Source organism: Phacochoerus africanus, chromosome 3 (assembly GCF_016906955.1).
Source record: "Phacochoerus africanus isolate WHEZ1 chromosome 3, ROS_Pafr_v1, whole genome shotgun sequence".
Lineage (NCBI taxonomy): Eukaryota > Metazoa > Chordata > Mammalia > Artiodactyla > Suidae > Phacochoerus > Phacochoerus africanus.
Genome location: NC_062546.1, coordinates 194,572,732 through 194,644,820, shown reverse-complemented (window position 1 = coordinate 194,644,820; position 72,089 = coordinate 194,572,732). Strand labels below are relative to the sequence as shown.

At 43.3% G+C, this 72,089-nt stretch overlaps 2 protein-coding genes across 2 annotated transcripts; one reads left to right on the top strand and one right to left on the bottom strand.

Moving 5' to 3' along the window:
- Positions 1 to 6,121: 6,121 nt before the first annotated feature.
- Positions 6,122 to 6,454, bottom strand: LOC125122353 (small cysteine and glycine repeat-containing protein 6-like). The gene has a single exon (XM_047770537.1). It carries the CDS (start codon positions 6,452 to 6,454, stop codon positions 6,122 to 6,124), a length of 333 nt encoding a protein of 110 aa, XP_047626493.1.
- An 11,898-nt stretch (positions 6,455 to 18,352) lies between these two features.
- SLC19A3 (solute carrier family 19 member 3) lies at positions 18,353 to 43,342 on the top strand. Its single transcript, XM_047770500.1, has 7 exons — positions 18,353 to 18,433; positions 22,813 to 22,974; positions 32,255 to 32,406; positions 35,470 to 36,283; positions 38,962 to 39,154; positions 41,362 to 41,503; positions 42,290 to 43,342. Exons 3-7 carry the CDS (start codon positions 32,257 to 32,259, stop codon positions 42,446 to 42,448), a joined length of 1,458 nt encoding a protein of 485 aa, XP_047626456.1. The 5' UTR covers positions 18,353 to 18,433; positions 22,813 to 22,974; positions 32,255 to 32,256; the 3' UTR covers positions 42,449 to 43,342.
- The last annotated feature ends 28,747 nt before the right edge of the window (positions 43,343 to 72,089 follow it).

The following is a 72,089-nucleotide window of genomic DNA, read 5'->3' as shown; positions in this document are numbered from 1 at the left end:
CACAGTAATGCCAGATCCTTGACCCACTGAGCGAGGCCAGGGATCAAACCAGCATCCTCGCAGATACTGTCGGGTTCTTAACCTGACTGGCTGAGCCACAAGAAGAACTCCTGTTTCTGTTTTATAAATAAGTTCTTTTGTATTATTTTTATTAGATTACACATGTAAGTGATGTCTGATATTTTTCATTCTCTGTGTGAAGCTTTAAAATGCTCTCCTTTTATCTACTTCTCAGCAACCAGGAGGAGTCTCAGTTCTCCATTCTAGGGACCCAGCCTTGTGGAGAAACTCAGCTGCACACAGGGGAGCTCCCGCATCCACATTGGGCATGGGTGAGATACAGGCAATGTTCTGGGTACCTTTCCCTATGCTTCGGCCATCACTCTTCTACTTCTGAACTGAAGATCTAACGCACAGCTATTTCGCTGGTAACAGAAAATTCAAGGTTTCCCAAGGAGACTGCTGTGCTAAAAATAGCAAGTTATTGTTGCAAGGATACTCAAGAAGGAAGTAAATAAAAGGTCTTGTGAGAGTCTTCCATGGAAACTGGGCTACAAACAGGGGAGGTGGGGATCAGTATTTAAGGGCTTCCCCAAGCAGAAGGTGGCATCACACCTCCCTCACCTCCTGAGTCTCCTCCTCACCTCTCCTGAGTCCTCTCTACCGACACCATGGGCTGCTGTGGCTGTGGAAGTTGTGGTGGCTGCGGAGGCTGTGGTGGTTGCGGTGGCTGCAGCAGTGGCTACGGTGGCTGCGGTGGTGGCTGTGGCGGCTGCAACAGCTGCACCAGCTGCAGATGCTACCGGGTGGGCTGCTGCTCCGGCTGCTGCCCCTGCTGCTGTGGCTGCTGTGGGGGCTGCTGCAGCACCCCCGTGGTCTGCTGCTACCGCCGCACCTGCAGCTGCAACTCGTGTGGCTGTGGCTGTGGCTGTGGGAAGGGCTGTTGCCAGCAGAAGAGCTGCTGCCAGCAGAAGCACTGCTGCAAGAAGCAGTGCTGCTGCTAGGTGGCCAGACTGCCTTCTGGGAAGGTGCTGCAGGTAACTGCCTCCTCGGTAAGATTTTCCTTCCTTCTGCCCATCCTTCCTGCTTTGACTGTCACAAGGGTAACACGAGTTGGGTGTCCACCTCCTCTGGCCCCTGAGATCCTGCCTCCAAATGAAAAACACCAACCCAATCCTTCTTCTCCATCCATCGCCAAGAGTGGGAGCCCAGCAACATGGAGGGATGATGTTTTCATGCTCTACTTTCTTGAAACTGTACTGTTGAAGTGTCTCCTTCTGTTTCTTTCCTCCTCTTCCTGTGCCTTCTGCATCCTGTATTTCTGCCACTCTTTTCTGATTCTGTAAACCTAAGACAATTCTTTTCCTAATAAACCACATACAATTGGTGCGTCCAACTTGCAAATATCTAATAAATGACACATATAGGAGTTAACCAAATAAATCGTGCGACATACAGCTCATAGCTCTTACGTGAGCATCGAGCACATTTTGGTCCCAAACCAGCATATCTGTACGAGCATGTGTACAACACTGTTGTTCTGTATAAAATGGCACACGGTATGTTCCAAACAAGGACCAACTGCGCTGATGTGCTTCACGCCACACAAATGTCCAGGCCTTTAGGTAGAGCCGGGTCACGTTTCCACGAGACCCCACGGTAGGGCTGGGTGATGTGACGTAAGGGCTGGCTCCACTCCCCACCCCCACCCCACTCCCTGTTTTGGGCTGGAGTTTTGTCCCTCTGGCAGTCTCTCCCATGCTACCCTGTGCCTCTGCACCCTCCCACCTTGGATTGTCCTGAGAGATTCCCAGGGGGCCAGGTCACAGAGCCAGGCCCACGTCCCTACTGCCACATTCCTCCACTTCCAGTCCTCTCACCACAAAGCCCCTTTGCTGCCTCTTGGGGTCCCTGCTCTGCAGGACTGGGGCCGCCCTGCTGGCCCACTATGCTCATACCTTCCCCCAGCCCGGCTCCCCTTTTCCCTCCTCCAGCCCAGAGGTGGAGCTGGGTCTCGCCTTAATTCCTCACAACCTTTCAGGTCCCATATTGTAACCAAGCAAGTCTCTAGTAAAAGTTCAAGGATTTAAAAAAAGTGACTTAAAATCATGACCTGAGTTCTCGTTGGGGCTGAGCAGTAATGAACCTGACTCGTATCCATGAAGACATGTGTTCAGTCCCCGGCCTTGCTCAGTGGGCTAAAGATCTGGCGTTGCCCTGAGCTCTGGTGGAGGTTGCAGATGCGGCTCAGATCTGGCATTGCTGTGGCTGTGGTGTAGGCTGGCAGCTGTAGCTCTGATTTGACCCCTAGCCTGGGAACCTCCATATGCTGTGAGTATGGCCCTAAAACAAAAATCATGACCAACACAGCCATGCTCTTCACCCTTGGGTGCCCTGTGTCCCCTCACTCTGGGGCCCCAGCCAGCCCCCCTCCTCCCACAGAAATGCCCTCAGGCATCTTTGCTCTCCACAGAGTCCAGGCACAAACCACAGTTAGACTCCAATGAAAACAGGATTTGCCAAGTAAAGAGAATGGGTCAAGCTTATTTGTTTGGCATCTCTATGGCAAAGGCCCACCCACCACCACTTGCATTTTGGCAGAGACTCAAAGGCAAACCGAGGAGTGGGAAAGTCCTCTTGTGGGATAAGGGAAGGATCCAGGTAGGTCCTGATGGGAGGCTGTTGTCTTGGGGAAGCTGGAGGTGGCCTTTGACAAGTGGGGCATCCTATGTGATGGCTTAGGGGTGCATATTTGGCTTTCTCTGGCTCACCCTAAGGTGAAAGAAGCGACCGAAATTAGGGAAGTTGTAAGTTATTAATCACGTCCTGGGCATTTGGGGCCAATTGTGACAAGAGTTATCATTTGACTTCTTGCACCCTTGGCTAGAGATAAAGGTCTGACTCCTGGAAGTCTGCTGTGAATAGTAGGCTGACTGCCTGGGCTGAATGTATAGAGAGCCATGCCCTGAGCCTGCGTGCAGCACAGCAAGACCAACACAGGGCTAATACTGAACTGTTCACTAGCTCTAAAGTTTTATATACACACACACACTATATATATATTATATGTAAATATTTTTGTATCATGTATATGTGAATATTTATATAAAATATATAATATATTGCTTATTATATATTTCTGTATTTTGTTATATTTCTGTATATTATATATAAATATATATATACACATATGTATTTGCACATGCATTTTATATATGTATATAATTTATTTTCCTGCACTTTTAAATTATAAAGTGGGAAATTGTATGCATACGCAAGCTAACATATTTGTTTTACCACTTGTAATATTTAAGAAATGCTCATTCTTTGTAGAAAAAAATCTATATTTAAGATGTATTTACTTACTCTGCAGTTATAAAAATGACTCTTGCAGGCAAGTTTCTAGCTGCCAAGGATGTTCTGAAAGTAATAAAATATGCTAATATAAAGCTTCAGTTGGGACCAAAAAAAAAAGCCTGAGGATAGGAATTTTTATCTGTTTTATTCAGTAAAGTATTCTTGGTGCTTAGAACAGTGCCTAGCACTTTGTAGGCACCCAGTGAATATTGGTAAAAGGAGGGGATATGCCGTACCTTTAAACTAGTATGTTGCTGGTGCCTATGTTTGATTTTGCCATTATCCTCAGGAGTGAAAACTCTACCACTCAGATCTACGGCCTCTCCTTTGGTGCAGGCTGGCTTCCAGTTTTTTGCTTATTTGGGGGTAGCTTACCGTGCCAGGCACAATGTTTGATAGAGTTAGTGATTGCCATGTATATGCAGAAGCAAATGCATCTATTCATATTATCATCCTTTGATGCACACGTTAATGGGGTGGCTGGCAAGTCTTAACAAGTAATGACCCCCTCCCCCCAGCAGGCAATACCACCCTTCATGGTCTAGGACACGTGAACCCAGACCAGGGCCAGGCAGGAAGTGTCCATTTTCCCTTGAGCCTTAGGCAGTGCTCCCAGGACCTCTCCCTGGAAGCTTCCCCAGCATTGTGATTTAGGGTGCGCTTTTACCTGGCCTCCTGCACCAGCCTCCTGCGGTTCTCTTCCATGCAACACTTCTAAACTGTCTCCTCCCTTTGAGATCTGCCAGGAGGAGACATGGAGGGCAGGACCTCTGTGGTTCCCCACCCCCCATCAACCAGAAGGAGTAAATCACCCTCTGCACCCCCAGGGCAGCTGCCTGACCCCTAGGGCACTCTGTGGCCACTTTCTTCATGGCTTCCTTTCAGGAGAGGGCAGATTTAGGTAGAAAATCCTAAGGTATTTGTCCTTCTCTTTCTGACTTAATTCACTTAGTATGAGAGTCTCTAGTTCCATCCGTGTTGCTGCAAATGGCATTATTTTTTTTCTTTTTGTGGCTGAGTAGTATTCCACTGTGTATATATACCACATCTTCTTAATCCATTCATCTGTCAATGGACATTTAGGTGGATTCCCTGTCTTGGCTATTGTGAATAGTGCTGCAATGAACATAAAGATGCATGTATCTTTTTCGATGAAAGTTTTGTCTGGATATATGCCCAGGAGTGGGCTTGCCGGGTCATATGGTAGTTCTATATCTTGTAGTTTTATATCTGGAATCTAATATACCTAGGCACAAATGAATCTATCTACAGAAAAGAAACTGATGGACTTGTAGAGCAGACTTGTGGCTGCCAAGGGGGAAGGGAAGGGGGAGGAAGTGGGATAGACTGGGAATGTGGGGTTAGTAGATACAAACTATTGCATTTGGAGTGAATAAGCAATGAGATCCTGCTGTATAGCCCAGGGAACTAGATCTTGTGTTTTCACATGGTGGTAAAAATTTGGTGCCCTCAACCCTCCTTGTGATGGAATGTGATGAAGGACAATGTGAAAAAAAGAATATATATATATATGTGTGTGTGTATATACACATATATATATACACACACATATATATATCTCATATACATATCTCACTTTGCTATACAGCAGAAATTGACAAAACATTGTAAATAACTATAATAGAAAAATTAAAATCTTTTTAAAAAGTTAAAAAAGAAAGAAAATCCTAAGGGCACTGAATTTGAAAGGTGGTTTAACAAATTGTGCACTGTAGGTAGTTTCACCTTCCAGGGACTCTGAGAGATGTGGTTGAAAGGAACCCGTTGTAAACTTTTTATTTTTATCTTCCCATAATGGTCCCTGAGAATAGAATATAAGCAAAGTGGGTAGTGTTTTGGTAACTCACAACTCTTCCTAGTAGATTGTTTTCACTTGTGACCACACTAGTGTTTTCTGACCATAATCTTCCAAAAAGACAGTTAATTCGTACTGGCAATGAAATTTTAAAATCTCATTAAATTGAAATTGGATTTTTAGATTATTAATAAGACCAGACTAAAATAACTAGGACCTAAACAATCACATGTTCCTTTAGGTGTTGAATTTCACCTGGTTATAGACACTGAGATCAAATTCTGTTGGAAAAATTGACCTAGGAGTAGCCAGAAAATGATGTAGTAGGCATCTGTTGAGAGAATGTTCTAAGAATCCTTTTTCCAACTTATATGAGAGGACGGTTGAGGGCACCAAATTTTACCATCGTGTGAAAACCTATCAGAGACAGATTATCCATTAATTACTCTGACCCCATCTCAAACACACATCAGGAGGTCTTACTCACTTTGATGGTTTAGTGGCATCTTTGGGTGAGACACATTTAAAGAAGGAAAAAAAGGAGATGTTGATGAGTCTTTGGATGCTAATTTTATGTGGTTTATTAGGAAAAGAATTGTCTTAGGTTTACAGAATCAGAAAAGAGTGGCAGAAATACAGGATGCAGAAGGCACAGGAAGAGGAGGAAAGAAACAGAAGGAGACACTTCAACAGTACAGTTTCAAGAAAGTAGAGCATGAAAACATCATCCCTCCATGTTGCTGGGCTCCCACTCTTGGCGATGGATGGAGAAGAAGGATTGGGTTGGTGTTTTTCATTTGGAGGCAGGATCTCAGGGGCCAGAGGAGGTGGACACCCAACTCGTGTTACCCTTGTGACAGTCAAAGCAGGAAGGATGGGCAGAAGGAAGGAAAATCTTACCGAGGAGGCAGTTACCTGCAGCACCTTCCCAGAAGGCAGTCTGGCCACCTAGCAGCAGCACTGCTTCTTGCAGCAGTGCTTCTGCTGGCAGCAGCTCTTCTGCTGGCAACAGCCCTTCCCACAGCCACAGCCACAGCCACACGCGTTGCAGCTGCAGGTGCGGCGGTAGCAGCAGACCACGGGGGTGCTGCAGCAGCCCCCACAGCAGCCACAGCAGCAGGGGCAGCAGCCGGAGCAGCAGCCCACCCGGTAGCATCTGCAGCTGGTGCAGCTGTTGCAGCCGCCACAGCCACCACCGCAGCCACCGCAGCCACTGCTGCAGCCACCGCAACCACCGCAGCCTCCGCAGCCACCACAACTTCCACAGCCACAGCAGCCCATGGTGTCGGTAGAGAGGACTCAGGAGAGGTGAGGAGGAGACTCAGGAGGTGAGGATGGTGTGATGCTGCCCTCTGCTGGGCATGCCCTTATATACCACCTCTGGGGACAGGAGAGGGAAGACACATGACTGCTTCCCTGTTGCTATTTAGCTCCCTTGTCATGGGAGAATCTCATAGTGTATTTAATTGGCTCCCCCTTTTGGAATGTCAGCTGGATGTATTAGATGACTTGTTTATTTTTCTAAGTCAAATGCCCTAAAAATCCCAATAAGGGCCTCTGGAAGCCATGGAAAATTCAGTGCTGTCAACAGTCACAGGCACACAAGGAAGGCCCACATAACACAACGTGCTGTGCTTAAAATGACATCTGAGGAACAAATAAACATGACCAGGAGGCTATTTCTATGTACAGCCCAGAAGTTCTCTTAGCAAAAACTAGATAAATGAAAGGGGTCTCAGCCTCAAAAGTCACTGCCAAGTGCAGAAGCAGCCCTGATCCCCTCGCCAGAGCTGTTCACTGGGAAACTGAAACTCTTCCTCCCCACCACATGGCTGTAAATCAAAACACTGTGTTCCATTGTTTCATAGACTCACGTCGTGCGATGGCTTAGAAAGCACACACAAAGCTTTTAATGGCTCATCCTTTTCTGGTACAATTTCTATTGCATTTAAACCAAGGCAGCATTTCCTAAATTGAAAGGAAAATAAATTGGAGTGTTTGAAGAGTTTTTACCAATTGTTATCTAAGAAGAGAATCTTACATGCAGGATCATGACCCACAATGGCAGATAGATGAAGAGGGATAAAACAAAAGCAAAAAAGATTAAAAATTAACACAGATACTCCATCACCTCATACCAGTTAGAATGGCCATCATCAAAAATTCTATGAGCAATAAATGTGGGAGAGGGTGTGGAGAAAAGGGAACCCTTCTACACTGTTGGTGGGAATGTAAATTGATGCAGCCACTATGGAAAACAGTATGGAGGTTCCTCAGAAAAATAAATATAGAACCATCATATGATCCAGCAACCCCACTCCTCAGCATATATCTGGACAAAGCTTTCATTCAAAAAAATAAATGTACTCCAGTGTTCATTGCAGCACTGTTCACAATAGCCAAGACATGGAAACAACCTAAATGTCCATCAACAGATGAATGGGTAAAAATGTGGTATATATATATATATATATACAATGGTATAATATATATTCAGCCATTAAAAAAATGAAATAATGCCATTGGCAGTAACACATGGACCTGGAAATTATCATTCTAAGTGAAGTAAGTCAGACAGAGAAAGACAAATATCACATGAGATTAGTAATATGTGTAATCTAATAAAAATGATACAAAAGAAATTACTCACAAAACAGAAACGGACTCAAAAGATTATGAAACCAAACTTTTGATGGCCAAAGGGGAAACATTGGGGGGAAGGATTAATTGGCGTGTTGAGCTTGATATATACACTATTATATATGGAATGGATGAGTATCAAGGACCTACTTTTAGCACAGGGACATCTACTCAATACTTTGTAGAGACTTATGTCAGAAAAGAATCTGAAAAGGAATGGATATATGTATATGTTTAACTGATTCACTTTGCTCTACTCCTCAAACTAACACAACGTTGTTAAGTCAACTATACGCCAACAAAATTTTTTTAAATAATAGAATAAAATAAATAGGGATTAATATAGTTGTGTGCTAATGTAGTTTTACGAAACACAACAAGAACAAAGTTTAGTGTATGACATTCCAGGAAGGACACATCTATAGAGACGGAAATAAAACCAGTGTTTGGCAAAGCTTAAAAGTGTAGGAAGGGGACTGACCTTGGACATGAGGAAACTTTTTAAGACAATGGACACTTCTATTTCCTGATTGTGGTAGCTGTTACGTAATAGTCACTTGCCAAGAATCACCATACTCTATCTTATAATACATACTATATCAAGGGGATGAATTTTATTGCATGCGAACTACACCTCAATAAATCTAATTTTAAATTTTTTTTAAAAAAGACAGATACTCCAGGAAAATAAAAGATTGTACATGAAGGCAGCACAAGCACAGTGGACTATCATGACTCCATGGCGAGTCACATTTATATGGTAGTCACTGTTACCATCAGTTATGGATTTTACTAAAACGATAGAAATACATTGGCAGTGGCATAAAAGAGTTAAATCTCCGTCTATCTTAACAAAAGCTAACATTGGCTACCAAGAAGTAATCGTTACAGGAATTGATAAGAAGCATGGGGGCAGTTCCCCACAACATGAGTTGGCAAGATGGCAGTGCTGCCTCTGCAGAGTGGCCTAGAGCGTGAGGTGGGATGAGAGTTATTTTAACAGTGTATGTACATATATTTTCTTAATTAATATTAAAGGCATCTTTGCAATCGACTGACACGACCCCTTTGCCCATTTCACGTGGCCCTACCCCCCCAGCCTTAGTTCCTGCTCTAAATCACAGATCAAATAATGGCACCACATGTTCCATTACAAAATCTCCCGGCACAAGAACTTTGCACAGGTCAGGGGCTCCAAGCATTTTTATTAATGACCTGGGAAGTGGTTTTCTTACAGGCAAGTCTCAGGCAATTCCATTGTTTTGAAACAGTAAATGGGAAATGCTTCAGAACAATAAAACACTGTATAGCTGGGTTTCTCAATCTTGGCACTGCTGATGCTTTGAGCCAGACATTTCTTTGTTGGGGGGGTGGCGTGGGTGTCCCATGCAATGCAGAGTGTTGAGCAGTATCCTCAGCCTCTGCCCACTAGTTATGACCATTTTCCCCCAGTTATGACAACCCACAATGTCTCCAGATATTGTCAAATATCTCCCAGGGTTGGGAGCAAAATTGCCCCCCATTGGGATGGCGTACCCTATAGAAATGTGAGGCAGGATATCTTCCATCATGGTACCTGAGAAAAGGATGCAAGTTTGGAAACAGTCCCTTGAAGTCTACAAAAGGATTTGGGGTGAAATTCTTTTTTCCTTTTAAACTTTGGGAAGAAACCCCAGGGCATAGGATTCTGAAGGGGCTAAGACCTGGGATGGCTCGAGAGGACAGGAAGGGCTCTCCTGCTCTGACTTATCCCTGCTATCAGACTTACAAGGAGTAAGTGCTCAGAAAATGTTTGCTGGAATAAATTGATTTGCACTCTCCTGAAGCTTCTCTTGTGTCAATTATTATAGGAAGGCAGACAGTCAATAGTAAATTCTGCTATTAAAATTCTACTGATGCCAACACAAAGTAGAAAGAGTAAAACAGGAGTTCCCATTGTGGCACAGTGGAAAATGAATCCGACTAGTATCCATGAGGATGTGGGTTTGATCCCTGGCCTCGCACAGTGGGTTAAGGCTCTGGCATTGCAGTGAGCTGTGGGGTAGGTCACAGATGCGGCTCGGATCCGGTGTAAAACGCATGCATGCTGTCTTGCTGGTCAACATAAAGCAATATTATCTTTTACTCATGCAGGAAGGGCAAAAGGAAACGCAAAGAAATGTAAGCAATGCTTGGTGAGGGGAAGGGCCATAGTTGGAAGCAGGCTTGCCTTCTGACTTCTGGCTGCCACAGGTCATTGCTGAAAAGGCAGGAGACCTGGGGGAGGATACTGGGGAGATGATCTTTTTATAATATAGGGGTACCCAGAAGGAGCTCAAAGAAGCTTCCAAGAAGACCCAGGTTATGGGGAATAGAAAGGTGTTGTTCTGAGAGTTCCCATTGCGGCTCAGCAGGTTACAACTGACTAGTATCCATGAGGATGTAGGTTTGATCCCTAGCTCCACTCAATGGGTTAAGGATCTGGCATTTCCATGGCTATGGCGTAGGCCAGCAGCTGCAGCTCCAATTTGACTCCTAGCCTGGGACTTTCCATATGCTGCAGGTACAGCCCTAAAGAGCAATTGAAAGAAAGAAAGAGAGGGAGAGAGAGAAAGGAAGGAAGGAAGGAAGGAAGGAAGGAAGGAAGGAAGGAAGGAAGGAAGGAAGGAAAGAAGGAAGGAAGGAAGGAAGGTGATATGCTGAGAAATGGGAAAGGGCATAAAAACAGAATTGGGAGAATGCAATGGACAAATTTGGCCATCTTGTAGCTTCGGCCCAGTGCTTATCCTGTGCCTCCCTCCCCCTCAATTCCTATTGCTTAGAAGCTCATTGAGAAGAGCCCATCTTTTCCAAGGACTGATACAGCCTTCTCCTCAGTTTCTCTTTGGAAGCTTTCATGGGGATTCTTCTTTGGCGCAAGTAGTTTGACCTGACCACAGTTCTCTCAGTTTGGGCCACTATAACAAAATAGCACGGTCTGGGTGGCTTATAAACAATAGAAATGTACTTCTCACACATCTGAAGGCTGGAAGTCTGCGATGAGAAGGCCAGCCTGGTTGGGTTCTGGTGAGAAGGCTCTTCTGGGTTGTAGATGTCTGCCACTTACACGGCAGAAAGACAGTGAGCGAGCTCTCTGCAATCCCTTTTATAAGTGTACTAATCCCACTCAGGAGGGCTCCACCCTCAGGACCTAATCACTTCCCAAAGACCTCCTTTTATTACACATTGGGGTTAGGCTTTCAGGATCTGGATGTTGGGGGGACACAAACATTCAGTCGACTGCAGCATCCTTGCCATTCCTCAACCTGATTCTTTGTCAATTCACTTCTGTGCTCCCAATACAGGGATGAAAATACATATACGATGCGACCCCAAACTAAGAAGCTCACCCTCTGGTCAAGAGCAGAGACAAAGGGTTATGATCTGTTAATGTGAGGACATCAAGAGAGAAATAGATGAAGTTTGAAAAAGAGAATGAGCATCACGCTGTGGACAATGATGGTGGACAGAAGATGTATCAGTTGAGCTTTGAATTAAGACCCAAAATCTTCCGAGACCCCAAGTGCAGAAAATAGAGGTGGTGGGATTTCTTTCTATAAATATGATTTTTTGTTTTGTTTTGTTTTGTCTTTTTTTGCCATTTTCTTGGGCCGCTTCTGTGGCATATGGAGGTTCCCAGGCTGGGGGGTCCAATCAGAGCTGTAGCCACCGGCCTACACCAAAGCCACAGCAACGTGGGATCCAAGCCGCGTCTGCAACCTAAACCACAACTCACGGCAACGCCGGATCCTTAACCCACTAAGCAAGGCCAGGGATCGAACCCTCAACCTCATGGTTCCTAGTCGGATTCATTAACCACTGAGCCACGACGGGAACTCCTGATTTTTTTTTTTTTTTTAATTCTCTTTACAGCCAGACCTGCAGCGTATGGAAGTTCCCAGGTTAGGGGTTGAATCAGAGTTTCAGCTGCAGCCTACATCACAGACACAGCAACACCGAATCCAAGCCACATCTGTAACCTATGCCACAGCTTACATCAATGCCCCTTAATCCACTGAGTGAGGCCAGGGATCGAACCTGCATCCTCACTGACACCATGTCAGGTTCTCAACCCACTGAGCCACAATGGGAATTCCTATATTTTTTAAATCAGTTTTACTAAATATGATTTTTAAATAATCAATCATTTGATTGATCTTTTCAAGTATAAAAATCTGCCCAAGGAATTTGGCTTGGCTGTGAAAGCAAAGGTCACCACTCCCCCAGGCTTTGCAATCTACAGGGGCATTGGCAGAGGGTAACTGCGTGGTAAGAAGTTGTGCTTCCTCAGGAGTGATGCGTAACTAAGCACATGTGAGCCACTGGGGCTTTTCTGCAGAGGCACACAGCCTCAACTCATCTTCATTCTAAATAAAAATATGTTAAATATAATAGGAAATCACTGCTGGTGATATTGGGTCTCAACATTACAATTGAAAGGAAAAAGCTAACCTGCAAGTCTCAGGAGCAGGTTCTGAGGAAACAGAGCAGATCTTAGAAGTGAAGACACATGGCTGTCCCTTCCTCGTGTGCAGAGTGAGGCAGAGCTAAGTTGGAACCCTACCCAGACCCCAGATGTGAACTTGGCAAAGCCCTTGACCCCTTCGAGCCAGAATTGCTCATGAGGCCACTTCATAGGACAACAGCGAGAATGAACACAATGAAGTACCTGGAGTGGAGTTACGTACATGAAGTCAGCCCCTTTCTGCTAAGAAAGCTAGGGATAGATGCTCAAGTGGTGTGCGAAGTAAGTTTCTTATTCACTAGGACCCTCAGTGAGTAGTAGTTAAAATAACTGTATGATTATTTCAGGCCTGGCAACACAAATTAAGCAAGACATAAATTAGTCCAACTATATTGCATTCTGGAAAAGGTAAGACTGGAGGCAGGGTTTAGTGGGGAAGGAAGGACAAATAGGCAGAACACAGAGGGTTTTTAGAGCTGTGTTGCCCTGTATGAGACTGTAACTCTGGCTACCTATCATTATATCGATCCAAATGCATGGAAGGCACCAGACCAAAAGAGAGCCCTGATGTGAATAACCAGCCTTGGTGTGATAATGAGGCATAAGTCGAGGTTCACCAACTGTAACAACTGCAGCACTTGGGCGTGAGATGTTGATGGCAGGGAGGCTGGGGGTCGGGGTTGCGGGGAGCAGATGGGAAATCTCTGTATTTTCAGCACAACTTTGCTGCAAACCTAAATCTAAAACTGCTCTAAAAAGTAGAGCCTACATAAAAAAAAAAAAAAATAGACATGATTTAACCTAAACCAAGGAAACTACGTCACAGAGTCGGTGGCTCTCTTTGGGACATGAAGCCAGCTGGGGACTGAAGCGCTGGGCTCCATGGCTCCCTAACCCCCTGGGTATCAGAGAAAAGAGGAAGTTGTAAGCTGGCATTAGATATTGATTTTGAAATACATCCTCACAAGACCTCCCACCCCAGAACCATCCCTTCCCAGGCAGGTTTCCCATATTCTGACTTGTGAGTCAAAGACAAAAGTGATTCTGAAAATAAATAAAATAAGTGATTCTTATAAAACTCTTTGTTTAGTCTCACCAGCTTATGACATGTGAGCAGAGGCAAATTTGGGTGCTTTGCTCCCCCCCCACCACCCATGGGAATCCCACCTTGTCTGGGGTTCATCAGAGAATATCTCCAAGCAGAAGAGGGTGCCTCTGAAACCCAGAGAAAGATCTTCACTGGGTGCTGAGCGATCCTGATGCTTAGAAAACAGATACACTTTCATCAAACGAGACTCACAGGCAGGTCATACTTGTGCTTAAAAACTGCTAGATTCAGGAGTTCCCGCTGTGGTGCAAAGGGATTGGTGGTGGCCCTGGAGCCCTGAGATGCCAGTTCAGTCCCCAGCTTGGCAGAGTGGATTAAGGATCCCTCCATGCAGCGTGGGTCAGCAACGGCAGCTGCGTTCTATGCCACTGGGTGGCCAAAAAAGAAAAAGGAAAAGGAAAAAAAAGATTGCTAGGTTACAGGGAGATCTACTCAATGTTCTGTAAATCCCCTAAGGGAGAAAAGAATGTATGTGTGTAACTGATTCAGGTTGCTGTACACCTGGAACTGATACAACACTGTAAACCAACTACACTGCAAAAAAATTTAAAAAAGATTGATAGATTACGACAAGGTTAAACATTTTAGAAACATTGCTTCATTAAAAGCACAACTTAAGGAAGAAGTAAATGCTAAAATAAGCAATTTTATGAGGTCAGCGGTGTTTCATAAGGAAATACATTCAAGGTCTTGTGAAATTCTCCCGGGGAAGCTGGTAGACACCACAACGAGGAAGTGGTCACTTGCTCTGGGTCAGGCCCTGAAGGGGGTATATAAGGACCCCTGCAGCTAAGAGCAGAACACCTCCCTCACCTCCTGAGTCTCCTCCTCACCTCTCCTGAGTCCTCTCTACCGACACCATGGGCTGCTGTGGCTGTGGAAGTTGTGGTGGCTGCGGAGGCTGCGGTGGTTGCGGTGGCTGCAGCAGTGGCTGCGGTGGCTGCGGTGGTGGCTGTGGTGGCTGCACCAGCTGTACCAGCTGCAGATGCTACCGGGTGGGCTGCTGCTCCGGCTGCTGCCCCTGCTGCTGTGGCTGCTGTGGGGGCTGCTGCAGCACCCCCGTGGTCTGCTGCTACCGCCGCACCTGCAGCTGCAACTCGTGTGGCTGTGGCTGTGGCTGTGGGAAGGGCTGTTGCCAGCAGAAGAGCTGCTGCCAGCAGAAGCACTGCTGCAAGAAGCAGTGCTGCTGCTAGGTGGCCAGTGGGCTCTGCCTCTGGGGTCAGAGATGCTGAGAGCTCAGCTCCCAGCATTTGGTAAGACTTTCCTCCATTCCTCCTGCCTGCTTCCTCCTGTCCCAGGTACTTGAAGGTTCCTTGGGACTTCTCGTTCTGCCTCTTTTACTCTCAAGTTTCCAGGTTTGTTCTTTCCCTTCAATCTGGTGCCATGATGCCACCAATTTCTTCTCCCTGTATCTTCAGAACTGAGCGTCAGGAGGTATCTGTTCTCTACCATTTTGTAATCTTGTCTCTACTTGGAAAACAAGATGAAAGACCAGCATACATTATCAACATTAGTGCGTGGGAACACAGCTACTCGTGTTCAAAATCTGTTTATATTATAAGCATAATCAAGTAAAATCATGATAGCTAATATTTAGTTTTCTTGAAAACAGTACTTAATGATGGACAAAAGTTTTTGTTCTTCTCTTGTGCATTTGCTAACTTTTCCCCCATTTCTATTTTTTATTAGAAAAAAAAGCCACACTTTCTTAATTAAAAATAATCTTTCTGTATTCTGATATGTCTCTCTGTTCTATAAGATGCATACCCTCCCACGGGTGAGGCCCACAGCACAAAAGACAAAGGATCATATTCAAAGATTGGGAGAGGTTTCAATTAATGGATGATTGGTCCTATACTGTCTTATATCAGGTTTTATAATAAAGATAGAAATTTGGGGGAAAATCCCAAACTTTGGTTGTCGATATCATCGAGGGAAGTTCTTATGCTCTCCTACAGATGCTGTCGTGACGTCTGTGTCTGCAACTGAATTCTAGTTTTAGGTGTTGCCAGCCCCTGTGTGGCCAGTCAGAGCTTCACTTCTTCTCTCCATGTGCTTTTTTACTCACTTATTCATTCAGCAAATATGTGCGGTATTCAGCCAGATATTCAGCCAAGCACTAGAGATCTGAGTTTAAACCAGTGTTTGCCCTCGAGGAGTCGACATCCAAGAGGGAATGAAGCGTCAGGTACAATTCTCTTTCTGTTTTCTTTGCCTCTTTCTGTTTTCTTTGTCTTATCACATTTTCTCCATGGTTGATCTCATATCAGCAATTCAAATAGATTTTTGTGGACATTATTGCAGCCCCTTCGTTGAGTATCTATGTTAAGAGACTCTCATTCCTAGATAAGCCGACCAAAGAAGTAGTTGACACTTTCCATGGGGCTTGTCATCCAGCCTCCCAGCAGCATTGCAGCATCTGCCACAGCTGACCCCTCCCTCCTCCTAATAGCGCCCTCCCCAACCCCTGCCAGCCAGCACCCTTTTCCTTTTCTCCTTCCTCTTCAGCCTGCTCTGAGGGTCCTTTCCCAACTTTGGTACCCAAGACTCAAGCCTTCATCCTCTTTGCCATCCTTCTACCTCCTCGTCTGATCTCTATTCTTTTTTCTTTCCCTGGTACTCAACACTTTCTAACATACCATAAAATTCATGCATTTATCAGGCTTACCCTATGTGGTTCTCTCTGCCTCACCCCACACCCAAGGAGAATGTACAAAGCCAAGATTCTCCCTCTTTGGTTCACTGACATCTAGACTATCTCCAGCACTTAGAACAGCCACTAGAACATAGCAGGTAATCCATAAATAGCTTCCTCATAAACAGATGATTTTTAAAATTTTGTTTAATCATGGAAAATGCCAAATATACACAAAAGTGAAGAACGGTGTAAGAATTTCCTAAGAACCATCACCCAGGTCAACAACGGTTAACACACGGCTCTTTCCTTGTCACCCACGAGCTCACCCACGCCCCTCCCACCCCCGGATCACCTGGAACAGAATCCTCCTGTCATCTCCTCAGCAAATTTGTTTACATGTCGATGAAGGAATGAATTCCTCATCATGTCTCTCTGACTTAGACCGTGGCTTGGAGACACCAGAGAAACACAGCCACAAACGTCTCAAGGTCAAAAGTGAGTTGGCCCTTCAGGGAGAAGGGTAGAGGGTCTCATGACATCTTCACGTTCTCTGGGAGGGCCCTACAACTTACTCATTGCCACTCTTGACGTGCATCTTGGTCATTTATAGGCACACTTCCTAAAAACCACATGAGGGTGACAACAGAAAATCTAAACCGGAGTTCTCATTGCGGCGCAGCAGAAACGAATCCGACTAGGAACCAGGAGGGATTGGGTTTGATCCCTGGCCTCACTCAGTGGGTTAAGGATCTGGCATTGCCGTGAGCTGTGGGGTACGTCACAGACAAGGCTCGGATCCCGAGTTGCGGTAACTGTGCTGTAGGCTGGCAGCTGTAGCTCTGATTGGACCCCTAGCCTGGAAACCTCCATATGCCACAGGTGCGGCCCTAAAAAGCAAAAAAAAAGAAGAAGAAAATTAAAAAAAAAAAAAAGAAAAGAAAATCTAAATCAAGAGGACAGTGACCCGAGACACTTGGGGAGAATTTTAACAATTTTGTTTTCACTGCTAGCCCTCAGAGACCAAGCAGAGTTCATCTTTGGGGAGGGTTTTCTATTTCCACCAACAGATAAACCAAAAAAAAAAAAGTGTTTTTAAAATCCATTTTACCCAATGAGAACTTCATAACTTCATAATGCTTCTTCAAAAACAAACAAACAAACAAAAAAAAACAAAAACAAACAACAACAACCAAAAAAACACCTCAGCTAAGGAGTTCACACTGTGGCACAGTGGTTTAAGAACCTAGTGGGTTAAGGTTATGGCTGCTATGGCTGCATGTATGGTGTAGGTTGCAGCCATGGCTTGGATTCAGTCCCTGGCCTGGGAACTTCCATATGCTGCAGGTGCAACCAGAAAAGAAAAGAAAAGAAAAACTCTGCTTAATAAAAATTATTTAATAAATGAGCTACTTTTATCAGCAAATTCTCAAAGCACCAGAAAACCACCCCACCCTACAACCTTTAAAAACAAAAACAGGAGTTCCCTTGCGACCCAGTGGGTTAAGGATCCAACACTGTCACTGCAGCAGCTCCAGCCACTGCTGTGGGCACAGGTTCGATCCCTGGCCCAGAAGTTTCCGTATGCCATGGGTGCGGACAAAAACAAAAACATTGGCTGTAGAGCCAGGATACCTTGACAGAAATCTAGGCTTTTCTATTTTGCCAGTCTTATTTCCCTCAGCCTCATTTTACTTATAGAATGAGGATCATGGCTGAACCTCGTAAGTTTGGGGAATGATTTATATAAAACGACAGACTTATAAACAGACGATCGACATTGCATTCAGTTCACCTTGCTTTATTACGTTGACATCGGGTATCAATCCATTACTTTCCCTCTGTCCTTTCAGTAGAGTTGTTTGCTCACAAATCTCAGACTCCCACCCCTAATTTAAAGGTTCTGGGGAGTTCCCTTCGTGGCTCAGTGGTTAACGAATCCGACTAGGAACCACGAGGTTGCGGGGTTCGATCCCTGGCTTTGCTCAGTGGATTAAGGATCCGGCGTTGCCATGAGCTGTGGTGTAGGTTGCAGACACGGCTTGGATCCCGCGTTGCTGTGGCTCTGGTGTAGGCCGGTGGCTACAGCTCCGATTGGACCCCTAGCCTGGGAACCTCCATGTGCTGCGGGACGGCCCTAGAAAAGGCAAAAAGAGGACCAAAAAAAAAAAAAAAAGAAAGAAAGAAAAGAAAAGAAAAAGGTTCTGGAAGCCAGCAAACACCATAGGACGTTGGGGCGGGGCCTCAGGGCTCTTTGTAGGACTGGCCCCGCCCCCGCCCCGCCCCGCTACTTTTAGAGCCGGGTTTCAGCTCACCTGACCGCTGAGGGTGCAGGTCCCAGAAGCTTGATAAACCGAGTTGCGGCGATTTGGCGAGCAGAAACCCATCCTGTAGGTAAGAATGTCTCCTGAAGGTAAATTAATTGAAAAAACGCCATCATCCCATGGCCGCTGCCTCCCTCCTCCACTTGCCCCAGTTTCGGGCGGGTACCTGCGCGCAGCGGGCGGGTTGGGACTAGTCTGGATTACATCCCGGGCCTTCGGCGGGCAGCCAGCCAGGAGCTTTCTGCTGCTGCTGCTGTTGCTGCTGCTGCTGCTGCGGCTGCTGCTGCTTCACTCTGATCTTCAGACCTGCCAGCCACAGTGCTGATACTCGCCCGAGTAGGTTTGGCTACAATTCTTACTTTGAGCCATCTGGAAAAGCAGATTAAAGAAAACCACGATTCTGGTAAAGCGCCAGCCTTTGCCATGGTTACACCCACGGTCACATCTTTTAACTGAAAAGAAACCTTAGCCCGCCATTCCAAACCCCCATCCAAGAATGCCAGAAATTTCCTAGTGAGAGAAAGAAGGGGGACTTTGAAGTTAAGAGATCCAGAACTCTAATCAGCCTATTTTAATTGCAATTAAAAGGTAACACAACATTGTCTTAGAACATTTCTGAAAAGGATACCTAATTCATTAAATAACGTGAATAAGAATTACTGGTCAAGTCAGTGTCGCCGCTGTAAATATACGAAAGGTTTCAGCTTGTGGGGGGCTTAAAGTTTGACAAGGGTGAAGGAAATAATGTTTTCTAAAAATGCTCCCAAAAAAGTATTTTGTTTCTGCGAACATCAGAATACTTTGGTGTCTCCTAAGGCAAGAGGTGAGTTTCCCTTAAGTACATATTTTAAATAGACCAAAATATAACCTTTTTGCATTTTTTACAAATTGAAGATTTGTGGCAGATCTTCGTCTTTGAGCAAGTCTCTTGGCACCATTTTCCCAACAGCATTTGCTCGCTTCTGTGTCTCTCTGTTTCATTTTTGTAACTTTCACAGTATTTCCAAATTTCTCATTATTTTATGATTTTAACTGTTATGGTGATCTGTGATTTTTGATGTTTTTACCACCACTTGCTGAAGGCTCAGATGATGATTGGCATTTTTTAGCAATAATGTATTTTCAAATCAAGATCTATCCATGGTTTTGTAGACATAATGCTATTGCACATTTAATAGACTGCGCTATAGCTTAAACATAACTTTTATATTCACTGGGAAACCAAAAGTTCCTGTGACTTGCTTTTGCTGCTTGTTTGTTTGTTTTTTTTTTAAGGGCCGTACTTTCGGCTTATGGAGGTTCCCAGGCTGCAGGGGGTGGTGGTGGGGGGATTGGAGCTACAGCTGCTGGACTGCACCACAGCCACAACAACGCCAGATCTGAGCCATGTCTGCACCACAGCTCACGGCAACGCCGGATCGTTAACCCACTGAGTAAGGCCAGGGATCGAACCCACATCCTCATGGATCCTAGTCCAGTTCATTACCCCTGAGCCTCAAAGGGAATTCCCATCTGTGACTTGCTTTATTGTAATATTCGCTTTCTTGGGGTGATCTGGGACTGAACCCACAGTTGCTGGTAAGATTGCCTTCAAATGCTTTTCTTCAAACCATTTTAGTGATAGCTGAAATGGACAAAAATACTAGTTTCTTTTAGTATTATTAGTTGTGGACCAACAGTGGTTCCAAGGTTAGATAACATAAATGCCATTCAAGCCAGGATATTTGAAGATGGATTGATTAGGCTTGCTGCCCCGTAGCAGTTTAGGTGAAATTATCTACTGTGTACCTACCTGAAATCACAGTCTCTGAACTATGAGGGCCCAGCTATGTTCATTCTGGTTGGATCTGCCGTGTGCCCTTGCATGAGGGAGATGGGAAGGAAGCTGTAGTAAGTGCCTTATGTGTGTCAAGAACCAGGTGGAGCAGTTCCTGAGCCAACCTTGTGGGATGCATAGGATTATCCACATTTTAAAAGGAGGCTTGGAGGTTAAGTATCGGCCACAAGCAAGGGCAGGGCCAGGAGGAACATGAACTTCAGACAAAGCTTTGCTCTTTCTGGAGAAACCCAGACCTGGGGAAAAAAGAATTAAAACCCAAATCTGGGGAAAAAAGAATTAAACAAGCCTAAGGCTGGGTAGGTCTGCAGAGAGATGTCAAAATAAAAAAGCAGATGGGGAAATCATTCCATGGCAATTCTGAATCACAGCTCTTTGCAACTCCTTTAGACTCGGAAGAATAAATCGGAGGCTATTTAGATAGGCCGGAAGCCCCGTGCACAGTTAATAAGTATTAAAAGAAAATTTTCAGAAAGGGTCCATCATGACTCTCATACAGATGAAAAAATAAACACATTAAAGATTTTATTAACTCATTAATGAGGAAACAAAGTGGTTAGAACCAGATCAAAGAAGAATCCAAAGAATTGGTACTTTTGGGTTTTTTTTTTTTTTGGTCTTTTTGCCATTTCTTGGGCCGCACCCGCGGCATATGGAGGTTCCCAAGCTAGGGGTCTAATCAGAGCTGTAGCCACCGTCCTACGCCACAGCCACAGCCGCATCTGCAACCTACACCACAGCTCACGGCAATACCAGATCCTTAACCCACTGAGCAAGGCCAGGGATCGAACCCGCGACCTCATGGTTCCTAGTCGGATTCGTTAACCACTGAGCCACGACGGGAACTCCAAAGAATCAGTACATTTATAGATCAGGAATGTTGAAGTGGAGGTAGAACTGGTTTTCCATAGAGGAGAGAGAAGAAACCTATACCTTCATTGGATAAAACTCATTTTCATGCCTACAGACAAGCATTACTGCAACTTGCCTATGGGTTACTATACTTCTAGGGTTGTAAAATATCTCAAACAATGCCCAGTTTTTCCTGGACTCGCAAATTTTCCCTCTACCCCCACTCCCACCTCATGCCTTTGACTAGTTACCCACTGCATTTCAATGGCTGGATGTGACTTTCTACTGAAGTTGTCTGCCAGTGCGGTGGTTTCATAGGCGTATTCCTCCAGCTGCACCTGAGACCAGATTGATCTAACCATAGACATACAGAGAATAAACAGTCTGGGACAGGGTGATTCGAATATTCATCAGCAAATGTCTTGTGCAAGTTAAAAAAAAGAATGTTGTTGGGAGTTCTATTGTGGTTCGGGGATAATGAACCCAACTAGTATCCATGAGGACACAGGTTCGATTCCTGGCCTCACTCAGTAGGTTAAGGATCTGGTGTTGCCATGAGCTGTGGTGTAGGTTGAAGGAGTGGCTCAGATCTGTCGTTGCTGTAGCTATGTTGCAGCCGGCAGCTGCAGCTCCTATTCAGCCCCTAGCCTGGGAACTTCCATGTGCTGCAGGCACAGCCCTAAAAAGACCAAAAAAAAAAAAAAGTTGTCATATATGGTAAAATGGAATCCAGAGCATATATTTTAAAGATCACGTGTACCTGCTCTTGCCATGATTTTGACCAAAAGCAGAACGACCAGGGCCTGCACCTAATTTACCTTTTGAAGTTGTGTAGAGTGCTTCATTTCAGTGACGCTTCTATTACTGTTCCTGGACTCTTGGCCTTCGTAATCAATGGAAATTGGTAAGAGACCAGAGAGGAAAATTCAGGCAAGGTTTTATTAGGACTCCTGCTGCAGTAGAAGAGAGGAGTGAAAACAAACCACAGATTCCCTTGCTTGCTGGCTGGCGGGGGGCGGGGGGAACAGAGAAAGACACGGGACCCAAGCTGGTTCCTTTAATGGGGCAGGGTAAGGGCAGGTCCAGCGGGCCACAGGGGTGGCCTAGGTGGTCTGCCCACCCCTTTGGTGGTGGTGTATGCAGGGGGCATGCTTAGTACCCTGCTTTTGCCCTCTGCTCTTCATAAGTGGCAGTGGATTTTAGTTTTTTTTGTATCTCCTTGCCCATAATTTGCCCCAGCTGGGCCAGTGCACTCAGTTATTTTTAGTCCCTTAGAGTTTCTTTGCATCTTGTTACTCCAGAAGTTTGTCCAGATGCAAGCACTGCAGCCACTGCAGCAAAGGGTCCCAGGTCCATGCCTGTTTCAATTCCATGGTTTTCGTTTTGCTTTTGGTTTTGATTTTGTCTTTTATTGAGGGGGGAGAGGATGGATTGGGGATACATAAAGGATTATGAGTGGGTGATAGGTGGTAAGGCTACTCCATAGTTTTCTAAGCTTCTAAGTCACAGAATACAGAATTCTGGAGAAACTGAATTAGATGATTTTATAACACTTAGAGGGAAGTGTTTTTGATATGTCTACCTCCCTAATCATCTGTGTTTTAGAAAGAACTGAATCTCACTCAGTCTTATAAAACACTGCCATTGTTTTATGCAATGGCATTCCAAAGAGGGTGGCTGCGGAAGAGGGTGGGTTCTGGTGTATGAAGCCATCAGAAGGAGGTGAGGTTTGGTGCATATAAAGCCGTTATTCTTGACAGCTCACTTCTGAAGGAGGAGGTCTGGAGACTCCAAAGAGCAAAAGGGGCATTGTGACAGGGACTCACAGCGTCCGGCAGCAGGAAGGAACAGACGTGGGATCCGAAGGCAGGAAACTGGACTTGGTTCAAGGAAGAAATAAGTTCGGGACCCAGAGGGAACAGGTAACTGATTCTGTCTGTATGATTTGGAAGGATGTGAACAGGTGACCAGACTTAGAAAGTTTATCGGCCTGTCCCAGATTTGATGTATGGGCACTGTTTCCATTCTGATATTCTAGGACAGACCCAATTTAAAGATGCTATTCTAGTTTCAGTTTAAATTGAGGTCTTGCCCCCAGTCCACTGTAGAATTGGGGAAGACCTTAGTGGTTGCACCAATAGGAAAGGACCAGGGCTTCAAGGAGTCCTACATGGTAAAATGCTTTGATGGGGAAGGGGCAATGCAGTTCTTTTCATTAAGGAATAATGTACATGCATGATAAAATCTAGACTTTAAGTTTGAATGTTCCTATTGTATACACCCCTATAACTGTATCTTATCAAGATACTGGATATTTCATCACCACCCCCCCCCCCCAGAAAGTTCCCTCCTGCCCTTTTACAGACCACTCCCAACCGCTCCCTGCTTAGAGGTGACCACTGTTCTGATTTCAGTTAGGAGTGGGCTCATTCAGGACGTGCTTTTTATGTCTGGATTCTTTCCAGGCAGCATAGTATTTGAGATTTGTTGCACATAGCAATCATTTGTTCCCTTTTTTTCAAATCGTCTTTCTTGATGCGGATGTATAATAAAGTGTACAGAAAACGTAAATGCATTTTGATAAAAATAAGTGTGGAATCGCAGCTGCCGTCAAGATCTTAAGCATCTTCATCACTCTGGACAGTGCCCGGCTGCTCCACTGCAGTCGGCCCCTCCTCTGACCACGGATCCAGTTTTTAGCACTATAGGTGAACGTTGCTTGTCTTAGGACTTTATATATTTCCTAACTGAATCGTTTAGAGTCTGAATTCTTTGGGATAGCGTTATGTTTTTCGCATTTACCCAAGGTTTTGCAAAAATTCCTTTGCTGATCAAATTAGTATTCATTGCTTAAATATACAGTATTTTTGATTCGTTTAATGGACATTTAATGGACCTTTAATGGACATTTCCATTGTTTCTCTTTTTTATTTTAAGTGTGATGAAGACATGAACTTTCTTGTGTAGGTGGTCAAAAGGCTTTCCAAACGGTTGGTACCGTTTCACATTCTCACAAGCAATGTATCCGAACCCAGTGGCTCTAAATCTTGTGAGCACTGGGCATGCCGATGCTTTTGTACTTAGACCTTGTAGTGATTGTGAAGTGTTCTCTGTGGTTTTCCTGGTCAGTTCTTAACGGTATCTCTTGAGCAAATTTAGTTTTTTGATGCAATCCAATTTCTCTCTTTTTCTTTTAAGTCTAGTCCTTTTGGTCATTGCAATAAAATCTGTGCCAACCCTTACCTCCCAAAGATCAGTTTTCTTCTAGATGGCACTCTCTGGTACTAGGGTTTATGATGTCAAATTAGTTTTTCTGTATGGAGTGAGGTAGAGATGAGTAAAATGCATTTTGAATAAGATGAAGTCACAGCTACAATGCAATAGCTCCCCAGAAATGGGTGAGACCACCCTGATTTTGCAGCCGAGGAATAGTAATTAAGTGATTCCCTGGAGTCACTTCCTCAGGCCTTCTTCCACCATCAGCTCTGCCTCAAGGCAGACATAAGCAGACCGCTGCTCTTCGCTTTCTTTTGATGTTTTACTCGAAATTATATTCTTTTTTATTTTAGTCGTAAGTAGTTTAAAAGACATAATTAGGTATTAAAACTCTATCAGCAAAAAGCAAGTATTTCTGTTTTCAGTAATTAAATTTGTGGTTTGCTTCTGTCTAGTGAGGAGCTTGACCTTGTTAAAAACCTAAAAGGAGGGAGTGCCCATTGTGGCTCAGCGGTAACGCACTTGATAGCATCCTTAAGGATGCGAGTTCGATCCCTGACCTTGCTCAGTGGTTTAAGGATCTGGTGTTGCCATGAGCTGTGCTGTAGATCACAGACGTGGTTCAGATCCTGCATTACTGTGGCTGTGGTATAGGCCAGCAGCTGTAGCTTCGATTTGACCCCTAGCCTGGGAACTTCCACATGCCACAGGTTCGGCCCTAAAAAGACAAAAACAAACAAACAAACAAAATAAAAACCTAAAAGGGAGCTTAAGCTTTTTGGAAAATGTAACAAATACTGGCCCTGCCTCTAGTTTTTAAAAGGCTTTGGGCATTGGGAAGTGAAACCATTTGCAGTGTCATCTCTGGTTGCCCACCTGCCCAAGCCCTTTGGAATTTAGAGCCTGTGAGATTCATGATTATTTTAAATTATCAATATCTTGCTCTGTTATTTGAAATAGCTATGTTGTTTTGATTTGGTCTGGTTTTTGCAAAACACCTCAAGTTGCACTCATGGCACAAAAGTATTTAATAAGTGTCATGCCAATACAGAAAAACACAACCTATAGCTCATCCTTTAAAAGTGAAAAATCAGTACAGATTCTTATTTTTACTTGAAAAAAAAATAAGAACAAAAAAACTAAGTAGGCACTGGGAGGTTAACTACTGCGGTTTTTCTTTCTAGAGGTGTAGCATCCACGTTTTCGGGTAAGTAATCACAAAAGTTTCAGGAGAAAACAGGCCCACTCTGCAGTGCACTTGGATATTTAATGGTTTTTTTCCAAAAAAAATTTTTTAAAAACCCTGTTGGCAACCCAGTAAAATTTTTTGATAGAATCTGAAAAACAGGAGTTCCCATCGTGGCTCAGTGGCTAACGAATCTGACTAGGAACCATGAGGTTGCAGGTTCGATCCCTGGCCTTGCTCAGTGGGTTAAGGATCCGGTGTTGCTGTGAGCTGTGGTGTAGGTTGCAGATGCAGCTTGGATCCCGCGTTGCTATGGCTCTGGCTCTGGCCAGCAGCTATAGCTCCGATTGGACCCCTAGCTTGGGAACCTCCATATGCCGCAGGTGTGGCCCTAGAAAAGGCAAAAAGACAAAAAGACAAAAAAAAACAAAAAACTGAAAAACACTATTCTAAAATAAATTTGAATTAGAACTTTGAGGGAGTTCCCATCATGGCTCAGTGGTTAATGAATCCAACTAGGAACCATGAGGTGGTAGGTTCAATCCCAGGCCTTGCTCAGTGGGTTAAGGATCCAGCGTTGCCGTGAGCTGTGGTGTAGGTTGCAGACACAGCTTGGATCTGGCGTTGCTGTGGCTCTGGCATGGGCTGGTGGCTACAGCTCCGATTAGACCCCAGCCTGGGAACCTCCATATGCCAAGGGTGCGGCCTTAAAACGACAAAAAAAAAAAAAAAAAAAAGAACTTTGAGGATATAGCCAGGCACTTTCGACACAGTATTAGAGGAAAGATTACTGAACTTGTAACTAGAAAAACTGAGTCTAAATCCAGGTTTTGTTGTTGGTTAAACATGAAAACCAGCATCCATCTTATTGCCTCTGGCCATCAGTTTCCTTATCTATAAAACAAGGACGATGCTATCCCCTCTATCTACATCACAAAATTATCAAAGAAAAATTAAAGTAATTTGCAGTCATTATGGAAAACAGTATGGAGGTTCCTTAAAAAAACAAAAATAGAACTACCATATGATCCAGCAATTCCGCTCCTTGGTGTATATCCAGAAAAAAATGAATAATTCACAATGACACGTATACTCTGTTGTTCACAGCAGCACTGTTTATAGTAGTCAGGACATGGAAGCAACCCAAGTGCCCAGGAACAGACAGCTGGATCAGGAAGATGCAGTGTTGAATGTCTCTCGTAATTGATGGAATACTGTACTGAGAGTGAAAGACAGAGAGGCTGTCAGCATCTTGGTTGTTCCCCCTCATGATTAACTGGCTGACTGGGAGCTGCAGCTGCCACTGCCCAGCATCACAAGAGAGGATCATCCAGAACCGCATATCACAAGTCCAGATGGGATCAAAGTTCCCAAATTTAAAGCATAGCTTCTACTGAATGCATGTCACTTTCACACCACTTCAAATCAAAAAGTCCTAAGTTGAACTACTGAGAAGTCAGAGACTATATGTATTAAATATAATATATATTATAAAAAAGTTTATAAAATGAAAATATTTATTAAAATACTATGTAAAATATGTTATCTACTTATATCAAATTATAATGACATCTATATTAAAGTTATACTAGTATTTAACATTATATAAATGTATAATATTATATATATATATATTTTTTTTTTAAATAGCTGTGGTAACTGAAAGAGCCAGAACCACAGTATGTTGTTCAGTGCTGAACACAGGAAGGCCCCTGCTGGATAAGCAGTTTAGGTTGGATGAGAAAGAATCGTGTGTGCCTGGGAAGGTTCAGTGGGTGGAGCAGGGTGTGAGAGTCTTAACAGAGTCATCGGAATCCCCTGAGGATTTTTCCACCCATCCTGGACTCTCCAGGGCCTGGAAGACCAGCAAGAATTTCAGGGTAATAGGTCTGTGTGCAGTTTTGAGAAAGCTCCCTGGGTGATTTCTATCCACTTCCCACACCACCCTGTTGAGAACCAGTCAGCCCAGTGCATAGATAAGGGACAGGAAGTCCTTGGGCCTCTGGCATCAGATTCACTCAGTGCATATAAATGTAGGTTCCTGGGCCTCACTGTAGTCCAGGAAGACACACACACACACACACACACACACACACACACACGCGCGCGCGCGCGCGCGCATGTCTTTTTAGGGCCACACTCACGGCATATGGAAATTCCCAGGCTAGGGGTCCAATCGGAGCTGCAGCTGCCTGCCCACACCACATCAATGCAGGCTCTGAGCTGCTCTGCAACCCACAGCACAGCTCACGGCAGTGCCGGATCCCCAACCCACTGAGCGAGGCCAGGCTCAGAATCTGCATCCCTAATGGATACTAGTCAGGTTCTTAACCCACTTTGCCGCAATGGGAACTCCCCAGGAAGCCATATTTTGACCAAGCTCCTGGTGATTGACATGCAAGTCAGGTTCAGAGTGACTGGCCAGGGGTGTAAAGGACCTTATAATGAGGCAACCTCTGGACCAGGAGACTCTGAGTCCGGAGGAGGTGGAGGAACAGCCGGGTTTTAACAGCTCAGAGTCCCAGAGGCTCCCCTGGGGCAGCCGGTGGGCAGGGACAGTGGCTGTGGCCCTGAAGGCTGGGTTATCAACGCCAGATGAGACACAGCCTCTGAAAGGGCCTGGGGAGCTCCTGCTGCTGCTCAACCAGGAAACTCCAGCAACTCAGCTCAGTCCTTCTGGGTTAAAGGACTCCTGCTAATGTTTGCTTAAGATTGCTTCTCTCGTTATCTTCAACAGAAAAACTAGCTCTGGAGCATGGTTGTTTCTGTGGAAAGGGGCTGGGAAAGGAATGAGTCAAGAAAGCCCAGCATCCTAGGGCTCAGGCACAAGCCACCCCCCCCACACCCCCGCCCCCAAAGGTGTTTCTCAGTTGTTTTCTGCGAAAACCAGACCCCCTCCCTTACCGTCTCAGCATCGCGGTGGGGGCTGCAATGTGGAGAGAGGGCAGGGAGGAGCAGCGACCTGTGTGTGAGCAGCAGCTCTGTGTTCACTTGGCCCCAAGGCCTATCCAGGTGTCCGAGCCCTCCACACCCACAGAAAGCCGTCACTTGAGGTAGCCTTGTTGTCCCATTTCACAGATGAGCAACCAAACGCAAGGCACTTGTCAAGTTGAATATCCCCCTGGCCTTTACCTGATGCCACTAGGAAATGCTCTCAGGAAGCCCAGACAGAGCTTTCTTGCTTCTCAGACGTGAGGCTAGACACTCCTCCCCTTCCTTCCACGAGACCTCCTATGTCATGGGCTCTCTTCTGGGCACAGGGATAGAGCAGTGAGGCAGACAGAAGGTTTATACCCAACTGGGCACATCCTGTCTTTCTCTGCAACCATCCCAGCTACATCCAGTGGGGCAGCACTGTTATAAGAGTTAAGAGATGAAGGGACAGATAATCCAGGGGACTCTGAAGAGCCGGGGGACCATGGGCACAGTCCTAGGTCTGTGAGATGCGTAGAGAAAATGATGACTTGTGGAGTTAGTGCACAACCTGTGGTCCACAGGTGGAGAGAACATTCTAGATGGAGAGTCAGCACATGCCACCCCAGGAAGACCACCCTTTGAAAGATGGCCAAGCCTCAGTCATTCCCTACCCAAGAGAGCCTTTTCTACAAGAATGTGACAGAGAAAGAAGGTTCTAGAAAATGCAGGCAGCAACTCAGAAAGAAGATAAATCCCATGCATTCTAGGCTGAGGAGGGAGGTAGAGCCCTGTCAAATCCAACACGCTTCTGGCAAAATGTTCACGTGGTCGGCTTTGCTCACGTGTCTGTAATCCCGTTCCTTTCCACTGTCTCTGAGCAATTTCATCAAGGGTTTTGTTGACATCAGCAGAACTTACCTTACTTACGAGAAGGACTATGCAGCTGTCTGGGGCCACTTTGTGAATGGGGCGGGTGGGTGGCAGACTGGTGGTGTGACTCAGTTAGGGGCCCCTGCCCCCCCAGCCCCTAGCAAAGTTCCCACCCCATCTAGGGGACCTGCTTTTCTAGAGAGAGCATCTTTGATGTCTCCGACCTACTTTCAAACAGTAATTGCCTCTGGAAACTCTGCATCAAGCCATAATCTTCAGTATGAATGTGTTCCGAAAAATGCTCTCTCCCCTGACTGTGGGGAGAGACTGTCACGAGGTTATTAGCAGCAGCCACCAGAATGGGGCCAAGTGGAGCAGGGGACAGGACCATGATGGGAATCAGAAAGACCTGGATTCGCATCTTGACCATGTGGTTTGAAGCCAGTTGGACATCTTGGATCTCCCTATACTCACCTGGGAATCTGGGAAATTAATGTGTGTTTCAGTGATTACAAGGAGTTCATTAGATCAGATGCAAAAAAGTATCACACTCATTTCATTTTAGTTTCTTACCTATAAATTATCTCTGAGAACTTAACCACATCCAACACCACCAAAAATGTGTAAAGTAAAGTATGAAGGAATGAGAGGAGTTCCCATGTGGCTCAGCAGGTTAAGGACCCAGCATTGTCTCTGTGAGGATGCAGGTTCGATCCTTGGCCTTATTCAGTGGGTTAAGAATCTGGCATTGCCCCTGGCCTCGTTCAGTGGGTTAAGAATCTGGCATTGCCGCAAGCTTTGGCGTAGGTCACAGATGCATCTCAGATCAGATGTTGACTCTGGCGCAGTCCATACCTGCAGCTCCAGTTCGACCCCTGACCCAAGAACTTCCACATGCTGCAGATGCAGCCATAAAATGAAAAAAATATGAAGGAATGAGCGTGAATTTTTCTGTTGCACATTGTAATCCACATGAAACAGCAAGATGTTTTTAAATGTGGCCGCTGTAAAATAAGGGCTTTGCTGTTCTTTCTGGGCAGTGACAAAGGACATTCTCCACTGGACTTTTTGTCTGAAATTTGAATTTCCAGCAATTTTATTTGGGGGTTAAGAAAAAAAGCATGCACCGAGTGTGAACTATGAATTAACTACCTGGCCCCAGGTATGCAACTGTGGGCTTAGAGAAGAGATGGACCCAGCGATAAAGAAAAGTGGAATAACCTCCTGAGAAGGGATGCCTTCCACCCCCAACACAGAGTCAGCACCAGGATGGAAAGTGAAGGAAATATGGAAAAGATGGCACATCAGATCTTTATCCAGCCTCACTGGTTTTTTTGCTTTTTATTGTATCTATTTATTTTTTAGGGCCGCATCCACAGCATATTGAGGTTCCCAGGCTAGGGGTTCAATCAGAGCCACAGCTGCCAGCCTATACCACAGCCACAGCAACCCGGGATCCAAGCTTCGTCTTCGACCTACACCACAGCCTATGGCAACGCCGGATCCTTAACCCCACTGCAGCTTCATTTTTAACTGGAGAATTACAAATCCTCAGAGACACCTAACAAAAACAACTTGAACCTCTGTTAGGTGTCAAGCCCAATACTAAGCAAGAGAGGAGCCCAAAGGAGGGACACGTGTAAATAAGTACACGCCATTCCATGTGTGGCGACGTCCAAGGCAGAGGTTTCTGTGCCAAATACAGTGAGCAGATACTGGGAGCCTGGATCGACTCAGTCTGTGTTCTTTTGGGTTGGATGTTCCTGAATTTCACTTCATTGCATTTCAAAGCTGCTTTCTTTACAAGTTGAAGGTTGGCGACCACCTGGCCTTGAACAAGTCTCTCAGCACCATTTTCCAAGAGTCTTTGCTCACGTCGTGCCGCTCTGTCGCATGGTGGTAATTCTCACCATATTTCGAACTTTTTCATGTGTATCATGTTGGTCGTGGTGACCTGTGATTAGCAGTCTTTGCTGTGAGTACTGAAAAGTGCATATGACTCACTGAAGGTTCCAGCGCTGGTCTGCATTTTATAGCAATACAGTATTTTTTTTGTACATTGCTCTGTTAGACACAATGCTGTTGCACACTTCATAGTCTACAGTGCAGTGTACACATACTTTTTATGGAGTTCCCATCGTGGCTCAGTGGAAACGAATCTGACTGGTAACCATGAGGACGCAGGTTCAATCCCTGGTCTCGCTTAGTGGGTTAAGGATCCGGCGCAGCCACGAGCTGTGCTGTAGGTTGTAGACATGGCTCAGATCCCTCCTTGCTGTGGCTGTAGGCTAGTGGTTCCAGCTCCAATTCGACCCCTAACCTAAGAACCTCCATATGCTGTGGGTGGGGCCCTAAAAAGACAAAAAAAAAAACAAAAATATTTTTTATATGCAATGGGAAACCGAAAAATTCATGTGACTCACTTTATTGTAATATTTGCTTTGTTGCAGTGGTCTGGAACTGAACCAGCGGTATCTCTCAGTGTGCCTATAAACCAGTAATTCACTAGCCAGTGTTCTGCTTACTTTCAAACAGGCATTGGCCCATTGTTTACCATTTATTAGGATCTATCATGACCATGCTTACGATGGAGAGCACTAAAAAAGTAGAATTCTACCCCCAGCAACAATGAATAAGAAGTTTGCTGACAGTGGAGGGTTGACTGTCTCCCTTAAGAAATATCTAAGTGGCTCAGTGGTTAACGAACCCGACAAGGATCCCCGAGGATGCGGGTTTGATCCCTGGCCTCGCTCAGTGAGTTAAGAATCCAGTGTTGCTATGGCTGTGGTGTAGGCTGACAGCTGTAGCTCTGATTTGACCCTTAGCCTGGGAACTGCCATATGCTGCAGGTGCAGCCCTAAAAAGCAAAAAAAAAAAAAGGAAAGAAATACCTAAAAGCAGTTATTCATCACTCACTTTCTGATAAAACATTTAGAAGTCAGCCTTTTCCTGACATCCCAGATGCCAAAAAGAATAAACATCGGTTAATCTGGATTTTGTTTCTATTTGATCAGACATGAGTTGTTTCCAAACTTCAGCGAGTGGTTCCTGGATTTATCCGACTGTGATTCTCTGCCTGTTTGGATTTTTCTCCATGATGAGACCCTCAGAACCCTTCCTTATGCCGTATTTATCTGGACCGGATAAAAACCTGACCACTGAACAGGTAAGTTAATATACATACATATCTTGATGTGGTTTTAATCTTACAGGACCTGAACAAAGGAAATAGAGTCAGGGCTTCATTCAGCTGGAAAAAAAGATTAACAAACGTCCTCAATAAACCCCCTTTTTGTGGTATTTGGTAATTTATAGAACTGTTCAAACTACTCTTTCCTCCTCATACTTGCAAAGTGGGAAACCAAAACACATTACATGTGTAATAAATATTTTCACTTTATTACACAGTTCTAACAGACGTGTTCATACGTGGGAACCTGTCAAGTCTTCATTGATTCCATTATACTAATCCTAAAATAAAATCACTGCCAGGCACAGGATCTAGTCCTAATAAACTTTCTGCCTGCTTGGGTATAAGCAGAATCAGTTAAAGAATTGTAGGATTTCTTTTTTTTTTTAATTTTTTAAATGATTTTTATTTTTTCCCATTTAGCTGGTTTACAGTATTCTGTTAATTTTCTACTATACATACAGCAAGGTGACCCATATATATGTAAATGTACATATATACATTTTTTCTCACATGATCATGCTTCATCATAAGTGACTAGATATAGTTCCCAGTGCTGTACAGAAGAATTGTAGAAATTTCTTTAGGACCCTTACTCAGTTTTGAAAAACTGTTTGTCAGCAGGTAAAACATTAACAGCTTTATCTCCCAGCTTTATCTTCCCCAGAAGTTCCAATCCTCTTACTCAAAAGATCCACAGGTTGTTTTTTTTTTTTTTTTTCTTTTCTTTTTATGGCCACACTTGTGACATATGGAAGTTCCAGGCTAGGGGTTGGATCAGAGCTACATCTGCCAGCCTAAACCACAGCCACAGCATCTGTGACCTACCATGCAGCTCATGGCAATGCTGGATCGTTAACCCACTGAGCAAGGATAAGGATCAAACCCATATCCTTACAGACATTATATCGGGCTCTTAACCCCCTGAGCCACAGTGGGAACTCTCCCACATCTTTTTTTTTTTTTTTTAATCACAAGTGCAGCAAGAAAAGGCACTGACCCAGTAGGAGAATCACCTTGGGCAGGTTTTATAGTCTCCTGCCATAGCTAAGAAATTACTGCAGAGCATATGGCTTTACCTGAAGGGCTCACTGATGCTGCTTCATTTGGTGATGAGGCCTAAGAACAGGAAGGCAAGCTTTTTCTGATGTGGGGTACCATCCCTTAGGAGCAACTCTGTTTCAAAGCTTTCCAAGTAGAAGCATGGTGCAATTAAGACAAAACAAAAGACAGACAGAGGTCCAGAATCAGCCAGTGAACCTCAGAGGTCTGCTTCCACATCCACTGTGGGTCAGCTAGACCTTCAAGGTACAGCTCAGTCGCAATGGCCTTTCAGACCACTGAACCTGCCCTCGGCAGTGACACCTGCACCAGCCGAGGTTGCTGGAGAAAGCAGAGGGGCACAGAACCAAGGCTTATGCGGCTGGTCTGCTTCCACATCCACTGTGGGCCAGCTAGGGTTAGGGTTAGGGTTAGGGTTAGGGTTAGGGTTAGGGGTTAGGGTTAGGGTTAGGGTTAGGGTTAGGGTTAGGGGTTAGAGTTAGGGTTAGGGTTAGGTACAGCTCAGTCACAATGGCCTTTCGGACCACTGAACCTGCCCTCGGCAGTGACACCTGGACCAGCCGAGGTTGCTGGAGAAAGCAGAGGGGCACAGAACCAAGGCTTATGCAGCTGATCTGCACCGCCACCCATTGGGCATCAATTCTCAACAACTTCTTCAGTCCTTTCTTTCTATAAATGAACATTGAGGTCCCGTGCATTTCTGACTAGTTCCTTGAAATAACCCACATTACACTGAGGCCAGGGCTGAGTACTGAGACAAATCAGTAGAATTAGAGGGAAAAGGGGTTGGGAGCCCCACACATTTGGTCAGGAAAGGGATGCAATGCCTTGCTCATGCCCACACCTTAATTCTGCAAGATGATTTACTCTTTGCTGGCTTCGTGTGTCTGTTCATCCCAGCTTTGGAAGGGCTGAGATTTTTGTCCTAAGGATGAATCACACAAAGATCAATGTTGTTGGATTCTTCTAACATCGTAGCTGCTTTATCTAATGTTGTTACTTTTTGAACAAGATAAGCATAGTATTTTTTGAATAGCCCGAGTAACCCAGAAGAGTCTATTGAACAAGTTTTAACCAGTTTACAGGCAGAACTCAGAGAGAGAGCAAGTTCGGCTCCAGAGCACCGCAATAAAGTAAATATTGCAGCAAAATGAGTCAGATGAAGTTTTTGACTTGCCAGTGCATAAAAAAGTTATGTGTACACCATAGACTGTGGCCTAGTAAGTGTGCAGTAGCACTATGTCTAAAAAAACAATATCCATACCTTAATTTAAAAGTACTTTACTAAAAAATAAATAAATAAATAAATAAATAAAATACTTTACTGCTAAAAAAAATGCCAAAACTAAAAAAAATAAATAAATAAAATACTTTACTGCTAAAAAAAAAAATACCAAATAATATGTACAATAGTAGCATCAAAGGTCACTGATCACAGATCACCACAGCAAATACAATAACAAACAAAAAGCTTGAACTATTGCAAGAATTACCAAAATGTAAGACAGACATGAAGTGAGCAAATGCTGTTGGAAAAAATGGTGCCAATGGACTTTCTCAACACAGGTTGCTACAAACCTTTAACTTATTTAAAAAAAAAAATCGCGATATCTGCAAAGTGCAATAAAGCAAAACTCAGTAAAATGAGGTATGCCCAGACTGTAGGGTACATACCATTCTAAATTTAATATAGTTCAAATTGCACTTCAAGCCAATAGATTCTTCTACTGAGCTGCATGTACATTTATGAAGTGAGGTTTTTTTCCTGGGGGCAGGAGGAACTCGCCTTTCCGAGGGGTTTCCTTGAAAATCAGTTTTCTATTGGGCTGTTTCATGCTATGAGGACGATCCTATTGGAGTGGATGCAGAGTTTGAGATTGGACGAGCCACGTATACCTTAGGGACCCATGTATCTGAGAAAGGTCACCCTTCTCCCTGCCTGGTCCTTCATGGTCCCACGATCTTTCGACTCTGCAGATCACAAATGAGATCTTCCCTGTGTGGACATACTCTTACCTGGCGCTGCTTTTCCCAGTGTTTGTGCTGACCGATTACGTCCGCTACAAGCCAGTCATCCTCTTCCAAGGGATGAGCTACATCATTACCTGGCTGCTGCTCTTGTTTGGCCAAGGAGTGAAGGTCATGCAGGTGCTGGAATTCTGCTATGGGATGGTCACTGCCACGGAGGTGGCCTACTATGCCTACATATACAGCGTGGTCAGCCCAGAGCACTACCAGAAAGTGAGCGGCTACTGCAGGAGTGTCACCCTGGTGGCCTACACACTGGCCTCGGTGCTGGCCCAGCTCTTGGTGTCCCTGGCCAGCCTGTCGTACTTTTACCTCAACGTCATCTCCTTGGTCTCCGTCTCCACGGCCTTCCTTTTCTCCCTTTTCCTACCAATGCCTAAGAAGAGCCTGTTCTTTCACGCGAAACCCAGCACAGAAGCACCTCCAAAGCCATCACAAAAGGATGCTGCCTTAGGGGAACCTCATAAGGATCACAACCCAGTCTGCCAAGAACAAGTCACTGTTTCAGAGACCCCATACATTGTCCAGTCGAGGGACCCCAAACCAGGAAATGTGGCTTTGAGAGTTTTTGTGCAGTGGTTACGAGATCTGAAGGAGTGTTACTCCTCAAAGCATCTTTTTTACTGGTCCCTATGGTGGGCTTTATCCACCGCAGGTTATAATCAGATTTTGAATTACGTTCAAGTCCTGTGGGATAACAAGGCACCGTCCCAGAGTTCTGCAGTATATAATGGAGCAGTGGAAGCTGTTGCAACCTTTGGAGGTAAGTAAGCATTGACTTACCTTTTTTTTTTTAATTTGAATGGTTACACCCACGGCACATGGAAGTCCCCAGACCAGGGACTGAGTCCAAGCCTCCGCTGCAACCTACACCACAGCTACAGCAACACTGGATCCTTTAACCTACTGTGCCAGGCCAGGGATAGAACCCACACCACTGCAGCAACCCAAGTTGCTGCAGTCAGACTCTTAACCCACTGTGCCACAGCAGGAGCTCCTGACTTACCTTCCTTTGAGGGTACCCCCGTTCAGTCTATTTCTCCAGTTGCTAAATTCCCCATGGTGCTAACTTAGCTCTGTTCAGATAGCATATTAAGCTTTTTCAGGAACAGAAGGGGAAAAAAGTGGAATGTGACATTTCTGTTTAATGTGTTATCATTACAGGTAACTCAAGAGATCAAGATTCAGCACCAATGATTACATTCTAACCAGATTCCTAAAATTCCATTTCATCATCAGGAAAAGGGTTCATAATGCCTCCTGTTCTTTCAGATTTTTTTATCTCGAAAGGAAAATAGGCATCTTGTATATAAACAATGAGTTTTGATTATTTTATTTTTTTAATAATGATTTTTATTTTTTCCATTGTAGACGGTTTACAGTGTTGTCAGTTTTCTCCTCTACCGCAAGGTGACCCATACATAACATGTATACGTGTTTTTTCTCACATTATCATGCTCCATCATAAGTGACTAGGTACGGTTTCCTGTGCTATACAGCAGGATCTCATTGCTTACCCGAGTTTTTTTGTTTGTTTGTTTGTTTGTTTGTCTTTTTGCTATTTCTTGGGCCGCTCCCGCGGCATATGGAGGTTCCCAGGCTAGCGGTCGAATCGGAGCTGTAGCCACTGGCCTACGCCAGAGCCACAGCAATGCGGGATCGGAGCCTCGTCTGCAATCTACACCACAGCTGACGGCAACGCCGGATCGTTAACCCACTGAGCAAGGGCAGGGACCGAACCCGCAACCTCATGGTTCCTAGTCAGATTCGTTAACCACTGCGCCACAACGGGAACTCCCCGACTTTTTATTATTTTAGAAAAGGAATTGAACTGTTAAGATTTCCAATACCACGGGAAGAGTTTTTTTCCTAAGGGATTTGATTTGGCTCGTGCCCATCTTTTAAGCAATTTGAGGGCAAACAACATTTCAAAAGTAGTTTTCTTATGAGTTTGAATGAGACGTTGAACATATCTAGCAGCCAGGATTCTAATATCAGAGGAAAACGTACCTTTGAAGTTCCCTCTGCCCTAAATATTTATATCCTGGTTAATGGAAGCTTAAATTCAACTAAGACTTTGAAGCTATTTTCTAGGAAGCAGGAGGCTTCCACACCCTCTGTTACAGAAATTTTCAGAAACTTCTTGTGGCATCCGTTGTGTTACTGTTTCTTTTCCAGGAGACTTCGGTCTAACTCCTGGAAACCAAGACTGGGCTGGAATGAGTTCACTGAAATTCTTTCTGGTGCATTCCAAATTCTAGAGAGAAAAGTAACTATTTCTTTTGTTGTCGTCATTCTTGCCTGCATCACGTTTGGAAAAGTCAATCAAATCTCAGTTATTTGAAGCATAAATACCTCTCACCTTGTTCAAGTATAATTACTAACCCTAATCACTGCTAATTATTCAACCTCTTAAACTCTCTAAGTGGTTCACCCAAAACCTCAAGTAAATGAAGCCGGATGTTGAAGACATGAAATGGAGATTAGAAGTAAGATTAAGATTAAAAAAGATTAGCATGGCAGATCCCTGCTGGCTAGACATGCCATCTACTGCAGTGTGTATATGCCAGTCCCAAATCCCTGGGGAACTCTACCCAATATTCTCTAATAATCTATCTGAGATAAGAATCTGAAAAAGAATGGATGTGTGTACATATAACCTCATTTTGTTGTACAGCAGAAATTATCACATTGTAAATCAACTACACATAGGTAAAACTTTTAAAAATGAAAGAAAAAAAAGAAATGCAAATTTAAGCTACAACGAGGGGGTTCCCTTGTGGTACAGCAGGTTAAGAATCCAGCATTGTCACAGCAGTGGCTCAGGTTTCTGCCGCGGCGCAGGTTTGATCCCTGGTCCAGGAACTTCCACATGCCAGGGGGATGCCCCCACCCCCAAAAAAACCCCACGATGAGATATCACAAACACATCTCTCAGAATGACTAAAATAAAAGTAATCACAACACCAATACTGAAGACTAAAACATACTACCCAATGCAGCACATCTGTTGCTTGTAACTGAGAAAAACAATGAAGTCAAACGTGAACAAGCCAGGTATATTCCCAGAGAAGTTGTTCACCTTTATCCATCCCCGCCTTGAGCACATTGTGTTAAGTGACTGAGTTTATGTACCATTCCTCCTTGAGGTCTTGATTAGGAACCCTCTGCATAATGCATTAGCATTGACCATATGCCAGCAGTTGTTGGCATGTAGTTAGCTCATGCTGATTAAAAGTGTGACAACTAAATGACTGAAAGAATAGATATTAAAGCAAGTAACCCAAGGAAACATGGTTGAGAAAAAGATAAATCCCCTCTTAGGTGGATCACACTAGTTTCATGAATTGTGAACTGAGACCCGAGTTCTTAGGAGAGCGTGCTGAGATTTCCCATGGCCAAAGAGAATATGCTGGATCTGCCTTAATGTTTCTTCTTCAGGGGCCGTGGCTGCCTTTGCAGTGGGGTATGTGAAAGTCAACTGGGATCTTCTGGGAGAGTTGGCTCTGGCCATCTTCTCCGTGGTCAGTGCAGGCTCTCTGTTTCTCATGCATTACACAACCAGCATCTGGGCATGCTATGCCGGCTATTTGATATTCAAGACCGTCTATATGCTACTGATCACCATAGCAGTGTAAGTATGACTAAGCATTTCTTTCCACTCCTGTATTCCTGTAGTTCCTTTGAGAATGTGGAAAGGATTTTCATCAATTGCAGTGTTAAATGTTGACTTCATATTAGGTTAGACACGGTGAAGCCATCTTTTCGTTTACCTGTTTGCCCTCTGAATATTGCTAAGATTAGCCGTCAGGGAAAAGCAAAGCTATGATACATTGTCAGGTTGTGATTTTTATTTCAAACAATTTGCCGCAACGTGGTGTGGTGTAATTTGATTTTGAATGATTGCTGAAATTTCACCTCTAATTTCATGTGGTTGCTTGAGTAATTCCAGGCATATAGTTTTGTATGAAACAGAGTACTCTCAGCAAGTTATAAAAAGTTGCATACCGAAAAAAGTAGATGCAGAGATTACAAGCAACTATAAACCCTAGAGATAGTTTTTTTTAATGATTAAAAACATTTGGTTCTATATATAAGCGCAGAGAAAACTGACTTTAGAAAATGTGCTTTGGTATTAACCAAAGAGTTAAGAATCATTTGGGAGTTCCCGTCGTGGCGCAGTGGTTAACGAATCCGACTAGGAACCATGAGGTTGCGGGTTCGATCCCTGGCCTTGCTCAGTGGGTTAACGATCCGGTGTTGCCGTGAGCTGTGGTATAGATTGCAGACGAGGCTCCGATCCCGCATTGCTGTGGCTCTGGCGTAGGCCGGTTTAGACCCCTAGCCTGGGAACCTCCATATGCCGAGGGAGGGGCCCAAGAAATAGCAAAAAGACAAAAAACAAACAAACAAACAAAAAAAAGAGAATCATTTGAATTTGTTTCTTTTTTTTTTCTTTTTTTTGCTTTTTAGGGTTGCATTTACAGCATATGGAAGTTCCCAGGCTAGGGGTCAAATAGTAGCTGCCAGCCAATGCTACAGCAATGCCAGATCCAAGCCACGTCTGCAGCCTACACCATAGCTCATGGCAATGCCAGATCCTTAATCCACGGAGCGAGCCCAGGGATTGAACCCACACCCTCATGGATCCTTGTCGGGTTTTGTTAACCGCTGAGCCACGAAGGGAACTCCCAAGAATCATTTGAATTTCTCATCAGATGAAAGAAGTAGAGCCAAAAGCTTTATCAAGTTTTGCATTTTAATTTGTGAAAAATACTTGATAAGTAATTGACCACACATGGAAATACATGGTCCCTGAGAAGAGATTATGAAACTGAGGAAAGAGATGAACCTTGTGGCAAGTTCAATTTTTTCACTGAAGCCTATCAATTTAATCTATCAAACTCATGTGTCTTGGGTTATTTTTCACATGAGAATTTTCTTAAAGTAGGGTGACATTTTTTCATTTTAAGAATGTTCAGGAGTTCCCATTGTGGTGCAGTGGTTAACGAATCCGACTAGGAACCATGAGGTTGTGGGTTCAATCCCTGGCCTTGCTCAGTGGGTTAGGGATCCGGCGTTGCCGAGAGCTGTGGTGTAGGTTGCAGGTGCGGCTTGGATCCCGAGTTGCTGTGGCTCTGGCTAAGCCAGTGGCTATAGCTCTGATTAGACCCCTAGCATGGGAACCTCCATATGCCGTGGAGCAGCCCTAGAAAAGGCAAAAAGACCAAAAAAAAAAAAAAAGAATGTTCAGAATCCAAAGCCTTTTACCCGCATTCTGAGGACAAATTGTAAACGACATGTTTTGCTCATCTTTCCTAAGTGTTTTGCAGTAAGATTTCAAAATCTATATAATTATAAGAAATAAATTAATTATAGAATCACTTAGTGGTACAACCAATCATGGCCTGGATCTTCAAAAAATAGTTCACTTGCCAGACTTTGTTGATGCAATCGACAATGAAAAGAATAACTCTCCAAAAAAAATTCCTTAGGTTGGGCATAGCCAGCATTTTGGTAAAAATTCATTGTAAAATAGTAACTGAAATCAGAGAGCATCCCCTATTCTCAAGTTGTGAGAGTTAGCACCTTTAAGTTTAATTTCTGGAAGCATTCAGTTGGCTAGGAGGAGTTTTGCCATATTTCCTTTAAGTGTATTCTAAGTCAGCCTTCAAGGATAAATTTTTTGGTTGCTCTGCCTGCTTGTCTACACTGGAAGAGAGGAGATTTAGACAAAAAGTGCTGTTACCAAGACACTGCTTTCTCTTCAGTGTCTGTCTTTTGAAGCTCCGAATCCCGTGGATGTTCTTTCTTCAGAACTTATTCTCTGTTTCCGGGCAGATTTCAGATCGCGGTCAATCTGAGTGTGGAACGCTATGCCCTGGTGTTTGGAATCAACACCTTCATTGCCCTGGTGATTCAGACCGTTATAACCGTGATCGTAGTAGATCGGAGGGGGCTGGAGCTGCCAGTCAGCACTCAGGTAAGCCGCAGTACTTCCATTGTCCTCTGCAGGTAGCTGGGGGAAGGTGGAATACCTAGGTCGTCTCAAAGGGGGTTTCTTCACCCTTACTGTTGCCAGTACTTAATTTCTTGAATCCCTTGGCTAGGCCAATTTTAAAATAAGCCATTCCTTCCATTAACAACTGTAAAGCCAAGTAGGCATTGAGCAATAACCACTGTGGGTTAGCATTTACCTTTGGTCCCTATCAGGTAACACCCTGGCCATTCTGTGCCCTTATGTCTCCTCTCTCTCCTATCCTTTGGTACCAAAGTTTACCAAGATGGAACCGGGAATGGGTACGTGGCTGCACAGTTTAGATCCCTTTTCCCTCCAACACTAGGAGACTTCAAATTGGACCAGTTTCACATTGGATCTGAGTAACAGGGGACGAGGCAGGTAAAAAGTAACCTCTGCGTCTTAAGTTCATCCCTGGAGACGTTACCAAAGCATGGCACAACCTCCGAACACAGACACGTCAATCAGTGGGATTTAGTGTAGATTCACTATAGGTGATATTTGCTAGAATTTGAATCTAAGCAACCCTGACTCCAGAGCCCACACTCTTAGTTACTACATTGCTTATACTTTCATACTTAAGCGGCTCTTCTAAGAGGGGAGAAGAAAGTATTGTGCCCGTCGCAAAGACCCATATTAAGACCCTGGGTCTCAGTTACCCCATAATCCAAGGAAGTCAACGGCCTCACAATTATCAGTGACAGAGATGGTCCTATTTCATGTGTGTCTAATTCTTTGTTTTTCCTCTAGTTTTTAGTGTATGGCAGTTATTTTGCAGTCATTGCAGGCATTTTCCTAATTCGAAGCATGTACATTCTCTACTCAACCAACTGTGGTAAGAAAGTGCAAAGCCCTGCTAGAAGTCAGAATCCATATGGGCCTCACCCAGAGGAGCCAAAGAATGTCTGATGAACCTCCGTCAACCTCTACAGCCTCCGAGCAAGGACTGTGCTGGTCATAGAATCACCGAGTGCCATAAATTGACCCACTTAACAAATGTGAATTCCAATGAACCTTTTCAAAACCAAGAAAGCGCAGCTTCAGACCAGATGTCTGTGTGCCCAGCTGAACTGAATGCACTTGTCCAGGTCCATCATCTCAGTTAAACAACCCACGTTGGGGAACCCTAGTGAATAGCAATGCCTGGAAAATTCTGGTTTTGATTGCTGGCAAGGATGTGCAAAGGGCATGAAAACAAACATGAGAGAACTCTAGCCATCCTAGAGTTGATGTTCCCCATTTGTGACCAGAAATGTGAACAGAGGTGACCCTATCGCTTGGCTTAGATGGTTTGTTTTATTTCACCGAAGCAGGCAACACAATGGGAATTTTTTTATGTCGCCTGAGCCATTGTCCTTCTTCTGTAAAGTATTTTTCTTTAAAACCTATAGGACTTGGTCCTATTTCTAAGGACTCCTTTTCTCTCCTGATAACATAGTATTATTCCCAAGCTACTATTTTGATAATATCACCATTGAATTTTTTCATGATTACTTTTCACTTTGTGCTCTGCTGAGCTTTGCTGTTGAAACTCTACCTCAGGACTAGTTCCAGACATTCCGCTTGGGCCAAAGAATGACGTTCATGTCAATTCTGAGCAGCCCCAGGAGAGTCGTTGAGCTTTCTCCTATCGTGACTCTAGACAGGTGTTTTAGTGTCATGTAGGATTGACGTCTGTCTAAAACAGGAGAACGTAAGTATAAGTTTTCAGGGATTTCTGGAAGTATTTGTAAATAAGAAAACACTGATTGTGGAACAAAACATGTAATTTTTAAATGGCAGCGACTGTTCTAAATAAAATAATGTGTGCAAAAAACATTAAAGAGCCTTTCTAATTTTTCGATGAATTGTGCTGAAAATTGTCTGAGTTTATCTGTCCTTTGAAACACCAACAAAAGTCTTCCTGAGCGGTCTGCCATGGGGAGTCAAGTGTGCTCACTCAAGATTTGTATTTCAGACTTTTCTCCAAATCTCAAAAATTCAGCCACCGGACTAAAAATAAAATTCAGTCCAAAAGCCAACACACTTAGTGGGGAAAATTAATAGTTAATTACATCAAAATTGTAATTGTACTGAAGATAGTAGCCAACACAGACAAGAAAAAAATAAAAAATTGGAAAGGAGGAGGCAAAACTATCATAATTCCAAAGACTACAAGTATGCACCCAAGAGACTCAGCTAAAACCTGAGATGATGGTGTAGAAAATAAATACATTAAAAACCAATGACCTTCATGATACAGCAACCATTTAGAAAATATATGGGGGTAATAGACTGCACTTATAGTAGAATAAAAATGAAATACCTAAGATTATACGTAATCTATTTAATAATCTAATAAATGTGTAAGATATATGTGTATTCTGAAAAAGTTTTGAAGATTATTAATTAACACCTAAACATATGGGAAAGCCTACCTTGTTCTTAGGAAGAAAAAATGTATAAAGCCATCAGGCTTCCTAAATAAATGTATATGTTAAAGCCTATCCCAGAGAAAAAGATACATTTTTTTTTAACTAAAAAAGGTCATTCTAAATTATTTGGAAGGAGTTCCCATTGTGAAGCAGTGGAAACAAATCTGACTAGGAACCATGAAGTTGAGGGTTCAGTCCCTGGCCTCGCTCAGTAGGTTAAGGATCTGGCATTGCCCTGAGCTGTGGCGTAGGTCTTAGATGCAGCTTGGATCCTGCATTGCTGTGGCTGTAGTGTAGGCCAGCAACTGTAGCTCCCATCCCACCCCTAGCCTGGGAACTTCTACAGGCTGTGGGTGCAGGCCCCCCCCGCAAAAATAAATAAATAAATAAATAAATAAATAGGAAAATTAACAAAGAACCAAGAAAATGGCTTTTTTTTATTTTTTATTTTTTTATGGCTGCACTTGAGGCATATGGAAATTCCCAGACCAGGGATTGAATCCAAGACACAGCTGCAACTTTCGCTGCAGTTGTGGCAACGCCAGATCCTTTAACACACTGCCCTGGGCTGGGGGTCAAACCTGAGCCTCCACAGTGACCCGAGCTGCTGCAACTGGGTTCTTAACCCACTGTGCCACAGCAGGAACTCCAGAAAATGATTTTCTAAGTGGAAAAATGATATTGTTATTTGCAGAGAATAAATTTCTACTCTAAACTTTTAACGACAGGAGCATAATCTTCATGAAGAGATAGTCCAGTGAAACAGAAGGAAGTTCTGAATTAGTCACTAATTCATATGGGATTTTAGACTGTGATAAAGCTTCATACAAGAAGGAAGTTTCATACGAGAGGGAAAGGGTGGATTGTTTAATAAGATTGGAACAATTTTTTTCAAAGGAAGAACTAAGTTGCACTCAAGACTGCTAGAATAACATCTGTATGTAATGTGTATGTACCGATATGCCTGTGTAAAAAAATGAAACTGCAAAAGGACCAAAAGAAAACATGTAAGAATAATTTTGTAACTTTAAATTTTTCTAAAGTAACTGAAAACCTAGAAGTCATTAAAAAGTGAATCGACAGAGTAAAACTAATGCATGGATGGAAGGAATAATATAAGCAAAGCCAAAAGATGTGATAATCTGGAAGAAATAGTGCAACTCACCTAAGCTACTTTTCCTAATTTATATAGAACCAATATGAATGAATAATAATAATAAAAAAAAGTCAATACCCTGATGGAAAAATATGCCATGGATGTGAACAGCGACTTCAGAGAAAGGGAAACACAAGAGGATCAGACCTGTAAAAGATGCTTACATTAACTCATCAGAGAAATGTGTATTAAAACCACAAGAGAGCACCCTTTTTCACTTGTCAGACTCGAAAATGATCTCAGAGTGAGACGATAGAATTTGTTCTCTAAGAATGGGCAAAATCATGAAGATTGTTGGCAGGAGTGTATCTTAGGTTTTACCTTAGGAAAATTCAGCAGCCTCAAAATAACAAGTGTGTATATCTTTCCACCTATAGATTTCTCTGATGGAAATATATACTGCTGATATACGTACATGCCTGGGAACTGACTTATACAAAAAAGTTTTTCATTACCGTAAAGTTTCTAAGCACAAAGGATTAGAAATTATTTCAATTTCATTAAATGAAGACAGGGGAAAATGTATGATGGTACACCAGTATATTAATTTATGATAATATTCACCAGATTAAAAAAAAAAGAGGAAAAGCTTAACACAGTGCTAAAGGGCTCTAAGATATATTATTATTATTTAGCAAATAATAAAAGACAAGTGCCAAAATAATAATGCATGCAATAGCTCATCATTTGTGTAAAAGTAGTGGAAAAAATGTCTACTACATTGGCTTATATACACTTGCAGCTTTTCTAGAAGAATCAAAAAAAAAAAAAAAAAAAAACCCTAATAGCAATGATTCCCTGCTGCGGGGTAATGGGAAATGGGTCATCTTTTCATGGTTTTTGATGTTTGCACCATATAAATTATCCCCAAATTAAAGCGCTAATTTTTGAAAAATCATTTAATCTCTTGAGATAAAGTAGCTGTGAAGAATAAAGAGGTAAAGATTTTTTATTTTTATATGTAACCATTCTGATATTTTTATATCTTTGTATCCCATTAAAGAGAAGATTATTACTTTTTTGAATTAAAACACAGGTTTGTTTGTAAGGTGCAGGGTTTTCTATCTTTTCTTTTTTTTTTTTTTGTCTTTTTAGGGCCACACCCATGGCACATGGAGGTTCCCAGGCTAGGGGTCCAGCTGGAGCTGTAGCCACCGGTCTACACCACAGCCATAGCAACGCCAGATCCCAGCTACGTCTGTGACCTACATCACAGCTCATGGCAGAGCCAGATCCTTAGCCCTCTGAGCCAGGCCAGGAATCGAACCTGTGTCCTCATGGATGGTAGATTCATTTCCACTGAGCCATGATGGGAACTCCTAAGATGCAGGGTTTTGAGACTGGTAGTAACATCTAATGGAGAAACACCTTCAGCGTTTTGTACATAGTGTGACTCAGAAACAGCAGAAACAGAACCCATGGACAAGGAATAGAAATAAGGGGGTAGAAACAGCCAAAGAATAAGCATTTCTGAGAAGAAAAGGGGGTAATGGTCCTGGCTGCTTTAGACTTGCCCTTCGCCTATATTTAGGCCTGGACTTTGATGAAATATTTAGATCTGGCTTGAGGAAGTTGTCACGAAAGAGGCATGTGATGCCCTTTGGACAGGCGAGTGGGGTCACAGGGCCTTTAGGGAAGAGGCACATCAGGTATCAGGAGCTGAAATATCTGAGAGATTCATTCATCCCATGCGACAAGGAAATGGCAGGTGGCTCCAAGGCCAGGGCCGGAGGCCCCTGAACATGCATCGCTCTCACAGCACGCCTGTCATTCCACTTACTCAGGAAGATGGAAATCTCGTCTTGTGTAGCAGAATCAAAACAGAATCCCTGAGGGTCGTTCTTCTGTGTTTTATTAGGACATTTTGGCAGTGACTCTGTGGTGAAAGGAAACAAGAGTCATAGAACCAGAACAGGTAAGAGTAAGAGAAACAGTGTGTGTGTGGGCACAGGAGGACCAAGTTGGAAGGCTGCATAAGCACCCATCAGAGAGAACATTCAGAATTGTGATTCCTTTGGCTGGGTTTGCAGCTTTGGAATGGCCATTTCTTATTGGTCTGGATTTTTTTTTTCCAAATAGAAAAACTAGAGAGAACTAGAGACTCTCATACTAAGTGAAGTAAGTTTGAAAGAGAAAGACAAGCACTATATGATATCGCTTATATCCGGAATCTAATATACAGCACAAATGAACCTATCTACAGAAAAGAAACAAACTCATGGACTTGGGGAACAGACTTATGGTTGCCAAGGGGGAGGGAGTGGGATGGATTGGGAATTTGGGGTTAGTAGAATATATATATACTTTATAAAACTGGGTCACTTTGCAGTACAGCAGAAATTGACGGAACATTGCAAATCAACTGTAATTTTAAACAATTTTTTAAAAAAGGTTTGAGACCATCAGGATGAAAGAGAGGAGCACAGAGTTCAAACGCCAGAGATATCGTCGGAAAGAGTTAGTCCCAGGAGATGCAAGTGACAGCACATGGGAGGAGCAGACAGGACAGATGGAGGAAAGCCTCACTGACTGCAGAGAGCAGTTCCCAGCATCTCCTGCCCTTGAAGCAAGCAGGCCAGCCCCCTAGGAAAAGCACTGCTTCTGGCAACAGCTCTTCTGCTGGCAACAGCCCTTCCTGCAGCCACGGCCACTCAAGTTGCTGCTGAAGGTGTGGCCGTGGCAGCAGATCACGGGGACAACTGCAGCAGTCCCCACAGCAGCCGAAGCAGCAGGGGCAACAGCTGGAGCAGCAGCCCACCCAGTAGCATCTGCAGCTGGTGCAGCTCTTGCAGCCATCACAGTCACTGCGACAACCACCACCACCACTGCTGCAGCCACCACAACTTCCACAGCCACAGCAGCCCAGGGTGTCAGTAGAAAGAACTCGGGAGAGGTGAGGAGGAGACTCAGGAGATGAGGACGGTCCGATGCCGCCTCCTGCTGGGGAAACCGTTATATACCATCTTGAAGAGGGGAGTGATGGCATGACCCAGGACACATGAGAAATGGCCTCTTCCATGTTGCTGCAAATGGCATTATATCATTCTTTTTTTATGGCTGAGTAGTATTCCATTGTGTATATATACCACCTCTTCCGAATCCAATCCTCTGTCGATGGACATTTGGGTTGTTTCCATGTCCTGGCTATTGTGAATAGTGCTGCAATGAACATGTGGGTGCATGTGTCTCTTTTAAGTAGAGTTTTGTCCAGATAGATGCCCAAGAGTGGGATTGTGGGGTCATATGGAAGTTCTATGTATAGATTTCTAAGGTATCTCCAAACTGTTCTCCATAGTGGCTGTACCAGTTTACATTTCCACCAACAGTGATGGAACTAGAGAATCTCATACTGAGTGAAATGAGCCAGAAAGACAAAGACAAATACCATATGATATCACTTATAACTGGAATCTAATATCCAGCACAAATGAACATCTCCTTAGAAAAGAAAATCATGGACTTGGAGAAGAGACTTGTGGCTGCCTGATGGGAGGGGGAGGAAGTGGGAGGGATCAGGAGCTTGGGCTTATCAGACACAACTTAGAATAGATTTACAAAGAGATCCTGCTGAGTAGCATTGAGAACTTTGTCTAGATACTCATGTTGCAACAGAACAAAGGGTGGGGGAAAAATATAATTGTAATGTATACATGTAAGGATAGCTTGATCCCCTTGCTGTGCAGTGGGAAAATAAAAAAAAAAAAAAGAAAGAAATGGCCTCTTCCTTATTACTATTTACTCCAGGAAAAAAAAAATCTAGAGTCGTCCTCATTTGTATCCTTATCGGAAACATTTAGTTTAATAAATTTTAGGAGAAAATTTTACAAAAATGAAAAGATCCCATTTACATGTGAAGAACCAAGACTCATAAGCAACATACTCAGAAGGCGGGACCTGCAAGAAAGGAGAATATGGGGGGCTTTCTGATCAGTAGAATACAGGGTGGAGAAAAGAAGGAAAGATAGAGGTAGCAGCAATGAGTGGCCATGAATCTTACCTTGTTCCAGAGACACTCTGTTCCACTTGAGAGAATGAGAGACACTCTGTTCCACTTGAGGGAATGCTGCTGATCCCCCAGGTCCCACACCGAGGGGCAGGGCGGGACCTAGAACATCTCCTGGCACTGCAGATGCAGCGAGGAGATAGGGTTGTGCTGGCTGGTGAAGTTGTCGGGGGTCACTGTGCAAGAGTAAAATGATCCAGGAATTAAGACCTTGGGAGCAGACAGTAAGGATTAGGATCAAATGGGAGATACAGTGCATCTTCCAGGCTCCTGGCAGCCCTGGAGAGAGTCCAGCTGGGGCTGTGTCATCAAGGTAGGACCACTGAGTCTTAACAGGGGCTAGAGAACAGGTTTTATTCCTATGTGGGCTTTATTCCATCACCATAACCACACACTCTATCTAAATCTCCTTCTGGTATAAATGTACACTGTGGGTTGGCAGACTGACTTAGGTGAGGACATGTGCTGCCCAGAGCAAATCATTACCACCTCTAGACACACGATTGAAAGTATACGTCCTTCTGACCTTGAGTCATGTGGAAATGTCATCCATCCTGTCATCCATATCTAATGTGTTGACTTGCAAACACAAAGAAAAAGGTGACCATAGATGGACAGCATAGAATTAAAGAAATTATGGAAGCAATCTGTGTAATCGAAAGGTTATGTTGTATCTGACTAGGTTTTCCTTTGAATTTTGAATTATATCAGAGGCACCATCTCTCTGGTCTCTCCCACTACAATCCTAAAACGTAAGCCTTAATTCAGATTTTAGGGGAATCTCAAGGAAAAGTGTTAGATGTTTGATCACTTTCCAAAAAATGGGTAAGAGTCTGAATGAATAAGAAACCATATTTCTTTTCAGAGGGTTACTGCAAAGGTACGTGCCTATCACAGAGTCCTTTATCTTTCTTAAGTGGTGCATAAATGAATGGTATTTATTACAATCAGTGACATCTTGTGTTCAACCAAATCTAGAAATATAACATGGCTAACATGTATGAAGAAATAAAAGATAATATAACTATGACAAAGGAACACAAGGCTAGCAACAATTCCTAAATACCATTTGCAAATGAAGCAAATTTCTAGAATGTCTAGAGATGAGAAATAAAACAACTGCATTTTCAAACCCAATAGAAAGATTAAACTGATTATGAGACACAGCTGAAGAGAACACCAGAGACAGAAAACACAGCCTAATAAATTATTCAGAATGCAGCACAAAGAGACATAGAGATTACAAATATAAGGGTGGAAAGACTTAGACAAAAGAGAGATTTATCACAGTGGTCCCCCAGCAGAGGTGTTATAACTTAGCTTAGGGGGTATTTGGGTACGTCAGCTGGCACTTTCACCACAATAATAACAGTTAGCATCTGGGAACAGAGAATGGAAAATACCCTATAGGAGAAGGAATAGTCCCACACAATGAAGAATTTTCCCATCCAAATTTACAATAGTACTTCTACTGAGAAGCATTAGTTTAAAGAATGGCTAATTGAAGTTGGAGAAGACTTAATATTCAAAGGCAGGGGTTGGTAATTTTCCAAACTGATATAAGACACCAGTCCTCAAATTCAGATATCTCAACAAATACCAAGGTAGATAAAGTCAAAGAAATTCAAACTTCAGACAGTTTCACCATAGCAAAGCTGAAGAACACACACACAAACACACACATGCAAATAAAACCTAAAGATAGCCAGAACAAAAGAGAAAATCACCTACAAAGACATAATTACTAAATCAAAGGCAGGTGTCTCAACACAATGAAAGTCAGAAGACAGCAGAAGATAAATGTCAACAAAGAATTGTATCCAGGAGTTCCCAGTGTGACCCAGCGTTGTCTCTGTGAGGATGTGGGTTCAATCCCTGGCCTCAATCAGGGGGTTAAGGATCCGGCATTGCTGCAAGCTGTGGCATAGGTCACAGATGTGGCTCAGATCTGGTTCTGCTGTGGCTGTGGCTGTGGCATAGGCCTCAGCTGCAGTTCCAATTTGACCCCCAGCCTGGAATTTCCACATGCCGCCTGTGCGGCCATAAAAAGAAAAAAGAAAAAAAATGTGTCCCAAAGAAACTCTCTTTCAAGCATTTTTACCACAGGGAAGAAGGATGGTCCCTCTAATGACAGAATTCATTTGCATGTTTATAGATAAGGGTTATTTCCTGTTGCATTTACTTATCTGCAATGTACAGCTCTGTAAAGTAGCCTCTATAAAATAGTCAAGAATGAGTTAACTGGAAAAAAATGTGCTCTAATGTCTAGATAATATCTAGCTCTCTACTAATGCACAGGTTCTTCCCTACATCTCACATTCAATTGAAAGTAAAAACGCAAGATAAAAGCAACAGCATTCTGACCCTACCATTCTGTGTCCCTTTACTTCTGCAGAGGCTGGAAAAATGTCATTTGGGGGGGGAGGGGGGAGGGGGACAGAGGGATGGTGTTCAGACAGCAATGACACTGAATAGGGGGCCACCTACCCTGGGAGTCTTTTCTATCTGTAGTTCTAGGACTTTAGGCCACTGAGCACAAAATTCTAAAGAAATTCTGAATTAAGTTCCTTCGCTCTTATCAATCTGAGGAAAATCTTGGTTTATGCTTTTTTTCCCCAGCTGCCCATATTTCCAGAAAGGGAACTGGATCCAAGAATCCAGTTCTTGTGTGACTATACAAAAGAAGTTGGCTTCAGCAGAATGTATGCTTCAGTGTCTAGACTATGCCCTCCAGCTTGGCAGTGGAGCAGGGTAGCTCTGGGGAGACTTTTAAGCTGGGCAATCACAGGTAGAGGTAGCAGGAGAAGCAGAAATCAGAACTCATCCAGAAAGGAATAAACACAGGCAGGAGTGAGAACAGGTAACTCATGCCATTTGTCAGCCTCTTCTCTTCCTTGGTGACAGAAGAGGGAATTGGATGATGGGATAGGATATTCTGATGGAGCTTCAGGAGAATTTGTCTTATTTGTGCAGTCAACTTGCCTAGCTTCCCATCCCTGTGCACTGCACGACTCAGGGCCAGATAGTTATCATGTTTGTACTTCTGTTTTCTCATCTACAGAATGAGGACAAGCGTGGTCTTATGTCTTAAGATTTTTTTTGAGAATTAAATGGGTTAAGACCCGCATGTCACATACCCAATAGTGCCCAGGACACAGGAAGGGCTGGGTAAGTCTTGGCTAATATTACTGTTAGCAATGATTTCTCTAATGTGAGAAGTTCAGGCATACATGTTTTCTTGAGCTGAGCAAGTTTGGGTTCAGAGACCACATTGTTAGCATTTTTCTAGGACAGTTGAAATTTCAAATATCTTATGGTTCTGACTAATTACATAGCAGTGCACTACTTTGGGTTTTGAAAACGATGGTCACTGCAGTAGCAGGAAAATTAGAGGTCTTGCAAAGAGATGGTCTGCCTGAGGTTGAAAATACTGAATTGCTTTGGAGGGGGTCCCATCAAAAGTAAAATCTTTTATGTACTAGCAATTAATTGGAGAGTTTGATATGAAGCAGGCATTATTCCAGGCCCTGCATTAATCAGAAGGCTTTCTATTTTCAGCAGAGACATAGAAATTAAACAACTCTCTTCCCTTCCTTTAGTATCTGCTCTTTTTTGCTCCATCTGGACCAAATTAGATCTTAGCTCAGATTAGATCATATGAGGGCTTTATCTAAATGGATGGGGTGGGGGGGTTCACTGCTTTAACACCGAGTTAATTAGAAATGTATTTTATTTGAATTGATATGAAATTTAATTAAATTCTTAAATTTCTAATTTCTGGTATCCCGTTTTGGTGGACCCTACCCCCAACTCCCAAACTCTAACTTTATAGTCAAAGTTTACGCTGGAGACACTACAGGAAATAGTGGATTATGAAGATGCATGTAAAGCATTGTCGCCAAAACAACGTGGGTGTTTTGGGCAATGAAAACCAACCATTTACAAATTTCTCATCACCAGCTTAGCTCTTCTAGACCTTTGGAATTAAAAAAAAAAAGGAGTGGGAGGAATGAAAAAATATCGGCATCTGGCAGTGTCCACTCCACAGTCACTATCATATGAGGTACTGCCTTTGGGTTTCTCTCCCAGGATGACCCAGAAAGATAAGAGATGAATCTGGAAGGGCAAGGGGATGCTAAGATTGCCCAAGGCAAATTCTGAAGTGTGTTTGAGGGGGGTGCACTCTCCATAGCCTGTTCCCTTCTACCGCACACAACTTAGAGTCTTGGGCGACACGGTGGATTCTTTTTGTTTTCTTCATGAATATCATTTCTCTTTCATATCTTTCAAAATGAATACAGTCAGTCCTCTGTATAGGAGGGTTTCACTTCCTCAGATTCCACCCACCTCCGATCAAAAACATTTGAAAAAAACTCCAAAAACTTTCTAAGAAGCAAAACTTGAATTTGGTCCTCCCTGGCAACTCTTTGCCTCGTGGTTACATGGTATGAGATATATAAGTACTCTAGAGATGATTTAAAGCACACAGAAGGATGGCTGTAGGTTATTTATGCAAATACGATGCCATTTTATACAGGGACTTGAGCACCTGTGAATTTTGGTAGCGCGAGAGGGTCCTGGAACCAGCCCCCTATAGATACAGAGGTTATGGCCGTATAAGGAGAGCCGACCTAACCGAAGAATGTCTGTGGGCTTTAGGGTCATCACAGCAAATCCACAGTGCTGACGGGCAAACATCCAGCCCCAAGAGCTACACCCACATGCAGACAGAAGAATGCTGGCCCAGAGCCAATGCAAATGTCTTAAAAGAGGTGGTTCAAGGTCAGGTTGTAAGTGATGTAACAGGGAAAATGAGGCAGCACATTAATAATTGCCATAAAAGGAAGCAGATGTCCAAGTATTAATCCTAAAAGACCAAAATAATTTTGAGATTCTGGAAAGGGAGACCTTACCAATGAAAATGATAGAGGAAATTGCAGTCAACCTTGGAGACAGGAATTCATGTAAAATGTCATAAAGAAAAAGGAGAAGTGTGTGAACTTTTTAAAATTCAACCCAATGAGGAGTCCCTGGTGGCTCAGTGGGTTAAGGAGCTGGTGTTGTCACTGCTGTGGCTCAGGTCGCTGCTCTGAGGTAGCTTCCATTCCTGGCCTGGGAAATTCCACATGCTGTGGGCAACGCCCCCCCGCCCCCCCAGTCCATGAAAAATATTCAACCCAATTAGATGTTCCAGGAAGAAAACGCTGACTTTAGAAAAGCCCTGTGGCATAAGATTAAAATAAGAAGCTAGTGAAGTAGTTAATACTGTGACTATTCTTCTAGTCACCAACAAAATGAAGTACAAGAAGATCCAAAATTTAACTTCTCCAAGAAGGTGTTGCTATCATAGCAGTGATTATTTTTAATACAAGGACACATCGGTTCTCTCCAGCGCAAAGGCAGACGTTTCAGCGCTCTGTGAGAATGGGACGCTGACTTGGTCTTTCCTATTTGCTGAGGATCGTAGCCTGCCTGCAACTTCACCGCTCAATCAAGATGTGTGGCAGGTGTTATTCCGTCCGCCCCACAAATGGAAACTCTAAGATTGTGAAGGCTGGTGACTGGCCTTTGTATTCCAGTGCAGCACAGGACAGAACTCCACCTTCGCCTTGTTAATTCCACTCTGGGCAGGCTAACACTCCCTCTTTGCGTAAAGCCTTCTCTTCTCCCTCAAGACCACAAAGGTAAGCTCAGGCAAGCTTGACTTATCTCCTAGAAGAGAAGCAGCTGAAGAAAGACATCTTTCCAGGTTTTGCTTCAAACATGGATTTCACCAAGCATCGAACCAGTCTTGCTTGATCTTAATGGTATAAAATATAGTACAGAAAATCATTCATTCCAGAGGAGAGAAATGTTTTGTATCAGAACAGAGAGAGCCATAGCAAAGGACAAATTTGTGTGAATTCTTATTTCTACTTCTGTTTGGGTCTATTATGGAGAGGGTCTTTACATGAATCAAGTAATAATTAGAATGTCATTGATCTTGTAATTTGTGACAGGTTGGAGACGGTCTGCAACATATATTCAGAATGATGTGCTACTAGGTGCAATGATAAAAGCAAAACATCTTTGAAGCAACCTCCAAAACTCCATTAGGGGCACCAGCAGCAGGCTGGACTATGGGTCCTAGAGGAAGGGAAAAGAAAAGGTCGTCCCTAAACCTCACAGATACAGCCAGCTCTCAGCAAAGATGCTCCTCCTCTTTCATCTAAACTTTCAATTTAGGAACATTCCAGCTAGGAATTAAGTGTCATACCACTGACAGCCTGACAACTGGTAGATGTCGCCAGCAATAAAATAGGAAAGGATCACTTTGGTACAAGGAACAGGTGGGGGGGGGGCACTTAAACTAGTCAAAGCAGAGCTTCTGTAAATGTCCTTTGCACTGATTTCAAGAACTCATGCTCCGCTTGTTATTAGTCAGGGTGAAACATGACCATTTAATGATACTCATCATTTTAGATGACAACCTTAAGGCATATGCCACAGGAGTTCAATCTTTGGGACGAATCCGAAAGGACAGAGGAAGTAAACAAGATCATGAATCAACTTGAACGGAACGAGAGGGAGTAACTAAGATTATTATGCCCTAACCTAGTAGACAGAAAAAAAAAAAAAAGTCTAGGTTTTTCATCCTTACAGAACTGAATTCTAAATTCTATGACCAAATGTAGATAATAACTACTTTGCAAACTTCAAAGGATAAGAAACAAGGCATGGAAACCATGTAGGATAAACAGCTGCCCAAGGAAGAATTAAGGAAAAAATGGCAGCTACCAGCAGTGTTACTTTTCTGTGCTGTTGATAGTAGGTGTTGGGAAGAATTGATTTGGTTCTGATGGAGAATTGCATTCTTGCGCCATAAGTTGAACACTCAGAATCTCAGGAAATGTGAACAGACAGGGACAACCAGACTGAATTATGTTGCTAGAAGCCATATTTATAGGTGGTTGTTTAAAGTGAAAACTGTTAGAAGTGCTATATTTTACCACCCAGGAACTTCCAGTAGCTATGGAGGTGGTAGAAGTCTTTTGTGGTCTCAATAATATCAGATACCCACCAATCCCACTCCCAGGCATCTATCTGAAGAAAACCATAATTTGAAAAGTTATATACCTCCTGATGTTCAATGTAGCACTATTTACAATAGCCAAGACATAGAAGCAACCTAAATGTCCATCAACAGAGGAATGGTTAAAGTAGATGTGGTACATATTTACAATAGAATATAACTCAGCCATAAAAAAAAAAGAAGTGCCATATTGCAGCAACATGGATGGACCTAGAAATTATCATATTGAGTGGAGTTAGATGGTGAAAGACAAACATCATATGATACTACTTATATGTGGAATCTTAAAAAAGGATACAAATGAATTTATTTGCAGAACAGAAACAGACTCACAGACTTTGAAAAATGTGTAGTTGCCAAAGGTACAGGTGCTGGGAAGAGAGATGGACTGGGGGTTTGGGATTGACATATGCGTGCTGGGATATATGAAACGATTGGCCAATGGGGACCTGCTGTATAGCAGAGAACTCTACCCAAAATTCTGTGATAATCTATGTGGAAAAGAATCTAAAAGAGTATGGGTGTATGTAGGTATGTAGCTGAATCATTTTGTTGTACAGAAGAAATTATCTCAACATTGTAAATCAACTATACTTCAATAAATTTCTTTTTTTTTTCAGGGCTGCACCTGTAGCATATGGAGGTTCCCAGGCTAGGGGTCAAATCAGAGCCATAGCCACTGGCCTATGCCACAGCCACAGCAAAGCCAGATCTGAGCCACATCTGCACCCATACCACAGCTCCTGGCAATGCTGGATCCTTAACACACTGAACAAGGCCAGGGATCAAACCTGCATCCTCATGGATACTAGTCAGATTCATTTCTGCTGAGCCACGATGGGAATTCCAATAAAATTTTTAAAAATGAAAAAAGCCATTCGAATTTTTTTTTTAAAAGAATGTCAGATACTCATGTGTGTATCTCTTTCACTCGGTGTAGCCCTCCCATAGCACTTGGGGCAGCACTAAACCAGGACAGCATGCAGACTTGACCCTCAGGTGGTCCCTTTCTGGCAAAGCCATCTGGACAGGTGGGCCAGAATGGTCCTCCGTTTGGGGGTGGGGCACATCAGAATCAGGAGAATCATGGAGTAGCAACTGAAAATTGCACAGAGAAGATTTTGGAACCTCCTCTTGGAAAGGCATTCCAGGATCTGCATGAAAGGTGGGAGAAAGCCCTAAGTAGTTTTAACAAACTCACTCCCTTCCTTTGTGAATGGCCACTGTGGTATATACCTCAGGGTTGCCTTTTGGACACTGGGGCCAAAGGAGAGGGTGAAATGCAGTATTCCCCGGTCCACTGCCACAAACTGTGACCACTCCATCAGTAAAACCAAGGGTGGGTAAATATGCAGATTCTTGGACTTCAAACCTTATCTATCCAGTCAGAAACTGCAGAAATGAGAACAGAACTTTTATATTTTTACCAAGTTCCCCAAGTAAATTAACGCTACAAGCTATTCATTACAATCTTGGTAAACAGCCTGAGTATGAGACGATCAAAGGGCAAGGCAGGCACATAAATGAATCAACTGGGACAGCCACTCAAACACTGGAAAAAAAGTGGAGTTGGCAGAGGCATTGCAGAGGCAGGATTCCAGGCCCAGAAGCCTCCCAGCATATCTCAGAGCTGAGGTTGAAGGTCAAAGCCAACAAAGTTGTTTCTTACCAAAGAATTCTAATAACCGCTGGAAACCTCAGCTCTCTTCTACAACCCTGGACTCTGGCCTCTCTGCCCATCCTTCCAAGAACAAAGGTCTCTGGCTGTTCTGAGTAAATGGTCTCCCTGTCATTTCCCCCTGGAAGAAGCACCTGCATCGGGCACAGTAGAAATGGTCAAGGGTCTGGAGGAATACAGGCTAAGGGAACCTGTGAACATCCCCACAGGTCAGCAACGAGCCCTCCACCCCTCCTTGGGCCACCACTCTTTGTTTTTGTCTGCTAAGACCAGGGTCTGGACCATAGAACACCCATATACTCGTGGAGGCAGGTAAACAGTTTCTAGTTATAAAATGGGAGGAAGGAAAAGGGGGAAGAAGGAAAAAATAGAATCAAAACTATATTGAGCAATAACTTTATGCCAGATAGTGTGTTAGATTCCTTATATGCACGGGTCGCATTTAATCTTCACAGCCTTACTCTGAAGCCTATATTATGATCCCTACTTTATAAAGTGAGGCAAAGGGGGCTCAGTAGACTTTCCATTCATTCAAAAAAATAGTTATTAAACCTGTAGTCTATCAGACCCTTTTCTAGGCACTAGGGATATACTTGCAATCGACAGTAACACACTTGAACTCCGATGTCATGAAGTGTACAGCCTAAGGGAAAACTCAGTTATTAATCCAACAGACACAACAATGAATGTAAAACCAACAATTAAGAAATGGGCTCTGTAAAAATCCCAGAAGCATGATCAAAACACGTACAGGCAATGGAGTTTAGGGCATTGGTATAATGATTGTAGAAATAATTAGGGAAATAAAGAAAGAAAAGAGAAGCCTGGGAGACTGGAATAAGAATAGAGATGATTTGGTGAAGAATGGTGCAGTGGAAGTTGTTGATCAAGTACTAACCAAGAAAAGATTGTTGTAATCAGAACAAGATGACTGAATTTCTTACTGGAGCAGGAATAGGGAGTGGCCAAGATAGTGGGTCATTGAGGTGGAATGAAAAAAATGGGTCTTTGGAAATGAGAAGATTGAGGAACCAGAAAGACAAGATGCATTTCATGTGGATATTGAAGGACTGTAAGTTAATGGCAAGACTTGGGATGAAGAGTTGATGCCAAAGGGTTTGATGACTACCGAAAAGAGACCAGGCGGTCAGCAGATACCAGCAACTAGGAGAAGGTGGTCAGGTTAAATGAGTTTCCAAAATGAACACGTCACTGCCCTCCCAGGGGGTTGGGAGGCAGCAATGAAGAGCAAGGATAATATCAACTACCACACGCCTCAAATCACAGCTAGAAAATGACGAAGCTGGCATTTGAGCTCAAGAACCTGGAAAATCCTGGCAGCATTAGGGCTCTCCCTATTAACCAGGTGAAATAACTCCCATCTCCTTTCTTCCTCCAAATCATCTTCCTCCATGTCTGCCTGTTCTTGGCACATTTTCCCATTCAGCCCTTCCTCTCTTCAAAGAGGCCCTGATGCGCTCCCATCCCCATCAAGTAAGAGATGGTGTTTCTTCTATTAGGTTTATTTCCAATTTCCTCAAGCCAGTTCAGAGGGGAGAGTGCTAGAACAGGCAAACAAGATGAGAAAAGGCAGAAGAACTGCAGCATCTCCAGGTCAGCTGAAATAGTCATAGGTCCGTGAGACACATGGAGAAGAAAAGACGAGAATTTCAGCTCAAAGTTAACCTTGGACTTGTGCAGAGAACCCATGATCGAAATAGACAGAACTCTCGTGGACAAAAGAAGAGACTGGGCTTCCAAAAGCACAAAAAGTGATGACCCCCAGTAAAGGTGACTGATGACTCCTCAGTTACTTACATGAGAGAGACCTGGAAAACCCCAGAAGCTTCCAGCAAGGAAAAGCAACGCCCTACGTTCCGTCAATAGAGGTATATGGAAAGCAGTCCTCTCAACCCGACCATTGGCAAATTTTCTTTGTTGTATTATTGCTCTCTACTGATGTCACCCAGTTTCTGATTGTCATCACCACCCACCTGTTCTATTTAAGTAAGAGCTTCGTTGATATAAATTGGATCATATTTTCTTGACCACATGGAAGAGGATGCTTCATCTAATAGGTTCCCAAATAAGGCATCTTCCTGTGGGCTCAGTTTGTGAAAGGGCAGAGTGGGTGGTGCACAACATGGGGTGACCTGGAAGGTCATCCATCCCAAAGCCCTCCTCCCATTGAGAGCTGGAACCACCCACACTCTTTTGCTGGGAAACATCATCTTCCATGGTGAGCATTATCTCTCACCACCTTTCAAAGCAAAATTACCAGAGCACTAACTGATTGTCACTCGGAAGTAAGCATAAATGCATTTACAGAAATACTTTCATCTCTCACACAGGCAGGATTGCTCCAGCAAAGAGCAGAAGCCAGGTATTTAACATATGAGCTCTTTAACACATCACATCTATGTTCAGGCTTTCTTTTATCTCTAAGACCACACACACACACACACACACACACACACACACACACACTTCCATTCCTCACTCCCATTACCTTATAGTCAGCAGGGGAAGAAGAGGGGCCTTATAATTCAAGGAGAAAAGACACAAACCCTTTGAGGCTCAGCGTTGGAGGGAAGGTGGACCTTATCATTGCAAGTTAATTAACCTCAAAAGCAGCTTTGAAAGACCCTGCGTTTCCTAGTTTGCTGGCAACTTGACGTCATCACTAACACCCCCCCGCCCAAGGCCCCCTCCCTCATGGATGGAGAAGCATGGGACTGCATTTACCTGGATTCACTACCCTGTACGGCTGCAGATCAGTCTGTCCATTGGAGGCAGTCCTTTGAGGCTTAGAGAGGGGAACATTTTTAAATGACCAGTATTCCCTAAGCCCGTTATCTTTTTTTTTTTTTTGAGAAAATATACATTTATTGACAAATTCGGTGCATATTTTCTTGAACACATTGTCTTTTAAGGACACTGATTAAGTCACAATGAGTTCTTAATCCTTTGTAATCTCTCTGTTTTCTACTTTGTTAATCTCTGTCTTAAATTAATTTCCTTTTTTCAACTTTCCTTTTGTTTATCTTGGTAACTTTTTATTTTATTTTGCTTTATCTTATTTTTATCAAGGTCGCATCAGTTTAGTGTGCTATATCTTGTTATATGGAAGTTCTCAGGCTAGGGATTCATGTGGAGCCGCGGATGTGGGATCAGAGCCGCATCTGCAACCTACAACACCACAGCTCATGGCAATGGCCAGATCCTTAACCCACTGAGCGAGGCCAGGAATCGAACCTGCATCCCCATGAATAGTAGTCAGGTTTGTTCCTGATGAGCCATGATGGGAATGCCCTAGATTGTTACAGCTTAATTGAAGTCAAACCCACTGTAGACTTCCTTCTCAGAGAGGCCTTTGCATAAAATATCCATTAGCTTAATAATATTTAAATTCCAACTTTCTGAAGCCTGTAAGCATATTCTCTAACATCACCTGAGTATATAAAAATAACATACAATTAAACAAATAATTACTCTATAGTGTCAGATACTGTACTTTTAACTCCAGAAATGAAAGTGGAAATTTTCCTAGAAATTCAAAGAGTGTTCAGATTATCTGTGTCCTATTAGAACTGTTTCTTAAAGCACTCCTGTTTTTACCATTGTGACACATTTAACATATCCTATCTCTGAAATTTTATCAGTTTTCTTTGTCTGGAGAACACTGACTGACGCAATAATCAATCTTATGTACTTGGATAGCACTAGTTCATTTAACCAAAAATGGTTAAACAGCACCTACATAGCAAACACCAAGATGGATAAAATCCCTTCTGTGAGACAATAAGATTTACTGTATAGCACAGGGAACTATAGTCAATAACTTGTAATAACCTACAATGGAGCAGAATCTGAAAAAGAATATATAGATATCTATTTAACGGAGTCACTTTGCTGTACCCCTAAAACTAACACAATACTGTAAATCAGCTATACTTTGATTTTTAAAAAATCCCTTCCATTATGGCTCTCCTATTTTGGAGGGAAGAAACAAAAATGATTAAGCATATTAATTTATAACAGGCAGTGGCAAAGCAAGGCAAGGAAACAGAGTGACATAAGAAGGGCTGTATTGGAGTTCCCTGGTGGCTCAGTGGGTTAAGGATCCAGTGTTGTTAATGCAATGGTCCCGGTCACTGCTGTGGCTCGGGTTCAATCCCTGGCCTAGGAATTTCTGCATGCTGCAGGTGCATCCAAAAAAAGAGAGAGAGAGAGAGAGAGAAAGAATAGATTGGCCAATCATTTAAAAAAAGAAGGGCTGTATTGAACAGGGCGCTGAGAAGGCCAGAAATTAGTGGTATTTGAGCGCCATCTGTATCAAGCGATGGCAGGGCCTGCAGGTACCTGGAGGAAGACTGTTCCAACAGGTGGAATGGGAAAACCCAAGGCCTCGCAGACGGCTGCCGGTGACTGGCCAGAGCACTGTCACTGCATGCAGTCCCAAGGGTGCTTTGCTCCTGGGGAGACTGCACTGGGCCCAGTCAGGGCTCAGGTCCTATCACTGTCACCCAGTCATTTGATCTTCTGGCCCCTGATGCCTTCTGGAAAAGGTGACGGCTTAGGACCAGATCATCGTTTCCTGTCCAAAACACCCACAGTCCCAGCTCTGCATCCGCCCCCCAGCAGTTTCCAATGTACAAATAAAGCCTCTGAGGAACATTCCAGTAAAGGAACCTGAATGACTTTACTTAACCCAATGTTACCAAACTCACTTGGTCTCAAAAACCTGTTCCTACTATTAATTGAACTTGAGTTAGTTGAAAACACTTTTAGGAGTTCCCGTTATGCCTCAGTAGATTAAGAGGATCAGCTGGTCCTCATAGGACCCATGAGGATGCGGGTTTGATCCCCGGCCTTGTTAAGGATCTGGCATGGCCACAAGCTGTGGCATAGGTTGCAGACGTGGCTCGCAGCTGGCATTGCTGTGGCTGTGGCATAGGCCGGCAGCTGAAGCTGCAATTCAATCCCTAGCCTAGGAACTTTCATAAGCTGCAGGTGTGGACCTAAAAAAAAAAAAGGAAAAAAAAAAGAAAGAAATAAAACATTTTAACAAACATGAGCCTCAAAGAGTCAATTCATCTTTCAATCCTAACGTTTGGAAAAGGGACATAAAAATCACACACACCCTCAGAGTCCCAGCTCTCCAGGTAACTTTAAAAAGGGAGGATGGGGGAGTAGAGAGAGAGAAGCTTTTTAAGTTATTTTTAGCAGCAGAACCTTTCTTGCATATAAATTCCTATGCAAAACATCAATAAGCAAAACAGATAAGATCAAAGATGCCTGGGGAATATGCAGATCTTGATTCAGTGTGTGTGCTGTGGTCACACCGCCCTCTAGTGTCCAATCTTCAAAGGCAGTAAAGCTAAAATTACCAAAGAAATCTCTTTCAAACTTTCAGCCTACAGGTTGGCCAGGACTGCTATCTGCTAAGCAGTGACTCTCAACGTGAGGTCCCCAACCAGCAGCATCGACATCACCTGGAAACTTGTTAGAATGGAAAATTTTCAGCCTCAACCCACACGCCTCTCCCCAAGGAGCATTGAATCTGTTAATGCCAGAGGGACTCAACCATCCATGTTTAAACATGACCTCCAAATAAGGAGCAAAATCACAACCCAGCTCATCACCCACAGGTGAATTGGTCATTTTTTATACCATGTTGACTTCAATTAAGGAAAAAATGAATTTGGGAATAGCCTGTTGAAAACTTAAAAGTTTCTATGCTTAGCCTTTTTTCAGCACCTAATTCCTTTGTAGCATCGCTATGAATAAGAACTGCTTTTTTTTCCTTTTTATAGCCACACCTATGGCATATGGAAGTTCCCAGGCTAGGGGTCAAATCAGAGCTGCAGCAGCTGGCCTACGCCACAGCCACAGGAATGCCAGATCCAAGCCACGTCTGCACCCTACATCACAGCTCACGGTAACGCGGGATCCTTAACCCACTGAGCAAGACCAGGGATCGAATTCGCATCCTCCTCATGGATACTAGTTGGGTTCATAACTGCTGAGCCACAACAGGAGCTCCAGAAAAGAGCATTCTAGAATGGACCTGATTGACTTTCTTTGGAAGAAATGTTTTGTGGTGATAACACCACTGTAAAACTCAGGGTTTGCATTGTGCAGTAGTGGTGAAACCCCTATAAAGATGACCTGTGTTAAGATATATACAGAATGGCATTTACTGCATAAATTTGTTTGTTCGTTTTCTGGCCAGCCATTGTGAATTTATGCTCTGCTCATGACAAGGGAAACCAGAGGTGCATGAATGGATTAGAGCAATTTCTTCCTCCTTCTTTCCCCAGAAGCTATCTGAGCACTTAGGATGGATGAGGGCTCTGTTGGCTGAAAACGCAAATCTGCTAAATGCCCTGGGACCACCAGCCTCCATACAACAGACAACATCATTGCCACCTTGGAACACTTGTTTCCAAAACTTGAGAATTTGATAAAGAAGGCAGAGCCAGTAAAAAGGAGAGCAGTGGTTATAACCATCAACCTCACAAGTGGAAAAAATATAAAATAAATTTTCAAGTAATGACTAAGCTATAAGGAAATTTGCAAGTTTTTTATTTGAAAATTAGAATTTGTTTAGATTCATTGCAGCACTATTCATAATAGCCAAGACATGGAAACAATCTCTGTCCAATTGACAGATGAATTGATTAAGAATATGTAGTATATATACACAATGGAATACTACACAACCATTAAAAAGAACAAAATAATGCCATTTGCAGCAACATGGATGCAACTAGAGATTCTCATACTAAGTGAAGTAAGTCAGAAAGAGAAAGACAAATACCACATGATATCACTTATATATGGAATCTAAAATATGGCACAAATGAATCTATCTACAGAACAGAAACAGATTCACAGACCTAGAGAACAGACTTATGGTTGCAACGGGGAGGGGCAGGTAGTGGGACAACTGGGAGTTTGGGGTTAGTAGATGCAAACTATCATTTAGAATAGATAAGCAGTGAGGTCACTTGTGACAGAACATGATAGAAGATAATTTAAGAAAAAGAATATGTATATTTCTTGCTGTGCAGCAGAAATTGACAGAACATTATAAATCAACTATAATAAAATATTGGGGGAAAAAACCATTTGCTTAGAAAGAGAGTTCACCTAAAAGGGTGAGGAAGCCCTTCATCATTTCTGCAATTCATATAACATTAAATATAAAAATCTAACATTTCAGCCCTGTATGAGAACACTTCAGTTTTCAAACAACCACCATATGGGTCTACCTAGCATTCATTACCTAGCTAAAGATATTTATGAGTAGCTATAAAAACAAGCTGGGAAATTCCTGTTGTAGCGCAGCAGAAATGGATCCAACTAGTACCATGAGGCTGCAGATTTGATCCCTGGCCTTGCTCAGTGGGTTAAGGATCTGGCCTTTGCCCTAAGCTGTGGTGTAGGTCGCAGAGGCAGCTTGGATCCTCTGTTGCTGTGGCTGTGGTACAGCTCAGTGGCTGTAGCTCTGATTCGACCCCTAGCCTGGGAACCTCCATATGCCCCAGGTCAGGACCTGAAAAGCAAACAAACAAAGGAACAACCACAACAAAAAAACCAAGATGATAAATTTTACTCCATATGCAAAGGGTCATTTGTCCTACTAATGTTTAACAATAAAGTATGAATACATGGAAATCCAGAATAGAGTGTATTTAATGAAAATCTTTAAATTAGAATGCATCATAAACATTTTGTCCAAATTATCAAAATTCAAATTAGATGTGTTAAACTCTGTGAGCATTTCCTATGCTTTAAACATATTGCAAAACTGGCAGCTTTAAACATATTGCAAAACTGGTTTAAAACAATAGAAATGCATTGTCTCACAGTTCTGGAGATTATAACTTCAAAACTGTCAGTAGGACCAGTCTGTCTCTGACACCTGTAGGGGAAGATCCTTCCTTACCTCTACTGGCTTCTGGGGTTTGCTGTCGATCCTTGGTGATCCTTGGCTTGTAGAGCCACCCTTTGCCTCTGTTATCACATGGTCACCTCCTCCCTGTGTGTCTTTGTATTTGTGTCTCTCCTCCTTAAAAACCTCTCCGTCCTGAAGGATTAAGGGACCACCTATACCAGCATGATCTCATCTTAACTCATTACATCTGCAACAACCCTATTTCCAAATAAATCCCATTCTGAGGTCTTGGGAGTTTGGACTTCAGCACATTTTGGGGGAGGATACAGTTCAACCCTAACAGTCTATGCCTCTGACCCCCCCAAAATTCATGTCCTTCCCACATGCAAAACCTATTCACCTGATTTCTAACATTTCCAAATGTCTTAACCATTCCAGCATCAACTCTAAGGCCCAAACCTCATCTAAATATCATTGATTCGAAATCCCAAATTTCACTGTCTACATCATCTAAACCAGTACCTGCGTGATCTAAGCTGGGGAGATGTCTTGTCCATCTTAGGAACTGTAACTGTAAAACCAGAGAATGAATTATCTGCTTGCCGAATACAACATCAGGCATAGAATAGACTTTCTCATTCCAATAAGACAAAAGGAGAAGGAAAGAGGGTGGGGGGTAACCGGTACCAGGCAAGTCCTAAAAACTAGCAGGGCACTTTCCATTAGACTTCGAGGCCTGAGAATAATCCACTGTGCCCTGATGCTCTGGGCCTAATGGAAGGATAGCCTCACCTTCTGAGTTCCAGGGGGCCTATCATCCCAAGCTTCTGTATCATAGCTCTTCCCTAAGAGCCTGCATGCTCTGCTCTCTCTGTCCCTTTTAGTCCTGGGTGGTGGTGTTTCTGCTGGTATGAAGTTCTCAAAAATCTTGTCAGTCTCCCACAAAGACCCAGGTCATTAGACAAGAGGGTCTTCTATGGAGCTTTCCTGGGTAACTCCATCTCTATTCTTGGCTTCTATTGAGATGGTTGATTAAAACAATTAGCTGAATACCTAATCTCTTTAGTAAATGACTTGCCAGGCAGACTCTTGGCCCCATTTCTCAAGTATACTCTCTGGATAGGCTGAGAATCTCCCAAATCATCAAACGCTGGTTCATTTTTGCTTTTCAGTTCCTTCCTCAATTTACCTTTCCTCTCACAGTTTCCTATAAGCAGTGAAAAGAAGCCAAGCCATACCTTCCATGCTGCTTAGACCTCCCCCCCCCCCAAAAAAAAAAAAAAGCAGCAAATTTCTTTGCTTACAAGTTCTACTTTCCTCTCAATGGTAGAACAGAGTTCAAACATGTTCTCTGCCGTTTTGTAACCAAGATCACCTTTCGTCCAGTGTCTGGTAACATGCTCCTCCTCTCCATCTGAGACCCCTTTACCATCCGTATTTCTAGCAGCATCCTGTACGTGATAATATATGTATTCTTTCTTTCACGTGATGCTTTCTCTCTAGCACCTTTCTCTTCTTTCAAGGATTCATCAAGAGATGCCTTTAGGTGTCCATATCTCATCAAATAATCTCTTCAAGGCATTCTAAGTTTTTTTTTATCAAATACCTCAAAACCTTTCTAGCCTCTATCCATTATTCAGTTCCCAGACCACTTCTGCCTTCTTAGATATTTGTCACAGCAGCACCCCACTGCCCAGCACCAAAATCGGTATCAATAATTCCTTAATCCTTGTTACTGCCTGGGTGCAAAAAAATACATGTTATTGAAAGGAGTCCCCACTCACAGTATCAAATTAGCGAGATGAGTCCTGTGAGCGTTTAAAGGGAACTAGGGAAAAAAATGAAGTGAACTAGGAGCAAATCTGTCGAACCGTCATTAAAAAAATGATGAGGCTCTATAGGCAGTGTGTACTAACCATCACTGCTGGATAAAAAGGGCAAGGCGGCGTCCAGATGGAGCATGTTGCTGCAGAATGCTGATTTAAGTGATCTGGAAAAAAATATTCGTGACACTGAGTCATGATGCACTGGACTGTGGAGACCATTTCCTCTCAATTCTTTAAAAAAATACATAGAGTCAGTGTTCACTAATTGAGATTCTTTACAGAAGAATCAAATGAATTAGCAAAACATCTGAATGGAGATGTGTGTGAACAGCACGTATTTTGAGCAGAACCTACCTAAACTGACCAAGCGTTTCTTCTAGTGAAAGACAATACAGATTTGATTAAGAGGCCAATAAGGATGATTTATAATTTTTCTAATATAGGTTAGTATTTATAAAGTGCTTTCCCATAATGGGATTCCTTTGAGAAATTGGGTTGGTTTTGTTTGTTTGTTTGTTTGCAACATTACTTCAACTGCAAACTTACTTTTCAAGACCCCCTTATTTTCATAAAATAACCTTGAAATTAATTTCACATTTTCTACCAATGATCAACAATTCAAAGTAGCTGGGCCTGAAATTATGAACTTTTCATTTATTTTTCGGTTCATTGGCTCTTGTCATTTCCTGGGTCACTGAGACTAGATCAGATTCTCAAATAAAGGCAAGGGAAAAACACTGGTATTTATTGTCTTAGTCACTGCCCTCTGTTAACCTCATTTACTCCTTAAAACAGTAAAGGTTTTTTTCTTCTTTTAATTTTTATCTTCTTTTAACCAGTGTGACTTAGAAAGACTAAGGAATTTGAGAAAGGTTAGCCAACTCGGATTAAGTACGACAGAAAGAAGTATGCAATGGATGGCCTACCTCACTGAAGAGTGGGGACGTGTATTTAATGCCTCACCCACTCAGGGAGTGAGCCGGCTCCATAAACAGCCAGGGCCCCCAGGCTCCAGGACTCCAGAACAGAAATGATGTTTGGAAATTCCAGGGTCCTGAAACAGAAGCCCACTGCTTTCAGTGCATCCAGCTTCCCACCCCGCAATCCCTACCCCAAGGCTAGCAATTTGCATTTTAAGGTAATTAGGGCATTTGTTTGGTAATATTTTAACTGAGTCCCAGTAACCTTTGAAGCAATGGGTTAAAAGTTAACTAAAAATTATCACCTGCTCGTAATGTTAAAAATTGTACCACTAAGACAATGGGGGTTATAAATTCGTATTTGGCCTTTTTTAAAGTTATAACTCCACCACTAATTTTTTTTAAAGAGGCAAATGCCTTTGAATTAGAAAAAGAGCTCTAAGAAAGGAATTTTCATCTTTTATGTTGAGTTTTTTGCACCCTTCAATTTTAGCGGAGACCACACATCAAGAACTATTGTTCTCGTGTTTTCAAGGTTCTTCCTAGGGAGCCATCGGTTTTCCTTAGGCCTTAAGCAAAGTCTTTTTCAATTCAGAGGGGCTATGTAGATAGAACATCAGCAGATAAAAGAAAAACACATAGTCTTTTTGCAATAAATAAAGATAACAGCAGAGGGCAAACTTGGAGCCCATCCTAACTGGAACAGTGCTATAGCTGTTTCTCCACGTGAAAATGTTTGTTACATGGAGTCTTTTCATCGTAGTGGTTATGGATGTCATAATCTGGTCAAACCAATCCACCCACTTTGAATTCAACATTCTGTTTTTACAAACTGGCTGCCAGCATTAAGGATGGAGCTGAAAGTTATTTTCAACATAAAAACCTCAGATGTGGATTCTTTGGAACCAAATTCCTGGTCTCAGAAATGATGCTATGTCAGCTGTGCCAACACCTGAAGCATGAATTCAGAAGGGGAATTTGAGATTTCCTCCATACAACCTCTGTTAGAAATGATCTGATTCTACTTTGCATTTTATTATTAGTATCTTAAGAATTACTACTCGCTCAAAAACACTTAAAAATATCCGTGGGTCTGACAGTGAGAAATTATAAATTTTATTAAGTATGCATTATTTAATATGTCACTCTCCAGGAGTTTACGTCTAACGAATAGAAATCTCCCCTGGCTGTTCCCCTTAAGTACCAGCAGGACTGATCTGTGTAAAAACCATCTCAATTGCTAAACTCACTCACGTAAAAGCTAATTGTCCCAGTGATGCTGGAAAGATGTCGCTGGAATCGGGGTTCTTGTTCGCAGAGCCAAAGAATGAACTTCACAAACACACAGACAGCAAGGAAGCAAAATCTTTATTACAGGAAAGCAAACAGCATCCAGGACAGCTGGGAAGGGGAAGAAGAATCCCCCACACTATTGTCCTATAGGGGTTTTTATCCCTTGAAGATGGGGGTTACCAACATGGGGTCCAGAAAGATGTGGTTTTCTCCTATTGGCTTGCCCAGTTACCTGTACCTTGTCCAATAGGACTGATACGGGGGTGGAAATGTCCCGTAAGCCTCAGGGTTTCTTTGCCCTTCTTTTCCCATAGACTGAATCACAGGGGTTAGAGATTAATGTCCATCTGGGCATAGGTACACTCCTTACAGTAAACAAGGCCTGTGGGGATGTTACTTCCTGGAGCCCTTAAACCTCAAATGTTAATCAATAGCCCTATCAAAGGATGCATCACAGCCCATGCTCCTACACTGACTACCTGAGTTAGTATTCTGTCTCAGCAGGTTCTAGAACCTACCTGCAGATGAAGCATTTCATACTCCAATAGAAACCAGCACAATGGTGCCAAATGCCACCACTGCCTGGCATTTTCCCTACCCTTTGCCACAGAACTTGGATGGGGATTCTCCAGGTAGAGGAAGGCATCTAACCCATCTTAGTACCCACAACAATGACAGGCGTTATGCCAGGAAATTTCCCAGCTACACTCAGGGGATGGACATTACAATCCATTTGTGCAGGTGGAGAAAGCAGAGGTCCCCACCACAGTAAGAAACTTGTCCAGGGCCATACGACTTGAGAGAGTGGATTAGCGATTAGAATTTGCTCAACCACAAAGTCCATGTTTTTCCCACCAGGAAGTCCTCTTTTCCTTATTCCCAAACCCTTCTACATATTCTTGAAAAATCAAACGGCTTGTAGTTACCACTCCAGAGAACAACTTTAAATAACTGAACTCTTGGAAAAAATATCTTGTTCCTACTTTTTTGAATTTTTCTGGTCTGTTGGAAGACCTCACTTGGTTCAATGGCTGTACTTTCAACAGGCAGTTCCAGGAGACTTTCAGTGTGTTAGGTGCTATGCTAGACTCTGGGTGACAAAGATAAACCCTTGCTTCCAGGGAGCTCCCAGGCTAGGGAGCAGAATTGCACATCCAGCCATCAGTACCTCTCAAAGCCATCAAGATTACAGATTAGGAGTTCCCATTATGGCGCAGTGGTTAATGAATCCAACTAGGAACCGAGAGGTTGCAGGTTCGATCCCTGGCCTTATTCAGCCGTTTGAGGATCTGGCGGCATTGCCGTGAGCTGCAGTGTAGGTTGCGGACACGGCTCAGATCCTCTGTTGCTGTGGCTCTGGCATAGGCCAGTGGATCCCACGTTGCTGTGGCTCTAGCGTAGGCCGGTGGCTATGGCTCTGATTAGACCCCTAACCTGGGAATCTCCATATGCTGCTGGAGAAGCCCTAGAAAAGGCAAAAAGACAAAAAGACAAAAAAAAAAATTACAGATTGTATAGTGCCCACTTATCCCTGATTTGGCATTTTTCCGGCAAAAGTAATGTGTGTAATCCTCACGACACATGGTAGTTAATCATCCTTACGTTACACAGGACAAATATGCACAAAGAGGTTCAGGGACCAAGGTTGCATGCCTATACAAGCAAAAGTGTTTGAACCTGATTGACTGCAGAACCCTGTCCTTGACTGCCAGGCCACATGTCCTGCCAGGGCTGTATTTGAGATGAGACACAGAGTAAGAAGGGAGCAAAGCTTGGGGGAAGGGGCAGGAAAGGGTCAGTGACTGAGTGAGCAAGAGTTCTCCTGGAGCCCTGGATTGACTTTTTTAAAGAACAACCCTCTCTTCCCTTTAGTAACCCAAGTTTATCACCCTGAACATAAGTTCTCACTTTTCAGTATGAGCCACATAAATGGAAAAAAAATAGGAACAGGGCAAAGGCTAAATATCAACTCTAAAAGATATTTCTAAGTGTTGTGTTCTAATTTCACCCATGATGTGATATTGTCTAGATGTCCTGTAATTCTTCTTTTGAAATTAGGTATTAAAAACAAATCAGGAGTTCCCTTTGTGGCTCAGCCATTAATGAACCTGACCAGCCTTTGTGAAGATGCAGGTTTGATCCCTGGCCTCGCTCAGTGGGTTAAGGATCCAGTGTTGCCATGAGCTGTGGTGTAGGTCGCAGACGCGGCTCAGATCCCACGTTGCTGTGGCCCTGGTGTAGGCTGGCGGCCACAGTTCTGATTGGACCCCTAGCCTGGGAACCTC

Excerpts from the sequence above, each read along its gene's own strand:
- LOC125122353 (XM_047770537.1), bottom strand. The coding sequence starts at position 6,454 with ATGGGCTGCTGTGGCTGTGGAAGTTGTGGTGGCTGCGGAGGCTGCGGT.
- SLC19A3 (XM_047770500.1), top strand. The coding sequence starts at position 32,257 with ATGAGTTGTTTCCAAACTTCAGCGAGTGGTTCCTGGATTTATCCGACT. Across the intron at positions 32,407-35,469 it reads AAAACCTGACCACTGAACAG|ATCACAAATGAGATCTTCCC; the intron begins GTAAGTTAATAT and ends TCGACTCTGCAG. Across the intron at positions 41,504-42,289 it reads AGCTGCCAGTCAGCACTCAG|TTTTTAGTGTATGGCAGTTA; the intron begins GTAAGCCGCAGT and ends TTTTTCCTCTAG.